This window comes from Musa acuminata, chromosome BXJ2-2, assembly GCF_036884655.1.
Source record: "Musa acuminata AAA Group cultivar baxijiao chromosome BXJ2-2, Cavendish_Baxijiao_AAA, whole genome shotgun sequence".
Classification (NCBI taxonomy): domain Eukaryota; kingdom Viridiplantae; phylum Streptophyta; class Magnoliopsida; order Zingiberales; family Musaceae; genus Musa; species Musa acuminata.
In genome coordinates, this window is record NC_088339.1 from 12,546,228 (window position 1) to 12,618,316 (window position 72,089).

Consider the following 72,089-nt stretch of genomic DNA (forward strand, 5'->3'; position numbering starts at 1 on the left):
TCCCTAGTGTCCCTACATGAGCAGCTATGAGACCAGCTGCATCCATCATATGTACGGGTATACAGCACACTAGTTTGTCCGATTATCACGATGTCCCTCTCGAGTAACCTATGACCGGGATTATTTAGGATATGTGTTTAAAGGTGAATCGATCTCATTTTCGTGATTTCATCACGATCCGATTCCCATTGCATAAATCCAAGGACATCACAATATATATATGCATATATGCAATAGTTATAAAATGATATATGCTAAAATATAATAAGCAAAAAGATTCTGTATCAAGTCACACGTGCCATCACTCACGTGATTAGCTTGCTGGACACCTATGACTAGCAATAGTATCGTCAGACTGGATGTTGGTATCGCCCAATGTTAAGCGGTGGTACCGATGGTCTGGGCGGTAGTACCACCCAAACATAGTCTCCCAAACTGTATCAGACAGTGGTACCGTTAGACTGGGTAGTGGTATCGCCTAGTGTTAGTGGTGCAAGCGGTGGTACCACCCAACATAGGTGGTGGTACTAGGTGGTGGTACCACCCAGTATAGGCGATGGTACCGCTAGTAGCCCAAAAAATAGGGATGAGATACTTTTTAGCTCCAAGTTTGAATCCACTTGGGGCATATAAATAACCCTCTTGCTCAGATTACATAAAAATTGAGAGAAAAAAAGGAAAAAAAATACTGTTATAATCTTATGAAAACTCCTCTCAAGATCTAAGTGTTGGTGAAGTTTAAGAGAGGAGATAGTGGGGGTGTAAAGGTTCTCTTCTGAATCTGTCAAAAGGAGAATCGAGTTGTAAGAGTAGTTGGTCTTCGCCCATTGAAGGAAGATCGTTAATAGATGCTAGTGGCCTCGATGGAAGAGGAATCGGAAGTGGATGTAGGTCACAATGACCGAACCACTATAAAACTTAGTTTGCATTTTTGTTTTACTTTTCATTCCCTCACTGCAAACTGCTTTCCTTCTTCATTACTTTGTGTTGGGAAATCATGGGGGCGACATCACATGCGCAGCGGAAGAATAAGAAAAAAAAATCCCTGATTCCCAAAAAGATGTTCGTCGTCGTGCGAAGATTGGTGCGCAAAAATCCGCGAAACATGAAACTGCGTATAGAGTAGATTGTGTTACCTAGGGAGATCGTATATCCCTGTTTCCTTACAAATCCTTAGGAGAGGGTAAAGGAGGTCAAACGTCCTCCTCTCTAGCGGTGATCCACGCAGCAGGGTTGCGACGACGCTCCTCAAAACTCCAGGCCTGATCTGAGGTGGAGAGGAAGAGGAGAATAGGAAAGGCAAGCAAAGGCTCTAGCCTATGAGGCTCTGAATCCCTCCTATTTATAGAGGTCCCCTATCAAACCCTAATGGGTCCTCCCCTAGTGGGTATTGGATCTGCATCCAATAAGACAAGGGTTCCGTCGGATATCTCATATCCAAACCTCTACTCATCGCAATGCCTACCATATGTGTGTGACCCTCTAGGCCCAATATCGAGCTGGCCTTGAGTCATACCTGTCAGAACTCCTTCTAACTCAGTGAATTATTATCTCTATAATAATTCACTTGACTCATCGACTACGGAAGTACTAGGCCACTACGCCGTAGTCCCCAGACGATACAGGGGAATCCAATCCATTGGACCTGTCTGTCCTCAGTAACCGTGTACCTATAATCCCTCATCCATCTAATATCCCAGAGACCGTATATCGAGCATGGTGCTATCAGACCCATACGGTTTCTACTCGAGTCTCGCTCTAATCGGATTCTCCTGGAGAACTCTTTCTCTCTCAACCCGAATGACCCTGGCCAGGGATTTGTCTGAGCAAGAACACATGGGATATTCCTCTCATGACCCCGAGAGTGGATGATCATTTATCGACACTCAATAGCCCTCGTAAGGTCGACTACCACTCCCAAAGACCTACTGTACTAGATCTGGGACAGCCAAACCTATAAGTCTGGTATCAAAGAGTGGAGCACTCATACAGGACACCCTTGGTGTCTCAAGTCTAAGGACCAGATACACCACTAGGACTACGGAATCGCTGTCTGACAATAAGGCATCATCAACCATCCAGCATTCCGTAAGCGAATCAATCAGTAAACTCATTCTCCAATGAGCACCTTTACTGTATCCCTAGTGTCCCTACACGAGCAGCTATGAGACCAGCTGCATCTATCATATGGACGGGTATACAGCACACCAGTCTATCCGGTTATCACGATGTCCCTCTCGAGTAACCTATGACCGGGATTATTTAGGATATGTGTTTAAAGGTGAATCGATCTCATTATCGTGATCTCATCACGATCCGATTCCCATTGCACAAATCCAAGGACATCACAATATATGTATGCATTTATGCAATAGTTATAAAGTGATATACGCCAAAATATAATAAGCAAAAAGATTCTGTATCAAGTCACACGTGCCATCACTCATGTGATTGGCTTGCTGGGCACCTATGACTAGCAATCTCCCACTTGACCTAAAGCCAATCACCTATGTGTCTGATCACCATCAGACCCCTGTGATGCTCAAAGACAATCTGAGACAACGGCTTTGTTAGTGGATCTGCAATGTTATCTTCGGATGGAACTCTTTCCACTGCTACATCTCCTCGGGTTACGATCTCTCTGATAAGCTGGAACCTCCTCAGAACACTTCTGATGAGACCCAGGTTCCCTTATTTGAGTAATCGCCCCATTATTATCGCAATATAAGGAGATCGGCTCCTTGCTACCCAGCACGACTCCCAAATCTGTGATGAACTTCTTCACCCAGACTCCCTCCTTTGCTGCATCTGATGTAGCAATATACTCCGCCTCTGTGGTCGAGTCAGCAGTAGTATCTTGCTTGGAACTCTTCCAGCACACTGCTCCTCCATTCAAGGTGTACACATACCCTGAATTCGACTTGCTATCATCGACATCAAACTGAAAACTTGAGTCAGTGTATCCTTCAACCTTAAGGCTATTACCTCCATATACTAGTAAAAGATCCTTAGTCCTTCTCAAGTACATAAGGATACACTTTACTGCTTTCCAGTGCTCCAAGCCTGGATCCGCCTGATACCTGCTCGTGACACTCAGAGCATGCGCTATATCAGGCCTAGTACATAGCATGGCATACATGATAGACCCTATTGTTGAGGCATAAGGTATCATATCCATATTCGCCCTTTCTTGGAATTTTCAATGCCAAACATTTTGACAATGGTTTCTATGTACCTGGACTGGGACAAGCCAAGCATCCTCTTGGATCTATCTCTATAGATTCTAATCCCCAAGATATAGGATGCTTCCCCTAAGTCCTTCATGGAGAAGTGTCTAGATAACCAAGCCTTTACCGTGGATAGCATTCCTACGTCATTCCCAATGATCAGGATGTCATCCACATATAACACCAAAAAGGTGATAGCGCTCCCACTTACCTTCCTGTACACACAAAGCTCATCTTTGTTCTTAACGAAGTCATAAGATCTGATTGCCTCATCAAATATTATGTTCCAACTTCGGGAAGCTTGCTTTAGTCCATAAATGGATCTAAGCAACCTACACACCTTATCTGGGCAGTTCTTGGACATTAATCCCTCAGGTTACATCATATACACCTCCTCCTCGAGGTTCCCGTTGAGGAATATGGTTTTCACATCCATCTGCCAGATCTCATAATCATAGTGTGCTGCAATAGCCAATAGAATTCTGATGGATTTTAGCATTGCTACGGGTGAGAAGGTTTCGTCGTAGTCAACACCTTGCCTTTGACGATACCCCTTAGCCACTAGCCTTGCTTTATAGGTCTCTACCTTTCCATCTACTCCTATCTTTTTCTTAAAGATCCACTTGCAACCGATGGGTACAATACCTTCGGGCGCATTAACTAGGTTCCAAACCTTATTGGAGTACATAGAATCCATCTCAGAATTCATGGCTTCTTGCCACTTCCCGGAGTCTATACTCATAATAGCCTCCTCGTAGGTCTGAGGATCAATATCCTCAACATCCTCTCCTCTAATATGTCCCACATATCCTTCAGGAGGATGGGATACTCTATCAGACCTGCGTAAAGTTGAAACTTGTGTATTAGGTACCTGAACAGACTCGGGCTGTAGAGTGGTGCTTGAGCTTGGTTCTCCAACCTCGCTCAACTCTATCATTCTCCCACTGTCTCCGCCAAGAATGTGTTCCTTCTCAAGGAACACTACTCTCTTAGCTACAAAGACCTTTTGGTCCTCGAGATGATAGAAATAATACCCACAAGTTTCCTTGGGGTATCCCACAAATTTGCATCGCTCTGTCCTTGATTCTAACTTATCGGGGTTATGTCTTTTAACGTGGGTAGGGCAGCCCCAAATCTTAACAACCTTAATATCAGGCTTCTTCCCTTTCTATATCTCATATGGTGTAGACACTACCGACTTAGTTGGAACTCTGTTCAGAAGGTAAGCTGCGGTCTCTAGGGCATATCCCCAGAATGAGATGGGTAGGTCAGCGAAACTCATCATGGACCGTACCATATCTAATAACGTACGATTTCTCCTTTCAGAGACACCATTGAGCTGAGGTGTATAAGGAGGTGTCCATTGGGATAATATCCCATGGTCCTTGAGGAACTGAGTAAACTCTGTACTTAAGTACTCACCTCCTCGATCTGATCGAAGAGTTTTGATACTCTTTCCAGTCTCGTTCTCCACCTCATTCTTATACTCTCTGAATTTCTCAAAAGCCTCAGACTTGTACTTCATTAAGTACACATATCCATACCTTGAGAAATCATCAATAAATGTAATAAAGTAGGAGTAACCTCCAATGGCATGAGTTGACATGGGTCCACATACATCACTATGTATGAGTTCCAACAACTCAGTGGCTCTCTCTCCAGTTCCACTAAATGGAGAGTTGGTCAATTTTCCACGAATGCAAGGTTCACAAGTTGCATATGACACGTAGTCGAATGGATCTAGATATCCATCATTTAGTAACTTTTGAATCCTTCTTTCATGGATATGACCTAGCCTACAATGCCACAGGTATGCACTGTTCACCTCATCTCGTTTCCTCTTAGACACATTTACATTCATGATATGTGGAGTAGTGTCTAACATAAATAAACCATTATGCAATGTTCCTTTCGTGATGATCTTATCATCTAATAATATCAAACATCCATTGTTCTCAAAAATAAATTTATATCCACTAACTGTTAAACATGAAATGGAGATAATGTTTTTGATAATAGAAGGAACAAAATAACATGCATCTAATGCAATAAAAGCTCCACTAGGCAGATGTAGGGCGACCTCGCCAATAGCTACTACAGCAACTTTTGCTCCATTACCCATCTTGAGGTCCATCTCGCCTCTCTCTAGTCTCCTAGGCCTTGCCAGAACCTGCAACGAATTGCATATATGATAAGCACTACCGGTATCCAATACCCATGTGTTATCATAAGAGTCTGACAAATGGAGACTGATCATGAATGTACCTGAAGCTTCATCAAGCTTTTGTTTCGCCCTTTCTGCAAGGTACTCTTTGCAGTTCCTCTTCCAGTGCCCATCTTTACCATAGTGGAAGCATTGGCCTTTGTCCTTTACTGAGTCTTTCTTAGCAACCTTTGCTTTACCTGGTCTGCCCTTGCCCTTTCCCTTCTTAAGGGACCTTTCTGCTTTCCTTTTCTTTCTGGTCTCACCAGTGTAGAGAACTGGCTTCTCTTTCTTAATAGTACTCTCTGCCTCCCTCAACATATTGAGGAGCTCTGGGAGAGTCACCTCAAGCTTGTTCATATTAAAATTCATTATAAACTGTAAAAAGGAATCTGGTAGGGACTGAAGCACAATGTCCACACACAAGTTATCCTCTAGGACCATTCCTAGACCTGTGAGTTTCTCTATCCACTCAATCATCTTTAGGACATGGTTCTGAACCGGTGTCCCCTCAGTCATCCTAGCGCGGAAGAGGCTCTTAGATATCTCATATCGCTGAGTCCTTCCCTGTTCCTCAAACAATTTGCGGACAAGTAGGAGAATGGATCTGGCATCCATCTTTTCATGTTGTCTCTGTAACTCAGGAGTCATAGAGCCCAACATATAGCACTGAGCAAGAGTGGAGTCATCAATGTACTTCACGTAGCGAGCGATCTCATCCTCGCTTGCCCCTTCTTCGAGCGTAGGCATCACTGTATCAAGGACGTACACGATTTTTTTTTTTTTTTTCGCTGTGAGAACAATTCTCAAGTTACGGAGCCAATCCGTATAATTTGGACCAGTGAGGCGGTTGACATCAAGTATGCCACGTAAGGGATTTGAAAGCGACATTTTCTGAAAATAAAGATGCAGCAAAAATGAATAACATACAGATTTTGCAAGAAATAAACTATCAAGATATGAACTTCTAACTTAATATGCTCCCATTATTTTACTAACGAGTCACGCGACACCCTCAGCACGTGAAACGGAAGTCTCCGGCAGACTTCTAGTGGGGATCAGGATCCAATCAGCGTCTTAGTGTAACCTCGAGGGACTCGACCAATCACACTAAGCCTAAAATGTAGGCAACTCTTGCCGATCACAACTCCTTGTGATTCCCGTCCTGTTCGGCCTCCGAATCACCATGGCCTCGAGGGACTCGACCAACCATGATGCTCGGTTAAGTCAACACCTTCGTTACAAGATGAGTCTGATTTGATGATATACCCTTGAGGGACTCGACCAAGTATACCATGCCCTCAGGTCACCGGTGACATCTCTATGTCGTAAGCAAGATAGCGAATCACGATATAGGTGAGTCTCGAGGGACTCGACCAACTCAACCTACACCGGGAATCGGTTCCTACTCATAACGATGGAAGGCCACGTGGGTCAATCTAATTGCCTCACGTTTACCGACTTAATATTATCGAGAGATGTTTCTATGATTTGGTCTCTTAATATGACATGTCACACATATACATATTTAATATATATCTACATCGCATGCAAATATATATACATATCTAGTATGTGTATAAGCAATCACACCAGATGATCATGGACCACAACCTAATGTGATTAGACCCGAGCCAGTAGGCCTAATCACTCGCATCAAGATCTATGTGTGCAACGGTGCATCTCCATGCCCTATGATCGTCTATCTCGTCCTCGTCGGTTCCGTCGACATCTTGATGCATCTTCATGCATCGCGATCGTCTGTCTCGTGGGTCCCGCTATTGCATCCACGCTCCCGCTGCGCCTCCTCATGTGATTACAACTTAATCATAGGTACGCAGGCCCGACAATAAACGAGAAATATAATGGAGGCTCGCAGACCTCAATAATAATAATCACAAGTACACACATCACACAGTCCATGATCATCCGTCCACACATCATACATCATATGTATAAATAATCATCATCATGTAGGACTACTAGATAATAATAAAAATAATAATCAACTAAACCTTTTAATTAATTAATATTTTTTGAAATCAGGGACATGTAGGGAATTTCTGAATATATAGGGGTATTTTCGTAATTTGGGCAAAAGACAGAAACTGGAATTTCTCAAATTCCGAGGGGCAAAACTGTCTTTTGCCCAGAAAACCCTAATGCCATTTCCCCCCTTCGTTGGTGCCGCCGCCGCCACCCCAGTCGGCGGCGGCCTGTGCGGCGAATGAGGGCACTGCCCTCGCCTGCAGGCGGCACGCCCGCTGGCGGCGCTACCGCTGCGGGTGGGCGCCCCCTTCGGGCGCCGCTGCCTCCGCAGGGGGTGCTGTCCCGCCGGGCGGCCGCCCCTGTGGGGGGGTTTCGCCCGCGGGAGCAACGGCGGCAGGCGTCGCTGCCCTGCGGCGGCAGGCGCTGCTTCCTTGCGGTGGCTCGCGCCGCTGCCCTGCGGCGCCTCTGCCCGTGGGCTGCCAGCCCCGCCGGCAGCAAGCCTGCTGCAAGCAGGCCGCCGACCGGCTGCTGCAGACGCAGCCCCTGTGCTGCCCGCCTTCGGTTGCGCTGCACGAACGCAGATCGAGGGCAGCAACTGTTGCTGCCCTTCCTTGTTTTTGCGTCAACGATTTTGACGTCAAAATTCTTCCTAAACACAACGCACGCAGTTCAAAACCAATCATTCGCACGAACAACCTGGCTCTGATACCACTGTTGGGAAATCATGGGGGCGACATCACATGCGCAGCGGAAGAACAAGATAATAAAATCCCCGATTCCCAAAAAGATGTTCGTCGTCGTGCGATGATTGGTGCGCAAAAATCCGCGAAACATGAAACTGCCTATAGAGTAGATTGTGTTACCTAGGGAGATCGTATATCCCTGTTTCCTTGCAGATCCTTAGGAGAGGGTAAAAGAGGTAAAACGTCCTCCTCTCTAGCGGTGATCCACACAGCAGGGTTGCGACGACGCTCCTCAAAACTCCAGGCCTGATCTGAGGTGGAGAGGAAGAGGAGAATAGGAAAGGCAAGCAAAGGCTGGCTCCGTCGGATATCTCATATCCGAACCTCTACTCATCGCAATGCCTACCATATGTGTGTGACCCTCTAGGCCCAATATCGAGCTGACCGTGAGTCATACCTGTCAGAACTCCTTCTAACTCAGTGAATTATTATCTCTGTAATAATTCACTTGACTCATTGACTACGGAAGTACTAGGCCACTACGCCATAGTCCCCAGACGATACAGGGGAATCCAATCCATTGGACCTGTCTGTCCTCAGTTACCGTGTACCTATAATCCCTCATCCATCTAATATCCCAGAGACCGTATATCGAGCATGGTGCTGTCAGACCCATACGGTTTCTACTCGAGTCTCGCTCTAATCGGATTCTCCCGGAGAACTCTTTCTCTCTCAACCCGAATGACCCTGGCCAGGGATTTGTCTGAGCAAGAACACATGGGATATTCCTCTCATGACGTCGAGAGTGGATGATCCTCTATCGACACTCAATAGCCCTCGTAAGGTCGACTACCACTCCTAATGACCAACTGTACTAGATCTGGGACAGCCAAACCTATAAGTCTGGTATCAAAGAGTGGAGCACTCATACAGGACATCCTTGGTGTCTCAAGTCTAAGGACCAGATACACCACTAGGACTACGGAATCGTTGTCTGACAATAAGGCATCATCAACCATACAGCATTCCGTAAGCGGATCAATCAGTGAACTCATTCTCCAATGAGCACCTGTACTGTATCCCTAGTGTCCCTACACGAGCAACTATAAGACCAGCTGCATCCATCATATGGACGGGTATACAGCACACCAGTCTATCCGGTTATCACGATGTCCCTCTCGAGTAACCTATGACCGGGATTATTTAGGATATGTGTTTAAAGGTGAATCGATCTCATTATCGTGATCTCATCATGATCCGATTCCCATTGCACAAATCCAAGGACATCATAATATATGTATGCATTTATGCAATAGTTATAAAGTGATATACGCCAAAATATAATAAGCAAAAAGATTCTATATCAAGTCACACGTGCCATCACTCACGTGATTGGCTTGTTGGGCACCTATGACTAGCACTTTGTTGCACACTCTTATGAATATTTTTAAAGTTAAGTATTTATAATATTGATTTTTATCAAAACGAAGGTTTTTTGAACTTACATTATTCCCCCCATCCTAACATGAATTAGTACTTTTGAAAAGATGAAATAATTCTAAAATTCATTCGATCGAACCCGTATCAGAAATACGTTTAACTTAGAATGTGAGTAAAAGTAGTGAGTAACTAAATCAATAAGCAATAAGAATGAAAAGCACAAAAAAAATTCACATTGGATTTATAATGGTTCGGTTGTTGCGGCCTATATCTACTCTTGATTCCTCCTTTGTCGAGGCTACTGACTCTTACTAACGATCTTTTTTCAATAGGTGAAGATCAACCAACCTTGTTATAACTCTTCAACTCTTTTCTCATTTTCATAGGTTTAAGAGAGAACCTTTATAACTCTTTTTTACAAATAATCCTTACAACTCCTTTAGAATGACTTAGAAGATTGAGGAAAAAAGAACTCAAAGACTTTCAATAGTGTTTGCACACTTAGAATCATAAGTTTTTCATATTCTTTTCTGCTATCTCAAGCAAGAATGAGTGGGATATTTATAAGCCCCATATAGCTTAAAAAATAAAGCAAAAAAGTCTTATCCTTAGGTTTTTGGGGTACGAGCGGTACTATCATCAGTGTTGGGTGGTACTATCGCTTGCAACACTGAGCAATAGCAGTAACACCACTAGTTTGGGCTATACTACTGCTTGATAGCCTAGAAGACTATGTACTGGTAGTACTACCATTAGTTTAGGTGGTACCATCACTAATCTAGGTGGCACGACTGCCTAACTCTAGCGGTGCCACCGTCGGATCTTCTGAAAACATACACTTCGTATTTTCTAGCTTATAGGCGGTTCCACGGCCTGGTTTAGCGATGTCATCACCTGACCCAACTGTAGGTCACTGAATGAGCCTTCTAATAGGCTCAATTCAACTGTGATTCAAGCTCAATGAGCCCTTAATCAAGTTGGTATAGTTATACCCAAAACCAACTCAATTAAAACCTAAACTATGATGATCAAGACACAAACGATTATAAATACGAATCTTATGTTGTCTAGCATATCATGCTTTTCTACAACATATTGCCTGATCCAATGATATGTTGACCTCTCGCAACATCTGATCTTTGATGCAATATCTGATTCTTCCAGTCTAATACTCAATCTTTGACATAATTCACTCCGACCTAACGTTTGATTCTCCTATTTCAATCGATTTCTCTTTCCATGATCGAAGTTTGTCCTTCATCACTTTTCTCAAACACTGATTATATCATAAACTCATCAATTGATTTCATCATCAAAATTCGGGATTGAATAATCATAATATATTAATCAGACAATATAAAATGAGAAAATATCATAATAATTATAATAACCAAAAAGACTATGCAGTGTCTCTCACGTGTCATCACTCACCTGATTGACTCATAGGACACTTGTAACTAACAATTAAGATCTTAACAATTAGTCTTAAAGTAAGATTTTCTAAGTTGGATTAATATCCAAGAAAGATCTAATAGCATTTTTAGACAATAAAGATAATTACTTCTTCATTTGTCCTCCTATGTTTAATGGGATAGAAAACTAGAATGAATTTTTTTTACTTTCTATATATTTTGAATTATGGAATATTATCGAGGTTGATTTTCATAAAAGTCTTTTAAACCGATAGATGAATGAAATAATTTTTTAAAAAAATATTAAATCTATAAATAATTTATTTTGTGCTACTGCATAATATATGGTACATAATTAAAGTCATTCACAAAGTATAAATAAAATAAAAAAATTTAAAATTAATCTTTTGATTTATAATTATGAACTAGCTATACATATCCTATGCTACATCATATCCAATCAATCACCACATCAGTTGAACGAAAACAACCAAACGTTATACACATATCAATGCGTACCCGATATTACCTTGTATACCCGATCATTCTTTCATATCAGTTGAGACCCTCTCACCTCATTAACGTGAGCGTATGTACCCTCTCATCTTATTAAATGTGAGCCTATGTATGGTAACATTAACACTCAACCGTTCAGCAAATGCCTTTAATAATGTCTATTGGTAATTCTGCATAATTATCCCTAGATTAATTTCCATTTTAACTTTAGTTGTATTGAGCTTCCTATAAAAAAAGCAAAGCCTCATATGTGCTCCTCTCAAAATCCCCCTACCAACTTAAATATTGGAAAGTCTTTTGTTTGATATAACCCTACATATAGTCTTTGTTGGATTTATTGTCGAACCTATTCATCTTTAGATATCAAATTTATAATATATTTTTTTCTTATAATATTGGACTCGATTACAAACTCAACCTCACTTGCAGACCCAACCTCTCCTTGAAGTTTAGAATGTCATGGAACCGTTGATTGAGTATGATTCTTCAAGTAGAGTGAAGTTATTATTGAAGTTGAAGTTTCAGGATCATCAGGAACATGTGCACCGAACATGAATATAATCTTGGAACTGTCCTAAACTTCTCGTATGGTAGCATATTAAAAGAAGTTAATTGCACACCCAATGATTGGTATTACGGTAAGTAACTTTTTAGCCGTGACCTCGGGGTCGATGCGGCTGGTTCAGGGCTCCGAATGGTTGGGATCAGACGTGGCTCCCCTTGGGATCCCGTGGCGGCCGCTGCAAGGGGGTCTGGCTGGAAAGTTCCGCGACGCCGAGTAGGGTCAGCTTTGGTCGAGTACCTGCGCACAGGTCGGGTCGGTGGCTTGGCCCGACCCCTCCGACGATCAAGTCAGTGATTCGGAGTGGAGTTTTGGGTGAGATTGTGTCCCCCTGCCCGTTGGGAGCCCGGGGGTATTTATAAGTGAATTTGATGTTACATGATGTGCCATCCTGCCGGAGCAGGGCCGTACCTCTGATGGCGTCTGTTGTCGTCGTGGGCGTTGTGTGGAAGGCCGAGTTGCTGCGGGGTATGGGGAGCGTTAGTCGACGCCTTCCCCTGCCTCGGCCGGTCATGAGGGATCAGACGATGAGGTCGTCCGGGTATGGTGGGTGTGGGTGCACACTATGTTGGTGTTAATGCTCGCTCCCTGGGGTAGTGTGCCGCCCAGGGGTGTCTGACGTGGGGGTGTATTACGTCAAATCTGGTGTGTTACGTCAAATCTGTTTTTACCCCTATCATATTCCCCCCCCCGAAAGGAGCTATGCGTCGGTTCTTGCATGCAGGGGGTCCGACGCATGGCCTCTTACTTCTGGTGGGCTGGTCACGCGGATCGAGGCATACGACACAGGCGAGATAGCCGCGCGGACGCGTCTCGTGCAGCATGGGGCCGGGGTGCGCCACTCAGTCAGGAAACCGAGCAGGGATCGGGGTCTCGGATAGCGTGCGACCGAGGAGCACGGCGCAGGCGGGCAGGCCGCGCAGGTGTGGTCTCGGGCACCGCGTAAAGCCGAAGGACCGAGGAGCACGACGCAGGCGGGCTGGCCGCGCAGGCGTGTCCTGGATGGCGTAAAGCCGAAGAGCCGAGGAGCACGATGTAGGCGGGCTGGCCGCGCAGGCGTGACCTGGGTGGCGTAAAGCCGAAGAGCCGAGGAGCACGACGCAGGCGGGCTGGTCACGCAGGCGTGTCCTGGGTGGCGTAAAGCCGAAGAGCCAAGGAGCACGACGCAGGCGGGCTGGCCGCGCAGGCGTGTCCTGGGTGGCGTAAAGCCGAAGAGCCGAGGAACACGACGCAGGCGGGCTGGCCGCGCAGGCGTGACCTGGGTGGCGTAAAGCTGAAGAGCCGAGGAGCACGACGCAGGCGGGCTGGTCACGCAGGCGTGTCCTGGGTGGCGTAAAGCCGAAGAGCCAAGGAGCACGACGCAGGCGGGCTGGCCGCGCAGGCGTGTCCTAGGTGGCGTAAAGCCGAAGAGCCGAGGAGCACGACGCAGGCGGGCTGGCCGCGCAGGCGTGTCCTGGGTGGCGTAAAGCCGAAGAGCCGAGGAGCACGACGCAGGCGGGCTAGCCGCGCAGGCGTGTCCTGGGTGGCGTAAAGCCGAAGAGTCGAGGAGCACGACGCAGGCGGGCTGGCCGCGCAGGCGTGTCCTGGGTGGCGTAAAGCCGAAGAGCCGAGGAGTACGACGCAGGCGGGTTGGCCACGCAGGCGTGGTCTCGGGTGTCGCGTGACCGAGGTGGCGGCCTCGGGCGCCATGCGACCGAGGTGATGGCCTCGGGCGTTATGCGACCGAGGTGGTGGCCTCGGGCGTTGCGCGACCGAGGAGATACTTGGTTCTCGGCCAGCGATTGGTCGTTCGACCGTGCGTGGGCGCGGGCGGCCAGGTTGCTTTTTTCCTGGGGAAGATCAAAGGGCCGCCCCTTTTGGGAGTCGCCGGTTTTCGAGGCTGACATGATTAGCGACTCCGTACTTTGCACCGCGCTGCGATTAAATGCCGCATCAGGCCATAGTTATGGCGGTGTGACATTTGCGTCTTCGCAGCGCACCTCAGGAGAGGAAAGGTCGCTGTTTTGGCGGGCAGTAGGCTATAAATAGCACACCGTTGGCTTCCCTCATGCTTTGGTACCTGCATTCTCTCGACCCCTTCTTTGGGCAACCTAACCTCGCACCCATCAGCCGCCCCACCTTCTTTTCCAAAGCTCGGTCAGGATGGCTTCTCCTTCTCTGTCCTCTCCTTCTTCGCCTCCTGTTTCTGGTGACGTCGGCGAGGGGGCAGTGTTGGCGAGCTCCCGCTCGTCGTCCGAGGAAAGGGCCACCAAAGCCCTTGAATCGCTGATGTGGCCGCACGACCTCGACTCCACCGTGAGCGAGTCGTCGCTCGGCTCCCTTCGGGATCGTTACGGTATCCTGGCGGAATTCACGCTTATTGCCCTCGAGCCGGGGCAGCGGGCGTATGATCCTATACCCAGGGGCTTCGCCCTAACCGTGGATGCCTTCGAGGCCGGGCTGCGCCTCCCGTTCCATCCAGTCATAACCTCCTACGTCTCATGGTGGCGCATCTCTCCTTCTCAGATGGCGCCAAATTCCTGGCGCTATCTGGTGGCATTCCTAGGGGAATGCTACTATGACGAAATTCCCCCGAGCCGGTCTCTTTTCCTTTCTTGCTTTCGCCTATCCAGGGGGTCGGGGGGTTATTACTTGTCCGCCCGACTGGGTTTCCCGGTCAGCGGGGCTCCTTCCAGCAACAAGGGGTGGAAGGAGCGTTTCTTCTACGTATGCCATCCGGAGAGTTGGGATTTTGGGCTCCGGTGGGCGGCGCGCGCCGTCGATAATACCGCCCCGGTCTTGGATGAAGGGGAGCTCCAGGCCCTTCAAAGATTGAAGGAGATCCTCCCGTCCTCCAGAGTCATCCGGAAGATGACCGAGGCGTGGTTGGTCGAGGCGGGTTTGAGCCTGGTACCTCGAGGTATGCCTTAAAAGGAGGTGGCGGCATGCCTTCCTATCTTATTTTTCTCGTTTGGAATACTAACCAAGCTCGATATGTTCATGCAGAAATGGTGAACCTTACCGCGGTGCGGGGAGGACGTGCTCCATCGGCTGCATCTCCGCGGCGCCCAATCGGCCAGGGCGTTGGCACAAGGGAGGTGCCAGTGCTGATCGAGGGCGGCCGTCCTCGAAAGAAGGCTAAGGCTGCTGCTCCGAAGAAACCGACTCCTCCGAAGGCTCAGGAATGCGAAGGGGCGGCGGAGTCGGGCTCGCGTGATCGGCGAGGAGGGTGAGGTCGGGACGAGGCCGACCCGAGCAATGAGAGGGTGGGGAAGGCGCCCAGGGAGCCCTCGATCCGGGATTTGTGTCGTCTGCCCGCGGGGCCGCCGAAAGACTCCTACCAGGCGCGCCTGATGGGCGAGCTTTCGGAGGGCCAACCCTCCGATCGGTTGGTAGCCCGCTGGGGGGGGCTGACCCGTGGGACTCGGGTGTGGGCTGATGGGGAGACTGCAGCCGCGTTCATCCGAGGAGGGCTTCATCCAGATATGGCTCGCGAGCTTTACACCATGCCCTCGGATGTCCTGCTGGGTAAATCCATGAAGTCATTGCTGTGGGTAAGCGTCTCGCTGTTGGTTCCCGACCTACGGTTTGTCCGAGGGTGGTCTTGACCTTCCTTCTGCAGGGCCAGCACTACGCGATGGCATTAGCGGATCGCGTACGTGACGCGGGTCGGGCCCTGGGCATCTTGTGCGACCGAAATGCCAAGCTGCGTAGGCAGCTCGAGGAGGTTCATGCGGGGGCGGCTCCGGAGGCGGTTGCGACGGCTGAGCAGCGCTCTTCGGAGCTGAAGGCAGAGGTGATGCGCCTCCGGACTGAGGCAGGGGCGACCGACCAACGCATGTCGGCGCTGGAGGTTGAGGTCCTTTGCTTGAAGTCCGAGGCGAAGGCGGCTGAGGAGGAGAAAGACGGTCTCCAAGGGCTCCTGAGGGGGGCGCAGACCGAGGCTCGCCTGGTCCGAGGCGAGGTGGCCACCCTGACCCAGAGATTGGAGGGGGCCCTGGCTGAGGCGAAGGGGGCCTCGGAAGCTCTGGTGGCCGAGCGAGAGCGGCGGCCAGAGAAAGACAAAGAAATAATTGAAGCCTATAAGCAATCCTCAGGCTTCCAACTCAGGCTGGTTCGGTCAGGGCAGGTCACCTACGAGTACGGGTACCGGATTGTTGGGAAATCATGGGGGCGACATCACATGCGCAGCGGAAGAACAAGAAAATAAAATCCCCGATTCCCAAAAAGATGTTCGTCGTCGTGCGAAGATTGGTGCGCAAAAATCCGCGAAACATGAAACTGCGTATAGAGTAGATTGTGTTACCTAGGGAGATCGTATATCCCTGTTTCCTTGCAGATCCTTAGGAGAGGGTAAAGGAGGTCAAGCATCCTCCTCTCTAACGGTGATCCACACAGCAGGGTTGCGATGACGCTCTTCAACTCTAGGCCTGATCCGAGGTGGAGAGGAAGAGGAGAATAGGAAAGGCAAGCAAAGGCTCTAGCCTATGCGGCTGTGAATCCCTCCTATTTATAGAGATCCCGTGTCAAACCCTAATGGGTCCTTCCCTAGTGGGTATTGGATCTGCATCCAATAAGACAAGGGCTCCGTCGGATATCTCATATCCGAACCTCTACTCATCGCAATGCCTACCATATGTATGTGACCCTCTAGGCCCAATATCGAGCTGGTCGTGAGTCATACCTGTCAGAACTCCTTCTAACTCAGTGAATTATTATCTCTGTAATAATTCACTCGACTCATCGACTACGGACGTACTAGGCCACTACGCCGTAGTCCCCAGATGATACAGGGGAATCCAATCCATTGGACCTGTCTGTCCTCAGTTACCATGTACCTATAGTCCCTCATCCATCTAATATCCTAGAGACCGTATATCGAGCATAGTGTTGTCAAACTCATACGGTTTCTACTCGAGTCTCGCTCTAATCGGATTCTCCCGGAGAACTCTTTCTCTCTCAACCCGAATGACCCTGGCCAGGGATTTGTCTGAGCAAGAACACATGGGATATTCCTCTCATGACGCCGAGAGTGGATGATCCTCTATCGACACTCAATAGCCCTCGTAAGGTCGACTACCACTCCCAATGACCAGCTGTACTAGATCTGGGACAGCCAAACCTATAAGTCTGGTATCAAAGAGTGGAGCACTCATACAGGACATCCTTGGTGTCTCAAGTCTAAGGACCAGATACACCACTAGGACTACGGAATTGCTGTCTGACAATAAGGCATCATCAACCATCCAGCATTCCGTAAGCGGATCAATCAGTGAACTCATTCTCCAATGAGCACCTGTACTGTATCCCTAGTGTCCCTACACGAGCAGCTATGAGACCAGCTGCATCCATCATATGGACGGGTATATAGCACACCAGTCTATCCGGTTATCACGATGTCCCTCTCGAGTAACCTATGACCGGGATCATTTAGGATATGTGTTTAAAGGTGAATCGATCTCATTATCGTGATCTCATCACGATCCGATTCCCATTGCACAAATCCAAGGACATCACAATATATGTATGCATTTATGCAATAGTTATAAAGTGATATACGCCAAAATATAATAAGCAAAAAGATTCTGTATCAAGTCATACGTGCCATCACTCACGTGATTGGCTTGTTGGGCACCTATGACTAGCACGGATTGCCCTGGGCCAGTTCCAAACGCGCCATCCCGGGTTGGAAGTCGAGGTGGATCCGTTTGCCTCGCATCCCGAGGATTTAGATGTAGATATGCCAGATGAAGTTCCTTTCGACGATAGCGTCGGGGGTTCCGACGGTTAGGATAGAGTTTTGGGGTCGGCTCGGCTGAGCTGGGTTGAGTCCTGTAATCTCTTTTGTAATCCTGGAGTCCTGTCGCAGCTGAGTCTTGTAATTCCATGTTTCTGAAATAAAGAAGACTTTTTTCTCTAGTATGTCGTTCAGCTTCAAAAAGGGCAAAGCTCCCTACTTAGAAGAGACTCTTTTTTAGCCGAACAATTCCCCTTAGGCAAAGTCTTCTTTAGACGAAAAACCTTTTAAGGTTCTGGACGTTCTATGTTCTCGGCAAGGAGGAACCGTCCATTGTCGCGAGCCTGTAAGTACCCGGTCGGACTACCTCGACGACCCGATAAGGTCCTTCCCATTTGGGGGCCAACTTTCCCTTCGCTTGGGTCGGGTCACTCACCTCGGTCTTGCGTAAGACCAGGTCGCTCAACTTATCGGTCGGGGTCGTATCTTCCTGTTGTAGACCCTTGCGACGGCCTTCTTGTAAGAGAGGGCTTTCAAGTGGGCCTTGGCGCGTCGCTCTTCGAGCATGTCGAGGTTGGCTCGAAGTCCCTCGTCCGAGGCTCTCTCGTCGTAGCCTTCTGTCCGAAGGGTGGCGATGGCTACCTCGGGTGGCAGGACAGCTTCAATTCCGAACGTCAGGCTGTACGGGGACTCACCAGTCGCGGTCTTGGGAGTAGTGCGTAGTGCCCATAGGACGCTAGGGAGCTCATCCGTCCAGGACGATCGGGCCACGAACACTCTCCTTTCGAGTCCGTCCAAGATGGACCGATTGGTTACCTCCGCCAGCCCGTTCGTCTGAGGGTGGGCCACCGAGCTGAACCTTAGCTGGATGCCATGACCGGCACAGAACTCCCGGAACCTTCTGCCGGCGAACTGAGGTCCGTTATCCGTGAGAATGGCTTTGGGCAACCCGAACCGAGTTACTAGGTTTCTCCACATGAACTTCTCCATTTGTTGTTCCGAGATTGCTGCCAACGGCTCGGCCTCGACCCACTTTGTGAAATAGTCCACTCCTGCGATGATGTACCTCCGCTGCCCCGAAGCCGGTGGGAAAGGTCCAAGCAGGTCCAAACCCCACTGCGCGAACGGCCATGCGCAATCGATGGGGCTGAGCGGGACCGCCGGCTACCGTGGTACGCGGGCGTGTTCCTGGCACGAACCGCACCGCTGCACGTAAGCTTTCGCGTCCCGGCACATGGTCGGCCAGTAGTAACCTTGGCGGAGTATTTTGTGTGCCAAGGTTCGCCCGCCGATGTGTTCTCCGCAGACTCCTTCGTGGATCTCGGCCAAGACCGTCTGGGCTTCGTCAGGCTCCAAGCATCGTAGAAGGGGGTAGGTGAAGGACCGCCTATAAAACCGCCCACTCACCTCGGTGTACCATGCGTGTGTACGACGTAGGCGCCGGGCCGCAACTTCGTCGTGGGGAAGGGTCCCATCTTGCTTGAAGCGTAGCAGCTCTTGTACCCATGTGATCGGCGCACTGCCTGGGGCCGTAGTCGCTACTTCGACGGCGCGGGCGGGGAGCTCCTCGATCTCCGGCCATGCTTCGGGGGTTGGTCTCGACGCCAGCTTAGCTAGCGCGTCGGCTCGCTCATTTTCCTCCCTCGGAACATTAGATAATGTAAAATAAGGGAACTTGGTACTTAGGTCCTTTACCCGTGCCAGGTATTTCGCCATGGTTGGGTCCCTAGCTTCGTATCCCCCACAGAGCTGCTCGACCACGAGCTGCGAGTCGGTGAGGACGTGTATAGCGGCCACCTGCGTCTCGAGGGCCAGCCTTAGTCCTGCTAGGAGCGCCTCGTACTCTGCTTCATTGTTAGTGGCCTTAAACCTGAAACGGAGGGAGCGCTCGAACGAGCGCCCGTCGGGGGCGAGAAGAACCAACCCCGCGCCGGCGCCCCTTGAGCTGGCCAAGCCGTCCACGTATAGGGTCCAAGCCTCGGGGGTTTGCTCGAGATCCCTTTCCTCTATCTGAGTTAACTCTGCGATGAAGTCGGCTACTGCCTGGGCCTTGATGGCGGTCCTGGGCACGTATCTTATATCATGTTTGCCGAGCTCCACTGCCCATTTGAGGAGCCGCCCTGCAACATCAAATTTTGTTAAGACCTGCCAAAGGTTGTCGTTGATGACCTCCACCGGGTGTGCCTGGAAGTAGGGGCGCAACTTCCGAGCTGAGAGCACCAGGGCGAGTGCGAGTTTTTCTATCGGCGGGTAATGCTCCTCGGGTCCGCTCAGGATGTGGCTGACGTAGTAGATTGGGAATTGCTGGCCGGAGCTTTCCCTGGTCAGGGCAGAACTGACTGCATGCGGGGAGGCCGCTAAATATAGGCTCAGCTTTTCCCCGGGAGAGACAGAGGCGAGTCGGGAGAGGCCAGCCAAGTGCTGCTTCATTTGTTTGAAAGCTTCCTCGGATTCCGACGTCCACTGGAAGCTCTTCGGGTTTTTGAGCGCCTTGAAGAATGGGAGGCAGCGATCGCCCGATCGGGCGAGGAAGCGAGACAGGGCGACAAGCCTTCCGTTAAGTTGTTGTAGGTCTTTAATCGTCCGGGGGGACTGCATATTGATTATCGCCTGAACCTTCTCCGGGTTAGCGTCAATTCCTCTTTCATGCACGATGAACCCAAGGAATTTCCCGGAGGTGACGCCGAAAGCGCACTTTGTGGGGTTGAGTCGCATGCCGAACTTGCGCAGTGTGGCGAATGCCTCGGCCAGGTCGGCAAGGTGCATTCCGGCCTCTTGACTTTTCACGATCATATCGTCCACTTAAACTTCCATGTTCCTCCCGATCTGATGGGCGAACATCTTGTTCACCGTCCTCTGGTATGTGGCCCCAGCATTTTTTAGCCCGAACGACATAACCTTATAGAAGTATACCCCTTGATCGGTGAGGAAAGCCGTATGCTCTCTGTCTTCGGGCGTCATCCTGATCTGGTTGTACCCCGAATAGGCGTCCATAAAAGTGAGGCATGCGTGTCCGGCCGTTGCGTCGACTAGCTGGTCGATCTTCGGGAGGGGGTAGCAGTCTTTAGGGCATGCATTGTTGAGACTGGTGTAGTCAACGCACATCCTCTAGCTTCCATTGTGTTTTTTCACGAGGACTACATTGGACAGCCATTGTGGGTATTTGGCTTCTTCTATGAAGCCTACTGCTAAGAGTCGGCCCACCTCTTCTTGTATAGCGTGTTGTCGGTCAGGGGCCTGCCGCCTGGGTTTTTACTTCACCGGACGAGCGTCCGGTGGGATGTTGAGATGATGCTGTGCGATCCCTGGGTCGACACCCATCATGTCCGATGGGGACCAGGCGAAGACGTCGGCATTTTCCCGCAAGAGTCCAACGAGCTGCTCTCATTCTTGCTCGGGCAGTTCTGAACCGATCTTCACCGTCTGGTCCGACCGAGCCTCTCGCAGAGGTATGTCAATGGTGGATCCCCTTGGCTCAGGATGAGGGGCCAGTTTCTTTGTTTCCCGCGGATCTTCTAGTGGTGGCTCGGTCCTGGCCCTCTTGCGTAAAGAAACGGCGGTCAGGTAGCACCGCTTCGACTCTCGGGGGCTTCCCGTAACTTCACCGACTCCAGCGTGAGTCGGGAACTTGATGGTTTGGTAGTAGGTTGAGACGACGACTCTGACCTTGTTGAGGGTCGGCCGACCGAGTATGGCGTTGTAAGCAGTGGGAAGGTCGACCACCAGGAAGGTGGTCATCACCGTCTTCGACCTCGGTGGGGCCCCTAGGGTCAGGGGCAGAGTAATAGCCCCCAGGGGCGATATCGAATCTCTTGTGAACCCGGTGAGCACCGAGCACATTGGGCTCAGATTCTCCCTAGCCAAGCCAAGCTTCTGGAAGGCGTCGATGTAAAGTATATCGACCGAGCTCCCCGTGTCGACCATGATCCTTCTCACCTGCGCGTTGGCTACCCTGGCTGATATCACAAGGGTGTCGTCGTGGTCGGGTCGCTCGGACGCTCCGGTCGGGAAGGTTATCTCGGGCTCGGGCTCGTGTCCCGAGGCTTCATCTGGAGCGGCTCGGGCATACGCCTTCCTACCCGACATGGAGCCTCCCCCTGATGCGGGGCCACCGGCTATCACATCGATGTGTCGCTCGATGGGGCCCTCCGGGCGAGGTGACAGCTCTTTGTTCGGCCGGAGATATTGGCCGAGGTGACCTCTGAGGATGAGCTCCTCAATTTGCCTCTTCAACTCGCGACACTGCTCAGTGTCGTGCCCGTGCTGCCGATGGAATCGGCAATACTTTGAACGGTCTGCGAGTTCCCGCGGGTTCCTCATCGGGTGAGGGTCCTTGAGTAGCCCCTTCCCCTTCTCGTGAAGGAATATTTCGGTTCGGGACGAATTCAAGGCGGGGAGAGGAGGCCTTGGGTCGGATCTGTCCAACTTTCGCCGGGAGGAGGCGGGTTGTTGCTGTCGGGGTGGCTCCGACTTGACATTTTTGTGCTCCTCCCGCTTCCCAGCCATCCAAGTCTCCGCAACGATGAACTGACTAGCACGCTGAAGCATCTCGGGGACCGCTGCGGGGGGCCGCTCCAAGAGAGACCAGAAGAACCTGGAGGGCCGCAGGCCTGTCATGAATGCCTGCATTAAGAGAGAGGGGTGAGCATCCGACAATCCGCGGATTTGTGTCATAAAGCGGTTCACAAAATGGGAGAGGGGCTCGTCCTCCCTCTGGTTGAGCCCTAGGAGCAACGCCACGGACGACTTTGGTCGGGCATAAGCCAGGAAGTTAAGCTCGAAATCCTTGGCGAGTTGATCGAAGGAGGCGACGGTCCCGGCCTTCAGGCTGCTGTACCACGCGCGGGCCGGCCCCCGTAGAGTTGTTGGAAATGCCCTGCACATTAAGGCGTCAGAAGTCCCGTATAGCACCATCTGGGCGCGAAAAGCGGCTACGTGGTCTGCTGGGTCAACGGCGCCGTCATACGCATCCAGCGAGGGAAGGCGGAAGTGTGGGGGGATTGCCTGGTCTTGTATCTCGGGGGTGAACAGGGATCCTTGCTGTCCGTCCACCCCGAGCTCTCCTCTTGACTTACGAACTTCCTGTTGTACTTCGTCGAGTCTTTGACCGACGAGGCGCAACTGAGCTAGTAGGGCATTTGTTGAGTCGGCGGTCGGAGCCTCGGGCTCGGGGCGGCTCGCCGTGTCTTCTGCTTCCCGACTCCCGGGCCGAGTTATCGGGTTTCGAGGTGAGCTAGGAAGCTCGGGAAGTGGTACGTGAGTCCGGACGGGGGTCTCCCGTCGCTGCGAAGGCCGGGTTGCATGAGGAGGGGTCCGCTGGGAGACGATCGGAATGATAGTCTGCACCATGCTTGTCAGGGCTCGGACCTGATGAGCGAGGTCGTGAAAGGCCTCGGGTGACACTGGCGACGGGCCGGCGGGTGCGCCGTCGGGAGGCGACAAGCCTGGGTCATTGAACAATTGCCAGTAGCGTTCTGACGCCGCTGCGGGGCGTTCGTCGCGGAATTCATCATGCCCCCGGGGTGGGGAGCCCAGCGGTTGTGGGCCCGCCAATGTGGGTTCGCTGATCGCTTGATATTCGGATCGGGCCCTCCTTTTAGCGCCAATCTGTTACGGTAAGTAACTTTTTAGCCGTGACCTCGGGGTCGATGCGGCTGGTTCAGGGCTCCGAATGGCTGGGATCAGACGTGGCTCCCCTTGGAATCTCGTGGCGGCCGCTGCAGGGGGTCTGGCTGGAAAGTTCCGCGACGCCGAGTAGGGTCAGCTTTGGTCGAGTACTTGTGCACAGGTCGGGTCGGTGGCTCGGCCCGACCCCTCCGACGATCAAGTCAGTGATTCGGAGTGGAGTTTGGGTGAGATTGTGTCCCCCTGCCCGTTGGGAGCCCGGGGGTATTTATAAGTGAATTTGATGTTACCTGATGTGCCATCCTGTCGGAGCAGGGCCGTACCTCTGATGGCGTCTGTCGTCGTCGTGGGCGTTGCGTGGAAGGTCGAGCTGCTGCGGGGTATGGGGAGCGTCAGTCGACGCCTTCTCCTGCCTCGGCCGGTCATGAGGGATCAGACGATGAGGTCGTCCGGGTACGGTGGGTGTGGGTGCATACTATGTTGGTGTTAATGCTCGCTCCCTAGGGCAGTGTGCCGTCCAGGGGTGTCTGACGTGGGGGTGTATTACGTCAAATCTGGTGTGTTACGTCAAATCTGTTTTTACCCCTATCAAATGGTATGATGTTACCGCATATAGTTCGCTAGGTTGTAAAAAAAAAAAGATTTAAAATTGAATAAAGCTGATCTATTTTCATTATTCGCATTATTAATACAAAAAGGTGTCGCACAATTTTGCCTCATTTATCTTGTGAGCTTCTCAGTTTGCGACGATGGGAATCACAAAAGCGTGCAATTCGGGAGTTACCGTGAGAATCCACCGTTGGAAGGTAAGAAGAGAATTAGATGACTGCGTCAGATACTGAGATAAGCGAGAGAACTGGGCGAGCGAGATGCCGAGAATGGAGGGATCAGTTATAGTAACGTGACAGTAAGGGGATAAACCGCCAACATCGAACGAAGTCTCCCCCTCTCTGCTTAATAGTTGGTAGTAGATCGTCTCTAAGATCTCTCTTCTGTCGAGTCGCCTTTGACGACGCAGTATCCAACCCACAAGTAAATCCTTAATCTTTCTGTGTCTTTTGTCTTCTCGTCTTCCTGTCTTTTCAACTCTTAGTGTTTCACTGAACTTTACATTAAATGCTCCTACTCTCTAGTTTTCGGATACATCATAAGTTTATTAGTAGTTGAAGACAATCAATAGAATTCCCATGGCCACCGTTCTAATCATGCATGCACTTGCCATGCAGTGGTTCTCTTATATATCTCGATATTTGAAGATCTTTTTTGTTGCTTTATAATCTTTAGAGCATGTCAGCAGCAATCTTCTTACATCTCACACACCTATTTTTCGTTGTTAGCTTAGTAGGAGGTCTGACAACAGTGTTGCACTGCAGACAACGATCTGCTAGGCCATGGCGCTGAGCTTGGACGGCAGCTGGGAAGCAGCAGAACATCTGATCCCCGACGTAGGCCTCTTCCATGAAAGCCAATCCGAAGTAGCCGATGCGCTCCTCGGTTTCTTCTCCGACCCTGTCGAGGCTTGTCGCCTCCCCATCGACTCCCTCTTCGATCGACCGGGCGATGCCTACGACGACACAGGCCCCACCCTGCTCCCCTCACTCGTTCCACACCCCTGTTTCTCTGCACCCTCCGTGGTGTCCCTCCCTCCCGACCTTTACGCACCAAGCGACGAATTCGATCTCTACCACCGTCCGAAGCGGCCCAGGAGCTGCAACGATCTGTGTCGCCCGTGGGAACTCATGCCCGAGGCCAACTCCTGCAATGTGGCCATGCCTGCACCAGCCGTGACTGGCTGCCAGGTACCTGAGCTCTCGACGGAGTTCATGGCCCCTCCTCTACCAGCAGTCGTGACACCGGCATGCGACGGAGAGAGGAAGGCGGGTGGCGGGTGCTTGTCTGCGCAGAGCGTGGCAGCGAGGGCGCGGAGGAAGAGGATCAGTGAGAAGACTCAGGAGCTCGGAAGGTTGATCCCTGGCGGCAACAAGATGAACACAGCTGAAATGTTTCAGGCTGCCTACAAGTATGTCAAGTTCTTGCAGGCACAGGTTGGGATTCTCGAGCTCATGGCCTCAATTAAGGTACAAAAGACTCGTCTTCAGTACATCCAATCTCAAAGCTTTGCCAGCGATGGATTCATTGGCCTTCATATGCAGGGCTGGAATGCGCCACAGCAGGTGGAGCAAAAGCTTCGACTTCTTCTTGCATCTACCGTTGTCCAAGAGAAGCTGTCAGGCGAAGGGCGATGCCTCGTCCCGGAGCAGGCGATCGAATCCATGTCCACGGGCCGGGACATCGAATCCGACATGCTCATATCCAAGGATCTCGATCGCTTCATCGAATCGGTGGGACGATCCAATTAGTTCTCCACAACTGACAGTGGTGACGTCTTGTTTCTCTCATCTTACCCAACTTGTAACCTTTAACTTGCACTTGTCGTGTATGAAGAAATGGATTGAAAGATTTCTTCACTCTCATGGCGGCCCAACAAACGTATTCTGATGGCTATTTACCTTTGGTTGGGCTTTTATAAATCCCGTGACGTGGCAACAGCTCAATCGTCGATTAACTTCCTGATGGATATTAGGGTTCATCCATGTCGTCCCTCTATATAAATAGCTCCCCCTTTGCCGGCTCCTGCCCTCGTCGAAGCTTTTACTTGGGGTTTCCGTTTCTCTGTGCGTCGGAAAAATGATTACCGGCGGTTCTCTGCGATGACCGCCGTGTACGAGTCGACGCCACATGCAGGCAACCTTTCCGCCATCTGCTCCGCTTTCGCGAGTTGGCCTTGATTTCGGTCGGATCGCAGATGCCGGGTTTTCTATCTGGTTTCTCTTTGTTGACTAGTTCTTTATCTCTCTTTCTCGTTCTCAATTTGAAGAAGATTGGCGGAGGTGTTTGTGGGGACGTGATGATCCTTTTCCCCACATGATTGACGATGAATTCACCGCGTCTCCTTTCTTCTTGTTCTCCCCTAATTCGTGGAGAGCTAAGAATTCAAGCCAGCAGTTCTGATCCCCGATTCCTCCATCATTTTCATCTTCTTTTGTTCTGTATATTGCGTGGATTGTGTGGACAGTAATGATGCGGTGATGGGTCTTTCCTCCGGATGATTGAATATGAACTTACTGTGCGCCATTCTTTCCTCGAAGGAGGAGATAAGCCAGGACTCTGATCTCCATCACCTCGACGCAATTCCAAAGCATCAGTACATTAGCTACGTCGAACAACCACGGATTTAGCTGATTTGCCCAGAGCATGGTTGCTCTCGAATCAGAACAACTCTCGCAAATATCTGTACAAAGGACTAGTTGGTGAGCGAGAGCGCGGGAAAATTGTTGTCGTTCTTCCAAGGATTACAGATTTACTGGTTAACTTCGTTGTTCCAATCCGAAATTAATATGAAATTTTCAGAATCATATAATCTTTATCATGATAAAGAAAGTAGGCCGAGAAATTTCATCTAATCTCATCTTAAACCTGACTTATTGGTTTAGGCATCGCAACCTGTCTCAAATTCTATTTAGCTAATTGTATCTTTTGTAAATTTTGTTAATGAAATATTTTAATGTAAGAATAGGGTAAATTTTAATCACCTATGATTGGCAATTCCATTATGGTCCTTACCAACTTTTATGTATACCGATTCAATTTTGGGTGCTTTATTATTTATATATATATTTATATTAATATATATGTGTTTTCGAACGATGCGAGGGGCTAAAATCCCAATCATGTATGATTAGGTCACGAGGGGAATGATAGTGTGAGATCGTCCTCAGCTTGTAAAGGTGCTTAATTTCAATGACCGCAAACTGCAGTTTTACTATCCTGATGCAGTGTAGCTACTTAGCAAATTGGGTTAAGTTAGATGAGCACGTGGCAGACTCAAGAACATGTACGTTGTTTCGTCTCACCGTCGTCGCCAGTGTCTCACAGGGCCCGTCCCACTTTGTGGGCTCCACGAGTCGACCACGTAGACGAGATGCCGACAGCTCTGAATCGACCCGTTTCGATTCCTCTCAGTTCCGAAAGCGGACCCAAGTATTCACGCCTCCCTCTCTCTCTCTCTCTCTCTCTCTCTTCGGCATTCCCTACAGGTTAAACCAGCACATGAGGAAGGCGAGGGTTCGCCTCTCGCCGCGGGCCCTGATGCGACCCCCTAGCCCCAGATCCACCATCCCGGGTCGCTGTCTTTCCTCTCTTCTCCTCGTTGCCGCGGTCACCTTGCCCTGCGCCGTGCTCTACCGCGCCGCCGCGCCCACCTCGTCCCCATCGTGGCGGCCCGGCCCTGCGATCCCCGATACCTCTCCCATCGCCACTCAATTGGTGAGCTATTCTCCTCCTCCTCCTCCTCCTCCTCATCATCATCATCATCATCATCATCATCATCATTGAGGATCTTCCAGTGAGCACGCTCGAAAGCGAGCGACGGTTTCAAGAATGCGATCGTTTCACCGTCTTAGAAACTCGTGATTGATTATCCGTTGCTCTTTCTCCTCCTTCCCCCCTTGGTCCCATGGCGCAGCTCGGTGCATTTTCGACGTTTCTCCACGGAGTGACGCTAATGCCCTCGGATTTTATTTCTGTTTAGCTCGAGTTGTTTTTTATGGTGGCGAATTAGGACGAATAATTATTAAATTAGACGATAGCGTTTGCATTCTATTCTGGTTTTTACATGTATCCTTGCAGAGTTTAGAGTTATTTTACTTGTATTTGCAGATTTTTACGTAGCATAAAATCGCTCTAATTATTAAGATTCTCCACATATATCCTTCTATTGGCATCCATCCAAATAAACTCAGTTTAACCAAAAGGTAATGAGTATACCAGTTCTTAGTTTCAGTTTAAAAACATAAAGTTATAAAATAAACATAATATTCTTATCATCATAAGTTTTTAAGGAGTACTTATATCAATTTGAGTTTTAAGCTAATAGAGATTAATTACAAAGTTATACCTACAAATTTTTAGAATTGACAAGCACATATATTCTAGACTCAAGTTAAAAGGGATAAATATGATTGTGCTTTTGTTTTATAACGAGTTTCAACTTGTCTTTCGGTTCATCTGCTTTAGCTGGAGTTGGGCCTAACTGGTTCTGTTCACCTTGCTGGTTTCTGGCCTAGGCTGTTTTATTTGTTGTTGCTAGAATGATTGAATCATTCTCTCCATCTCTTCCTCCCTCCCCCCTTCCTCTCATGATAAAAGTTAAAAATTGAACTGCTCTTGACGTTGCAATTAGAGAAGAAGAAAACATTGCTGCGGTTGCACTGTATTGTAAAAGATCTTATGATGAAATTGCCTATGAATAGTCTGAGGTGTTTACCTCCAGGATCAGGAGTATAATTTATGTGGTAAAGTTCCATGAAGATGGGGATACACCATGTTCGTCTTGTATGTAAGTGTCTCGAAGCCTAGCCTTCTCGCTCGATGTATCTACTATCGAATATGAATCACATCTCACCATATATATGTTACTAGAATTACAAGGTACCCAATTCCGTTTAGTCATGACACTTTCATTTTCCACCATTATATACTTTTTTGTGCAATTAATCCATAGCAATTTATTCCATAGTTGCTGCAGCCGTTATGTAAAAAAATTGTTCTTGGCATAGTTAGGTGCTCATAGCTTGTTAAACTCTGAATTCTAAATTGCATATGCATACTAGATATCAAACTATGCACCTTTAAAGAACCCAAATGTGTAATTAATGGGATCAATTACAACTATTTTTTCAGCATTATCAGCATTGTAATGAAAAGATCTGCCAGTCATGCCAGCCTCTGCTATTACTTTCTTATGGTGCTTTTCAAGTGCTAGTAATTTCTTACTGCTCAACTATGCTAACTCTTAAGTCTTAATGAATTCCAAAATGCATGATACATGAACATTTTTCCATGCTATTTATTGAAAATTGTTGTCTTTGACATTTAGACTGATTCTTTCTGCTACAACAACAATACTTCATGCAGGAACCATTTATTAGGAGTTTGCTTATTAGAACAATACATTGTATTTGAAATTTTCCAACATTTTCTTGATACTTTATATTGTTTTACTTGACCTCTAACAAGATTTTGGAGAATTTTGCACATTGGTTTTATAAATAGCCCCATACATCTGCATTTGCAGGAAAGTGAGGATGTTCGGCTTGAGAAGGTTCTGGAGGAAGCAGCAATGGAAAACAAAACAGTAATATTGACCACATTGAATGCGGCATGGGCAACTCCTGGATCCATTATAGATTTATTCATTGAAAGCTTCCAAATTGGTGATGGAACACGCAAACTTCTCGACCATTTGGTTATCATTGCATTGGACAAGCAAGCATACATGCGGTGCTTGTCTATACATGCCCACTGTTTTCCACTTATTACTGAGGGAGCGGATTTCTCTGATGAGAAGCTGTTCATGTCTGCTGGATATCTGTCGATGATGTGGACAAGGATAGAGTTTTTGCGTCTAGTTCTTGAAAAGGGATACAACTTCATTTTCTCGGTAAAGTATTCTCTTTTCTTATGAATGAACATGTAAAAGAGATCTGTAAATCCATTGTTTGATGTTCTTTTACCAAACATTAATATGAAGCTTATGCTCATCATTCATGCATGAGAGATCTACATTCTTGGTGTGGACAAAATGGTGCTTCACTTTCTTTCATACCATCTTTTTTTTAATTTGGTATTTAATCAAAAGCAAAGCGATGCAGATATGGATCTATCTTCATTAGGAAAGAACTTTCTGAATATCTGTTGTTGGTTTAATTGCAGGATGTAGATATCTTGTGGTTCCGGAATCCTTTACCACAATTCTATCCAGAGGTCGATTTTCAGATAGCTTGTGATCACTTCATGGGTGATGCCTTTGATTTAGAAAACATTCCTAATGGCGGATTCAACTATGTTAAGTCTAACAATCTGACCATAGAATTCTACAAGTTTTGGCATGCATCAAGGGAGAAATTTCCAGGACATCATGACCAGGATGTATTTAACTTTATTAAGCATGATCCATATCTCTTGGAAATGGGAATAAGAGTTAGATTCCTGAGCACTGCTTATTTTGGTGGTCTTTGTGAGCCCAGCAGAGATTTTAGTAAGGTTTGTACAATGCACGCAAATTGCTGTATTGGCTTAAGTAGAAAGATTCATGATTTAAGAGTTATGCTTGATGACTGGAGGACATACATGTCTCTTCCATGGAAGGTAAAAAGATCTAGGGCATTCTCATGGAGGGTACCACAGAATTGCAGGTGAAATATTTAAAAGCATGCATTAAAAGATGATTCCCTAGCTTAAGCTATATTGTTGGTTTTGACTTCAGACTTTTGTAACTTAAGATTCTTGTCTAACATGATAATCTCATCCTTCTGTTCAGTCTTGCTCCTCTAGGCTCATGATGATTGGTGGATACATGCCTTGTGGAAGATTAATGGATTCTTTTACAAATTTAGTTTGCATGTACTTCATGATGTTCCAAAAGATCATCTTTGTACAGGTTGGTATGAAATGGAAAATTTCTTTTCATTTACCCAATCATTTATTCCAGTGTATCTTATGAAAATTCATGCATTATGGTAATGATCATTGGTGAAACTGATAATTTGATGTTTGATTCTGGTAACTTTATATTACAGCTATGCCTGTATATGATCAGGTAGTGCTAGTAGGTTTTGTGCATTAAACTTTATTTCCCTGCAGATAGGTCACTGTTAATAAATTCTCTTATATCATTTGTTTTAAATGGACTTATTCTCTTCGATGATGTATTGTTAGTTGGTACATCATTAAGTGTTTGAAGTCATTGGAAAAACCTAGGCTTTCCAAAGTTCTCAGATTCTGAATCACTTGCATTGCCATTACTGTCCGATGAAGTAGAATTTACTGCTGATAGATCACTAATACAAATCTCAAGCATTATCGGTCACTAATTAATGGATATATGATGAGAATGAATTTTAAATTAATTATACATGTGTAATTCAGATTCTAGTTGAACAATGTGGGTGTTGATTTAGAATCAAGGTCCTTTTTTGTGTTCGTCATGGGATGGAGTGGTGTGGGTGAAGATGGGATCTAAGCTGAAACCTTGCATAACTGTGTTGGTGATGTGATGTGCCCCGCAAGAGCCTCCCATGCTCAAGTTAGTTTCTTGTTTGGAGGATTCGGTCAATTGTCAAATATATAGGAATGTAATAGTGCTACAACAAATCAGATGCCTTATGGCATCCTAGGGGGCCCTTTAAGAGTGTGGTATATGACCATTGGATTCGAGATCGTAGTTAGTGTCAGGGATGGTTACATAGCCAACTTCATAGGCTGAGTCAGCCTCCTTGTTGGATGCGATGTTGATCGAATGGGGTTGAGGTGTTGGCCAAGTAAAGATAAAGCATCAGAGAAATGACATGTTAGCCGAGTGTTCTTCAGATGTAAGGTGTTGACAGTTGTCTACTTGGCCATATCATCTATCCCCATCCTGTTTTGACATGTGGAGCCAGGTCGAGACATAATGTTAGTTCTGATGGACTGTGGATCATATAGAGTTTCTGGTGACGGATTTAGTTGTATTATCGCTGATGGGATGCTTCCTAGCTGATTTGGTCGCACTATCATCATAGCATAGTGCTTCATGGTTGATTCGACTGTTGTCATTGTGACACAGCACTTCACAGTCAAATTGGTGCTCTATCATCACAGCATAGTTCTTCATGGTCAATTTGGCTCCCTGTCATTGTAGAGTAGCGCATAATGGCTGATTCGGTCACACTGTCATCGTAGCATAGCGCTTCATGGTTGGTTCAATTGCATTGTCATCATAGCATAGCACTTTATGGTATATCAGCACTCTTTTCTTCAATAGATCTGGGTGTCGAAAATTAGTTTAGGTGGTTCGATGCCACTTTTATGCAGAATCACCTAAACTAGGTTGGCACTCTCTTCTTCGGCTTTCATGCAGCACACACTATGTGCCTTTGTTGCTTTGGATTCCTGGATACATGATATACATGTCTAAGTGTCATACATGCTCATGTGAACCATCGTTGTCACCTTGATTACCCTCTGGCATGTTGCTTCGGTTGTTGTGCATAATATGATCTGATATGATCCTTGATAATCTGCAATGAATGATTACTTGTCAATCTGATACCTGACCCAGTGGGTGAGTCCCATGTTACTGTCAGTCGAATCGTCTAGGATTTGTAGGGATCACAATCTGTATGATCAATCTTCTCCGACCAACAGCGTGCCACCATGTTGCTTGTCTACGTGGACCATCGGGCAAACAAACGGGCTGGCGATGGAATGCAAGGGTAACCCAAACCCTACAAATAAAGACCCCTTTCATTTGGTCTCCTCACACTTTCATTGCATTCGAACCATTTTGAACAACTCAAGCTAAGAACACTTCAGAGGATTCAAAACCAATCTTCTGAAGGTTTGAATGTCTTCCTCCTCTTCCTCATCATCCAGTTGGGACTTGGACGAGTTGTCGATCCTAAAACAAATTGGAAAATTGAACCGAACCAGAATCAAACTTGAACCGAATTGGTCCAAAACTAGTTCAATCAGAATTGGTTCACCAATGGTTTGGTTTTGAAAGCAATAAACAATTCTGGTTTGGGGGTACACTTCTTTGGTTCGGTTAACAAGTTCGAATCAAACTGAACCAATTTTAATTTAAAAGATATTAGTACGATTGAGTTTATTATCATAAGCCCTTAACCAGTCCAAATTGATTAATCAAACTGACCCAAAGGCCCAATTTTACAAATAATGTGGGCTCAATTTCATAAATCTTGTCGTGTCAATCCAATTGGATCAAGATTTTGGTTCTGTTCAATTGAATTGAACCGGTTCATTTGAAAAATATATATTTTTTAAATTACTTAAAATTTCAAACTGATTAACTGAACTGGATTAATCGGTTTTGAATTGGTTCAATTAGGTAGGTCCAGATCGGTTTCGGTTCAAACTACCTTATTTTAACTGAATCAAACCAAAAAAACAGTTCAATTCTTCTCAGCCCTTAACAGTTTGATTCAAACCGGTTTGAACACCCCTAGTCGGTCCCATCACCACCTTTGTTGTTGGCTGGGAAGTTTTCCTCCTTCGAAGGGGTCGAAGTTGCTACTAAAAGGGAGGTTGCCCTTTCGGAGGCAAATCCTTCGAGCAGTGGAGTCCCATAGTCCTCAACCAGATCCTAACTTTGATTTGTGCATTAGCGTTTTCAACTTAGGGCACATTGGGGAAGTCCTCCACATTTTGGCTTGGAAGTAAGGATGGAGTTTTCTGGCTGCCAAGATTAAAGCATATGCCTACTTTTAAAGTTGGGATAGTAGTGTTCAATGTCTTTCAATATGTGGCTTCTGTAATAAATTGACTTCTGGATTTTGCTCTCTTTGTATATTAGCATGGAGCTAGCCGCCAGGGGCATCACTGATAGATAAACATGTAACTCTTCAGCAGGTTGTGGGCTTGAAAGTTATTGAAGTGAGCTAAGATACTCCTTCAACTGCTCGAAATCCATTTGGCACTATTCAATCCATTGAATTTCTTTCGATCGCTTTAAGGTTTAAAAGACAGAAAGACACCTACCAGGTCTGGAAGAAAGGAGGAACCATCTTAAAGCAGTGATTCAACCAGTCAATTACTAAACTTCCTTGAATGATATCGAAGGCTTCTCGTCTATATGGCCTTGACCTTCTACATATTGGCATCGATTCCCCCTCGATGGATCATGAATTCAAGGAACCTCCCAAAGCCAACACCAAAGTCATGCTTGGATGATTTCAGCCACATTAAGTTTGTTTTATTATTGTTGAATGTCTCTTTTAAATCACCCAAATGGGTGTTGGCTACTCGGCTTTTCAAACATCCACATAAGCGTTCATGTTCCTACCTATCTAGTGTTTAAACATCTTGTTATCATTCTTTGATAGTGAGACCAGCATTTTTTAACCCGAAGGACATAACCTTGTAGCAATACAAGCCCCTATTGGTGATGAATGAGGTGTGCTTTTCATCTTCTAAAGCCATCTTGATTTGGTTATACCTTGATAATGCACCCATAAAGGTTAATCATTCATGTCCAGAACTGGAGTCGACCAACATGTCAATTTGAGGCAAAGGGAAGTTGTCATTTGAACAAGTTTTGTTAGATCAAGTGTAATCAATACATTTATCATTTTTCATTACTATTCTTTACAAGAACTATATTTACAAGCCATTCAGGATAAGACCTCACGAGTAAAGTCAGCGTCTTACAATCAATCTATCTACTTCTACAATTGTTGACTGATGATCTGGGGCAAATCTCCTTGGCTTCTATTGGATAGGTCGATGTTAAGCTGATTGTGTGCCACAGCACGGTCAATGCTCGACATGCCACTCGTGCCCAAGCGAAGACTGCCAAGTTGTGGCATAGGAAGTTGACCCAAGTGAAGATTTCCAAGTTGACCAGCTTGTTCCTTCTTTCTACTGGCATAGCAATGCCAACCTTGACTAGTCAGTCTGGTTGATTTGGATCCAGTGACACTTCTGCGAGTGGCTCCCCAACTTCTGGATGAGCTGGTTGAGGAGTCGGATCTCTTGGGTCCATCTGTTGGACTGATAGTATTGCTTTCTTGGGAGAGTGACTCAAGTTAGGTTGGGCTGCCTTGGTTGGGAACTTCAGCAACATTGTTCTAGATTTACAAATTTTCTATATCTCTTTTTTTTGGCTTTCTTGGTCTTCTGTTATACAGTAAAATTTCATTTCAGTTTATTGGTATCTTTGTCTTGTACTTTCTGTAAGAGGTTAGATGTGATATCTAAATTGGATTACAGTTAGATGGAGTTTTAGCATTAATGTGTGTGACTATCATGAGTGTTCATCTGTTTCTTGTTGTTCAGATATGTGTGTATATATACTTTAGAAGTCAAGGAATTATCAAAATTTGGAAAACGGAAGATAAACAAAAAAGAGTAAATTTACTAGGAATGTGATATCAATGAATATGTTCTTTGCTTTTGATTAAAATCACTAATTGCTCTCAGACATTGGATGCTGATTGAGGATAATCGTAATAGCATGTACTGTATTATATATTTTGGAAGGAATGCTCTCTGATTATGTTTCTAAAAATTAGATTCCTGTGATTAATATTCTTTGATTCTCTATTGTTGCAGATCTATCGAAAGGATGTGAATCTTGTTTCTGACCAATACAAACCCGCGTCTCAGTACTTTGTTCTAAAGCAATACTCATGTAATGTCTCAGAACAGCAACCTAGTTCTGGATGTTCCTTGTCTTGGCAACTGAAGGCAAAAATCCTGACCTGCCCTAATCAAAATTCTCAACAACAAAGATGATTTTTTCCATATACATCTGGTTTGTTTTTGGACTAAGAGCATGTTACAGCTTATGCATTAAGACCACCAGATAGGCTTCTTGTTGTGTAGAACAATGCCTAATGGAAATAGTCCTTTCTGCCCTGTCATTTTCCAAATTTGTACACACATCATTCAAGACGGTGCATATTTTGTTTCCTAGCAATATGATACCATACTACACCAGAAGGCATGATAAGATGAACTATACATTTCTTTTTACCATCCTATATTACTCATCTCATTAAAGTATGACCAGAAAAGTTAGTGAAATGACTTGAAATTTTTGAGTTTGATACTAAAGTTTTCCTCCATGAGGTCCTTTGGAATGAAGTTTTTCTCTTTTGCAAAATATTTACAAATCTGAGTTCACGGTATTAACTGCTTTATCAAATTTGCTCCTTCTCTTGAGAATGGTCTTTACAGTTGGAGCCAAAAAAACATGGAAAGTCACGGTTGCAGCTTGCAGTTGTGGTTCCTATCCCACAAGTATTTACTATTTAGAGATGAGGTCAGCTTCCGGTCCAAACTATTTACTGCAAGATGGGGAACATTAGCCTTAGTAATCCTACTACATGTGCTACAAATTAAGATGATTTTTTGTCATCATTTGCTCCAAAGAGTAAAAGACTAACATGCTGCTTTTTGTGATTTGGCGCTTTTTTTTTTCTTGTTATAAATTTGGATGCAGGATTATTAAATTCTGCAGTGCTGAAGTTTACTTAAAGAATTAGGTGATACAAGTTCGATAAATGGCTTTTAAACTTTTTCCTTTTTTTATTGTTATATTTTTAATGCCATGTCATCAAGCTACCAAATTCTGCCGTGCTGGATTGAAAGATTTCACAATAGTTGCCGTGATGGATCGCATGATTATGATCTTACCAATACATTTCTATAACCACAAAGCTCTAATTATTAGATACTTCTTTTCTTTTTTTTTTTTTTTTTGATGCATGCTACAATCTACAATCCGTGGCAGCTGGTCTGTCAGTACATCTACCATTGGAAAGCTTCAATTAATAATCTTCTATTAGTTATAAAAGTGTTATACAAGTCAATGTGAGTAATAATATCGATACAATTAATAATCTTCTATTAGTTATAAAAGTGTTATACAAGTCAATGTGAGTAATAATATTGTGATGTCATTGGATCCGGATATCACGATAATGTAACCAATTCGTTCTTAAACATAGATCCTAAATTATCCTGGTTATAGATTACTCGAGAAGGACATCGAGATAACCAGTTAGATCAATATGCCGTATACTCATCCATATGATAAAGACGATTGGTTTCATAGTCGCTCGTGTAGGGATATTAAATGTACAATGTAGGTGTTCATTAGAGAATGAGTTTATTGATTGATCTGTTTATGGAATGCTAGATGGTTAATGATACTTAACTGTCACGGACTTAGCTGGTTTTGCCTAAGTCGTGTGGCACCCTTACGTGTCTATTCGCAAGGTCTGCCTCCCCGAAGCCTCCCATGTCCCTTAGGACCCACAAAAGAGAGAACGGGTTAGAGAAAACGCCTCATTCGGGATTCACAAGCAAATATCTCCGAAAATACTTCATAGACAATGCAAATTACAAACAGACTTTACAAGCTCTGAACAGTTGTACAACAAAGGGTAAAATGATCCATTACAGACCGAAAATCTCTCACACGTGTCCACATGACAACCTTTATTTACAAGCCTAAAGATGCCACCAACCTAACTAAAATGAGACTATTAAGCTTTCGGCCGTCCCTCTACATGCTGTACAAGGCATGAACATGCCAAAAGACATGGACATACATAAGCATTACATCAAACATCTTGTTTAGAAGTTTGTCCGTGACATTTTCCCCCACTTATTCCTTCGACGTCCTCGTCGAAGCCTTTGTTGACACTGCAACTCCTCGCCTTTGCTGAGTCTTCAATCTTCTACTCTAGCTACAATGCGCCTCTTGGCTCCCAACTGCTCTCCGCTGCTGTTTTTGAGTAGTCGAACCTTTGATCCGCCATGCTGCTTCAACTCACCAATGACTCTGACTCTGGTGTGGGGTTGGTTGAGTTGTGTTGATCCTTGTTGATTCCTACGGATCCTCCAAATGAAGGAAAAGACCATCCTTACTGCGCTAGTCTCCCAAATGCCTCATGCTGCTTGAATTAGGTGGATGCTTGTTGGAGCTTTAACGAGCATCGTCTCGCAAACTTCTGAAGTTTTGGGTCCTTCCTCTATAAAATTTGCTCATTGACTCTTCTTTCACTTAGTTGTCACATCCAAGTAGGTTCGCATCACTTCCGCTTTCGATTGGCATTTCGTTGGGAAATGAAGCGGACAATATACTCTCAGTAGCACTGATCACCGTTGGTGAGGAAATGAAGTGGACTATCCAACTCCACTGTTGGATAGATAAGAGAATTGGGGTACTCGGTTTCGCCCATTCTCTTAAGAATTAAGAAGGCAAAGGTTACTTGACTTCACCCGCCTCTTCGAGGTTGTACTCCATGCATCGAGCTGGTTACTAGCCTTCGCCTGCTCTTTGCTCACACTTCTGAAGCACTTGAAGTGTTTGCACTCCTTGCGTTGAGTTAGCTACTGTGATTCACCTTCTCAATGTCATCGAACTTCTGGAATATAAGAAGTTTTCACTCCAACTTGGAGTAATTCTCTCATAGGTTTGGTCGCCTTTGGGATTGTACCGTCTTCTCCATCAACCCTACCGCCTACTCCACTGAGTAGCAAAGGTACAACACCGCGTACTGTCTGTTTCGTTCTTTGGTTATGCACTCTTGCATGACCCGAAGTCCTTCACTTTCGGCTATCATGATAAGAAGCTCATTAACACCGGTCTTATGAAGTTCCTCGGCCTCTACCCTTCAGCCTTGTCTCGGTACTTGGAGATTGCCTCTGCATGCTCCACCTCCTCGGCCCCTTTCACGACCAAGCGCTCTCCCTCCATGAGAGCAAGGGATCAATGACTTTCACTGAAGTCCCGCCTTTACGGTACCATGGTGCTGCCATGCCCATGACCCTACTATCCGTCGCCTCGCATCTGCATCCCTTTTCTTCACGATCAGTAGATATGTCTCCGTGGCACTCCTCTGAGTTCACCTACATTCTAACCGAGGCTTGATTTTGGGTAGCTAAGTCCCTCTGGACTCGTCGTCGCTTCCTCACCCCTTTCAACCCCCCTGCTTCAACACCTTTGTGTTCTCCAAGCAGCTCCCTCTGGTCGATGGAAAGACAGACTGCAACTCTCATGCATGGCCTCTGCCATCGCATTATAGGGTTTGCACCGATTCTGTTCTCCTTAGCTTCCTTGGTAGCAACGTTCGCTTACTCGACCTTGTCCTCTGACATGCCGGGCTTCCTTAAGCGAATATGAGCTCTGGAGCAGTCCAACTCTCCAGCTGCTTCGATCATACCTCTGCATGATCAAGTCCCTCCCATGGAACTCACTGGTACTTGCATTCGAACTTTTCGCTTGGTGGAACACATCCCCTATATGCTGATGACCAAGGCTTTCATCGATATAAAATTCGATACACGCACAGAAGACCCGCCTCTACGGTACCATGGCCTTCACTCCTTGAATCCATAGCCCTTCTTGCTGTCGTGTTGTTTACCGAAGTGGAGCTTCCAAAAGCTCTCGATCATACCTCCATATGATCTAGTCCCTCACGGGACTTTGTCGTGTGTGTCGCATTGCCACGAACTGTTCCACCACGATCCGCTGCACCATGTCGCCTCCTGGTGACATCTCCATTGCATTCTGATCATTATGGGATGAACTCGAATTATGATCCCTCCATGTGTGGCCTCTGCCAATACATCGCAGGGTCTCTTCCACTTCGATTTTGTTCACTCTTTTTGGCAATCGACCTTCATCCACCCACTCTTGAGTCACACCTAGATGAAGCACCGCTCTAGGACAGTCCGTCGCCTAGTAGCTCTCGAAGTCCACCGACTTCACTGTAATTTGTGCACCATTGTCTGGATCCTGGGCCTCTGCCCCTACCAGCACAATCTCCATTGCGCACCGCTTCCTTCATGACAACTTGAATGGCAACACTATGGTATATTCTTCAAGAGTATGCACCTCTGAGTCCTCTTGTCCCGTGCTAAGGCCTTCTGAACCCAATTTTGCCTCCGCAAATTGAGTCGTCTTAGTTCCTCCATCAAATGCTTCTCCGAGATAAGGTGCATATGCCCAGAAGCTCCTTTCGTCTTTGGCACCATGCAAGATAAGTCCACTCCGTCAGAATGAAGGACCCATGGAACAACATGATTCTACTCTTGCCTCTGCAAGAGTTCATGTCCTTGACCTCTGTCTAAGGAAAGCACTGTGCCTCCGCTCCATGTTCCAACTTCTATGCTGGCTCCCTTCATGCGACTTGGGTACTTCGCCAAGTTACACCCAAGTCGCTCCGCTCCTCGTTTTTGCATTGAGTCGATGGTGGCCCTCGTGCCCACCATTCCACGGGTCAGCCCTCCCTTGAGTCTGATCTCCATATCGACTCCAAGTGTGCCTTCATTTGTGTTGCTTTGGGTCGCTCCCCCACTTGATCTCGCAATGCATTCTCTCGAGCGAGATCATGCAACAACTCTTTGTCGCTTGCTCAGTCCATTGAGCTTCGTGGAGTTGTTGTTTGTTGAGGTACTCCTCCTCAACTTGTGAGGTCCGTCCCACATATTCCTCTCTCTGGAGAGCCGGGACTTATCCCTCCTGGATAACTATCCCATTGGAGCAACATCTCTCTTCGTTTCGGAGACCACCATCCCCTTGGACTACTCCGATCTGCTGAACAAACTGTGCATTGTTCTGCCTCCTACAAACGCACTTGCTAGATTGCGGACTCCACGTCAATACAGCTCCTGCTGCACCACTCAAGGCCTAGCAACATGCTGAACTCGTTGCACACTTCAGCCTCCTACGGACGTATCCTTCACATGCCGAAGAGAAAGTTTCAATGCTCCATGGCGCCGAGTTTCAGTCGCCTTGGGATGGCCGCGAACATTCCATCGTCCGCATACAAGCCCATGCATGAGTACCGAATTCTTTGAGTTAGCAATTCCCCTCACCTCTGTGAGCTTTGCACAACTCTTTCGATCGCTGAGCAACTCATTCCACCTTGCATGGTCTCATCCTTTACCAAGCGCCTCGCTTGCCTTGAGTACCATCAAGTATAGTTGTCAACGTTGAGCCGTAGCTCAAACTCAACCATCCCAACCTTTGTGCGCTCCGCATTCTTCCAAGCTTGTCTGTTCTCGTGGTGCCTCTTGCACGAAGGGTTGGCCATTCCTCTGAATGCCAATGTCAGATGCCCGCTCCTCCGAGGACTCCTTTTCCCTACATCTCCATGCCCGTTTTCCCCCAAACGGTCGCGCGTGTGCTGACTGCCCTCAACGCAGCCCCGCTAGGTCCCCCACGTTTGCATGCTAAGTGTTTCTATGAGTGCTTGTCCCGCTCTGATACCATCTGTCACGGACTTAGCTGGTTTTGCCTAAGTCATGCGGCACCCTTGCGTGTCCGTCTGCAAGGTCAGCCTCCTTGAAGCCTCCCATGTCTCTTAGGACTCACAAAAGAGAGAACGGGTTAGAGAAAATGCTTCATTCGAGATCCACAAGCAAACATCTCCGAAAACACTTCATAGACAATGCAAATTACAAACATACTTTACAAGCTCTGAACAGTTGCACAACAAAGGGTAAAATAGTTCATTACAGACCAAAAATCTCTCACACGTGTCCACATGACACAACCTTTATTTACAAGCCTAAAGAGGCCACCAACCTAACTAAAATGAGACTATTAAGCATTCGGCCGTCTCTCTACATGCTGTACAAGGCATGAACATGCCAAAAGACACGGACATACATAAGCATTACATCAAACATCTTGTTTAAAAGTTTGTCCGTGATATTACGTCAGATAGCGATTCCATAGTTCCAGTTGCTGTTTGGTCCTTAGACTTGAGATACTAAAGATATCTTATATGAGTACTCCATTCTTTGACGTTGTACTTATAAGTTTGGAAGTTCTAAATCTAGTATGACTAGTTCTCGAGAATGGTAGTCAGCCTTACGAAAGTAATTGAGTATCAATAGAGGATAATCTACTCTTAGTATCGCGAGAGAAATATCTCGTGTGCTTAGTCGATCAAGGTCATTCGGATTTAGAGAGGAGTTCTCTGGGAGAATCTGATTAGAACAAAACTTAGACATGATTCCATATGAGCCTAACGTTACCATGCCCAATATACGATCTCCAGGGATATTAGATGAATGAGGAATTATAGACACATGGTAACTGTGGACAAATAGGTCTAATGGATTAGATTCCCTTGTACTGTTTGGGGACTATGGCGCAATGGCCTAGTACGTCCATAGTCGATGAGTTGAGTGAATTATTATGGAGATAAAAGTTTACTATATTAGAAGGAGTTCTGAGTTAGAAAGAACTATGATAGGATCGACTCATAACCAGCTCGGTATCGAGCCTAGAGGATCACACACAAACGGTGGATGTTACGATGAGTAGAGGCTACTTGCATATCTATAAATAGGAGAAACCTTATGGTTCATAAGCTAGAACTACCGGTGGTCACCCCTCCTATTCTCTTCAGCCTATTCTCCTCCTCCTTAGCTTTAGTAGCCTTGCGGTGTGCGTGGAGAGGGAGATCCTGCAGTGATATAAGGAGCGTCATCGTTACATCCGCTGTGTGGATCACTACTAGAGAGGAGTATGTGAGTTCTCCTTCATCCACTCCATTAAATTTGAAAATTTTAGGGATGTATGATCTCCCTAGGTGACACTTCTAATATGATACGTGTGATTTTTCGATTTTATGATTTTCTCGCACACTAATCGTCGCACAACAACTAAGTACTTATCTTTAGAAAATTTAATTTTATTTTTATTTTCGTCTGCATATGAGATATCGACCAATGATTTCTCAATAGTGGTATCAGAGCTAGGTTCGTCATGCGATGATTGGCTTATAAACTGCATGTGTTATGTTTAATCGCGTAGAATTGTTTTACGCATTCTTGCTGCGTTTGACGTAGTTTTTCGATCTGAAAGATGCCTTATTTTGTTGTCCTTAGAACTATCCTTCAATGTCAAATTTGTTAACGTAAATGAAGGAAACTGGGATGGCAACTATTGCTGCCTAGTGCATCGAACAGAGGCGGTGTGTGCGCAAAAGTTGTAGAGGAATCGCTTGTCCGCCGAGGTAGTGTCCGTGGGCAAGGAGCTCGCGGGAAGGCCACCTGTGGGTAGGGGCAATACTCGCTCATAAGGGCGCAGCTCTCCCGCATGCGCGTAGGTCGCACGTAGGCCGAGGCAACACTTGCTGGCGGCCGTCAGCTTGCAAAGGCGGCACCTGCGGGCAAGGCGACACCGACTGGCGGCGCCAACCCATGGGCAAGCCGCCTACAGGTAGGGCAGGGCTTGCCCGCAAGGTTGGCCGCCTTGCATGCGACAGCCACCTGTGCGGCGATTGCCGCACTAGTGGCTGCCTGCACCAAGCAACCGCCCACGCGTGGGGCAGCGCCGCGGAGGTGACCGCTTATGCACGAGGCGGTTGCACGAGGCGACAATTGCTTGGACATGGCGACGTCGCACTAGCGACCGCTAGTGGCAAGGCGACAACCGCAAGGGCCGTAGGGTTTTTTTTGGCAAAAGGATAATTTTGCCCCTTAAAAATTATAAAATTTTATATTATATCCTTTTTACCTAAATTACCAAAATACCCTTCATAATTTAGAAAATTCTTTATATATCCTTAATTTCTTAAAATATTAGTTAATTAAAAAGTTTAATTAACTATTATTATTTATCTAGTAATCTTACATGATAATATATACATGTGATGTATAATGTGGGAGGATGATCATGGATCGTGTAATGTGTGTATGTGATTGTCATTATTGGGGTCGTAAGCCTCCATTTTTTCGTTCATTGTTGGGCATGCATGCATGTAATTATATTGTAATTATACAAGATGCATGGTGGAAGCCTGGAGATAGTAACGGAACCCTTGAGGTCGATTTGGACGATCACGACGCATGGAGATGTTAGGATTGAGTCGTCATTAAGAAGGGGGGTGAATTAGTGCAGTAGATAAAAATGTTGGTTTTGAAAATCTTTCTTATGTTTGATGAAAACCGATATCAGAAATGTGAGTTTAACTTAAAAGCATACGGAAGAGTGTAATGAGAAGGTAAAGTAAGTAACGCAGTTTGCAATGAAAGTAAATAGCCTAAAGTAAATGCAAATTGAGTTTTATAGTGGTTCGGTTGTTATGACCTACATCCACTCCCGATTCCTCTTCCGTCGAAGCCACCAGCATCCATTAACGGTCTTCCTTCAATGGGCGAAGACCAACTACCTTCTTACAACTCTATTCTCCTTTTGTAGGTTCAAGAGAGAACCTTTACACCCCTACTACCTCCTCTCTTAAATTTCACTAACATTTAGAGTTTGAGAGGAGTTATCACAAGATTATAATAGCGTTTTCTTCCTTTTTTGCTCTCAATTCATGTGTATGTTAACCAAGGATGAGAGGGGTATTTATATACCTCAAGTGGATTCAAACTTGGAGCCTAAAAGTGTCTTATCCCCGGTTTTTGGGGTACTGACGGTACCACCACCTACAGCACTGACACTAGGCGGTACCATCGCCAGACACCCTACCACTAGGTGGTACCATCGCCTAGTCTAGTGGTACCACCGCCTGATAGTCTCTCGGAGATTGTATCTGGGCGGTACCATCGACATAGTCTCAGACTGTACCACGATGGTTCCATCTGTTGGGTCACTATTTGGACCTTTCACTTGGCCCAACATAGCCCAAACTCGGGCCCAATTGGCCCATAATTGAGTTGGCCCAATTCCAACCTAGTTACGCCTAAAACCTACTTCGATCTAGATAATTATTACAAACCTAATCAAATGTTGTCCGGCATGTTATTGGTTTATCAACGCTTAGTCCGAATCTTCGGCGCATCGTCCTCTCTTGTGGCCTATTTCCCAATTGGCCAATTGATCTCCGCAACTTTGATTTCCTTGGCGCAATTTTCACTCTTCTTGGCCCGATGCTCGAACCTATAGCCCGAAGCCTTCTACCGATACGTCGACCGATCCTTCGGCTCGACGTCCAATCTTCTGACATGGTCCACTCCGATCCAATATGATTCTTCCTGCTTTTCATTATCTCTCCCTGATCGAAGCTTCCTAAGTCACTCAAAATGCAGATCAGATCATAAACACATCAATTGATTTTATCATCAAAATCCGAGATTCAACAATCTCTCCCTTTTTGATGATGACAACCAATTGATGATGGAGTTAACCTTAACTCCCCCTATCAATATGCCATATTGATAGAACCTTGAATTCAAATTGAATTCAAGTCAAAGCAATATTTCATCATGAATATTTGCAACACATTATATGCATATCGTTGCATTGCATGTATCATTATCATAAGTTTTGCATGCATCATTCAAATCATCATCGTATCAAAATATCAAAGTATATTACATCCTACCATATATGATCATCATGTCATAATATCTTTTCCCCCTTTGTCATCAACAAAAAGGAGAAGTATAACTATCAAGTTTTTGAAATATGAAAGTTTAGCTATTTAGCAAATTTTTCATCTTTAGAATATGCAAGCTAGTGAGTTCTTTCTTTTCTTTTGAGAAGTGCAAGCTAGTAATTTTTGTTTCCTTTGCAATGTTCAAAATAGTAAGTTTTTGAAAAAAAATGCGAGATAGTAAATAGCAAGTTTAGAACATGCAAGCTAGTAAGTTTTTCAAATATGAAAGTTGACAAAACTTTTTTTTGCATCTTTTGAGATGAGCAAGATAGCCTATTTTTGCATCTTCTTGAAATGAGCAAGTAGCAAGTTTTGGCCTCTCTTTGCGATGTGCAAGCTAGCGTAATTTGTTTTTTCTTGAATTGTACAAACAAGCAAATTTTATCTCCTCCTTTGTCATTGTCAAAAAGAGGGGAAGAATACAATTTTGTAATTCTTTTCCCTTTACAACAATTTTCATATCATGACAAAGATAAATTTAAATCAAATATAATGAGGTATATAATTTATGAATACAAGGGAGTATCATAAATAAATCATGACATGAAATATATAATATCAAATATTATTTGAATACCAAAAGACATGATTCATATAGAAAATTTTCTCAAAATGCAGGAATCACATGAGAATAAAAGAAAATCTCAAGTAAAGAAATCAAGAGAAGGTTCATGATTCGATTGGAAAGATCTCATTTAAATTTATCAATCTCTTGAGATGCTAGCGATTTTCTTTCTCCCCTTTTTCATTTTAAATAAGAAAGAAGAAGAGGAGAATTTTATAATGGTACAATTTATTTCCTTCTTACATCAATGCTCTAAGTAGTACATAAATACAAAGGTGTCATATGAAAATCATGACTTGAAAGATGGAAGAACAAGAAAGATCAATTGTGAATGATTCATCTAAATAATTTTTCTTTTTAGTAATTAGCAAAACGAAACATGGGAGTTCAAAAATAAGATCTTGATTCATAGAAAAATCTCATATATCAAATATCGAGAAATCAAGATGATGATTCATATAAAAAATATCCCAACTTATAATCAAGAGAAAAATTATCATTTATTTTCAACTCATTCAATTTGACAAATCAACAAAGTCACTTTAATAGTTCAAGAATAGATTCATTAATCTCTTTTTGAAAAATTGATAAGATAGAGAGAGAAAATTTTTAAGAAAAATACTTTCCACTTTTTAGTTGTTTCAATTTAAGTGATTTGATTTCTTACTGGCATGCCCAAGTTTTTATGCTAAATCAAAACATGCATTATTGTTTAAAACCAAAAAACAAAGACAAGATTAATCACAAAAATCACGAAGACTTCAAATCATCATGCATAATTAAATCATTAAGCATAGCACCAAAATATTTAACATTTTTATTACTTCTTACATCATTATGCATTATTAAATCATTAAACATGATTTCATTAAACATAAAGCATTTTCAATCAAAATCAAAATCAAAATCAAAATCAAAATCATTTTGTTTGTAATATATTTTTTCTTTTTAAATGAATCTAACTTTTCATACTTAGTGCTAGGAGTTTAACATGTAATTTTCATGCTAATTTTTTTTAAATCACTAGAAAAAGAAGCATGAGATTTTTTATATTTTTATATTTTTTATTTTACTAATTAATTTAAAAATAACTCATAAAATACACCAAGTAATTTCAAAATAAAGCAAAGGGGTTTTGGTTACCTCGTCATCGAAAGCCGTTAAGGCATAATTTGTCACCTCGCCTTTGTTGGTTTGTTCTTCATATTCGGATGAATTTGATTCGTCCCAAGCCACCTTGAGTGTTTTCTTCTTTTTTTGTAGCTTCTTCTTTTTATGTTCATATTTGTTCTTAGATTCTTGTTTTAAAATTTTTTTAAGTTTTATAGTCAAGAGTTCAAAGTCATCATCACTTGAGCTTTCGCTCGAGTGGTCTTTATTCGTTCTAAGTGCCAAATCCTTTATGTTCTTTTGAAGGTTGTTCTCAAGCTCTTCATAAGGCATACAACTCATTTCGTAGGTCATCAATGACCCAATTAATTCTTCAATGGGAAAATGGTTTAAGTCCTTTGATTCTTGTATTGCCGTGATTTTAGGATCCCAACATTTTAGAAGAGATCTTAATATCTTGTTAACAAGTTCAAAATTAGAAAAATATTTGCTAAGAGCTTTTAAAACATTGATGACATCCGTAAAATGGGTATACATGTCAACAATGGTTTCACTTGGATTTATTCAAAATAGTTTAAAATTATGCATTAAAAGATTGACTTTAGACTCTTTAACTCTATTCGTGCTTTTGTGAGTGATTTCGATTGTGTGCCAAATATCAAAAGTCATTTCATAAATAGACACTCGATTGAACTCATTTTTATCTAAAGCACAAAACAAGGCATTCATAGCCTTGACATTTAAAGAGAAAATCTTCTTCTCCAACTCATTACAATCATTTATTGGAAGAGAAGACATTTCAAATCCGTTTTCAATAATATTCCATAAATCAAGGTTCAAGGAAAGCAAGAAGACTCTCATCCGAGTTTTCCAATAAGTGTAGTTCGTCCCATTAAACATGGGAGGACGAATGATAGAAAAGCCCTCTTGAAAGCCGAAAAGAGCTATTTATCTTGGGTGTTAAACTAAATGAGAAAGACATGGCTCTGATACCAACTATTAGGATTAAGTCGGCACTAAGAGGGGGGGGGGGGTGAATTAGTGCAACGGAAAAACGTCAGTTTTGAAAATCTTTCGTACGTTCGAGGAAAACCGATATTGGAAATGTGAGTTTAACTTAAAAGTATACAGAAGAGTGTAATGAGAAGGTAAAGCAAGTAAGGTAGTTTTCAATGAAAGTAAAGAGCTTAAAGTAAATGCAAACTGAGTTTTATAGTGGTTCGGTCGTTGTGACCTTCATCCACTCCCGATTCCTCTTCCGTCAAGGCCATCGGCATCCACTAACGTCCTTTAATAGGCAAAGACCAACCATCTTCTTACAACTCTATTCTCCTTTTGCAGGCTTAGGAGAGAACTTTTATACCCCCACTATCTCCTCTCTTAAACTTCACTAACACTTAGAGTTTGAGAGGAGTTCTCACAAGATTACAACAACATTTTCTTCCTTTTTTACTCTCAATTCATGTGTATGTTAACCAGGGATAAGAGGGGTATTTATAGGCCTCAAGTAGATTCAAATTTGGAGCCTAAAAGTATCTTATCGTCGGTTTTTGGGGTACTGGTGATACCACCACTTGTGCTGGGCAGTACCATCGCCTACGTTGGGTGGTACCACCACCTGCATCACTAACACTAGGCGGTACCACCACCTAACACCCTGCTACTGGGTGATACCACTGACCAGTCTAGTGGTACCACTGCTTAATAGTCTCTCGAAGACTATGTTTGGGCGGTACCACTGCCTGACACAATCTCAGAGATTATGCCACGATGGTTCCACATATTGGGTCACTATTTGGGCCTTTCACTTGACCTAACATAGCCCAAAATTAGGCCCAATTGGCCCCTAATTGAGTTGGCCCAATTCTAACCCAATTATGTCTAAAACCTACTTCGATCTAGACAATTAGTATAAAGCTAATCAAATGTTGTTCGGCATGTCATTGGTTCATCGATGCTTTGTCCAAATCTTCGACACATCGTCCTCTCTTGCGGCCTATTTCTCAATCGGCCAATTGACCTCTACAACTCCGATTTCCTTAGTGAAATTTTTGCTCTTCTTGACCCGATGCCCGAACCCATGGCCTGAAGCCTTCTACTGATACATCGATTGATCCTCTGGCTCGACGTCTAATCTTCTGACATGTTCCACTCCGACCTAACATGATTCTTCGTGCTTTTAATTGTCTCTCTCTGATCGAAGCTTCCTGCATTACTCGAAATGTAGATCAGATTATAAACACATCAATTGGTTTCATCATCAAAATCCGAGATTCAACAGGAGATGCGTCGAGGTACCGACAAATCCAACGATGATGAGGTGGATTATCACCAGGCATGGAGATGCACCGATGCACACATAGATCATGATGCAAGTGATCAGGCCTACTGGCTTGGGCCTGAACATCTTAGGTTATAGTCCATGATCATTTGGTGTTTTTATGCATGTGATTGCTATACACCTACTAGATAAGTTTATATATATATATATATATATATGTATATATATATATATGTATATATATATATATGTATATATATATATATGTAAATACATATATATGTATATGTATATATATGTATATACATACATACATACATACATATACATATATATATATATATATGTATATATATATATATATATATGTACATATACATGTATATATACATGTATATGTATATATATGTATATATATACATGTATATATATACATATATATGTACATATACATGTATATATATACATATATATACATATACATGTATATATATATGTATATATACATATATATACATATATGTATATACCACCACCTGCATCACTAACACTAGGCAGTACCACCACCTGACACCCTACCACTGGGCGGTACTATTGCCTGACATAATCTCGGAGATTGTGCCACGATGGTTCCACCTGTTGGGTCACTGTTTGGGCCTTTCACTTGGCCCAACATAGCCTAAACTTGGGCCCAATTGGCCTCTAATTGAGTTGGCCCAATTCCAACCAAATTATGCCTAAAACCTACTTCGATCTAGACAATTAGTGTAAAGCTAACCAAATGTTATTCGGCATGTCATTGGTTCATCGATGCTTTGTCTGAATCTTCTACACATCATCCTCTCTTGTGGCTTGTTTCCCAATCGGCTAGTTGACCTCTGCAAACTCCGATTTCCTTGGTGAAATTTTCGCTCTTCTTGACCCGATGCCCGAACCCATGGCCTGAAGTCTTCTACCGATACGTCGATCGATCCTTCGGCTCGACGTCCAATCTTCTGACATGTTCCACTCCGACCTAACATGATTCTTCCTGCTTTTAATTGTCTCTCCCTGATCGAAGCTTCCTACGTCACTCGAAATGCAGATCAGATCATAAACACATCAGTTGGTTTCATCATCAAAATCTGAGATTCAATAGGAGATGCGTCGAGGTATCGGCAAATCCGACGATGATGAGGTGGATTATCACCAGGCATGGAGATGCACCGATGCACACATAGATCATGATGTAAGTGATCAGGCCTACTGGCTTGGGCCGGAATATCTTAGGTTATAGTCCATGATCATTTGGTGTTTTTATGCATGTGATTGCTACACACCTACTAGATAAGTTTATATATGTATATATATATATATGTATATATGTATATATATACATATATATATATATATACATATATACATATATATATATATACATATATACATATATACATATATACATATATACATATATATACATACATATATGTATATGATTGCTATACACCTACTAGATAAGTTTATATATATATATATATATATATATATATATATATATATATATATATATTACGAGACCGAATCTAAAATCTCCTCCTATGATAATATTAAGTCGATAGTGTTAGGAATGAGTCAGCACTAAGATGGGGGGTGAATTAGTGCAGCGATAAAAATTACATCGGTTCTGAAAATCTTCATATGATTAAAACCGAGTTCGGAAAGATAGCTTGAAATTGAAAGCATACGAAAACATGTAATAGATATAATGCAAGTAAGAGTAAGGAAGGGCAGTTTGCAATAAATGTAAATTGCTCAAAATAAATAGAAATCGAGTTTATAGTGGTTCAGTCGTCGTGACCTACATCCATTCCCGATTCCTCCTCCGTCGAGGCAACCGGCATCCACTATTAGTCTTCCTTTAATAGGCGAAGACCAACCACCTTTTACAGCTCTTTCTCCTTTTACTGGGTTTAGGAGATAACCCTTACACCCCCATTTACTCCTCTCTCAAACTATTCTAATACTTAGAAGAAGGCGAGGAGTTCACACAAGATTGTAATAGCGTTTCTTTGCTTTTTTACTCTCAAGTCTTGTATAGTTTAATCAGGGATGAGGGGGGTATTTATAGGCCTCAAGTTGATTCAAACTTGGAGCCTAAAAACATCTCATCCCAGGTTTCCTAGGTATGGGTGGTACCATCGCCTGTATTGGGCGATACCACCGCTAGTGTTAGTCTGACACTGACACTGCACTGGGTGGTACCACCGCCCAATTTGGCGGTACCACCGCCTGTCTCACTACCACTGGACGGTACCATTGCCCAAACTGGCGGTACCACCGCTTGACACCCTGCTATGGGCGGTTCCACCAGACTGGCTGTACCATCGCTTGACACAGTCTCAGATATTGTGCCATGATGGTGTCACCTCTTGGGGCACTGTTTGGGTCTTTCATTGGGCCCAACATAGTCCTTACATGAGCCCAACTAGCCCCTAATTGGGTGGCCAAAATCCAATCCCAATTATGTGTTAACTACGAAATCTAAGATATTTACTAAGCTAAACAAGTCCTATGAGTCAAGTTTTCTTCCGACGAGCTTCCGGCGAACTTCCGACGATCTCTCAGCAATGTTCCAGCGAACTCCCGACAAGCTCCTGGACTTCACGACGATCTACTTGGCGAGTTCGAACGAGCTTCTCTGGCAAGCTCCGAGACTTGTCGATTGGTTCCTATAAAACTTTTAATGAACGTTCGGACTTCCGACGAACTCTTGAACTCCCAACGAAATCGCGTTCTTGACTCCAATACTCCATTTTGCTTTATGCCTTGCTATCGTAGTTAATCCTGCACATGTAAAAAAACACTTCGATATAGACAATTAATACTAAGTATGAATCATGTTGTCCGGCATGTCATTGGTCCATTAACGCTTTGTCCGATTCTTCGGCGCATCATCCTCTTTTGCAGCCTATTGCCCAATTGGCTAGTTGACTCCACAACTTCGATATCCTTAGCATAATATCTTTTCTTCTTGGCCCGATGCTCGAATCTATGGCCCGAAGCCTTCTGTCGATACGTCGACCGATCCTCCGGCTCGACTTCTAATCTTCTAACATGTTCCACCGGCCCAACATGATTCTTCCTGCTTTAATTGTTTCATCCTGATCGAAGCATCTTGCGTCACTAAAAATGCAGATCAAATCATAAACACTTATCAATTGGTTTCATCATCAAAATATAAGATTCAACAATCTCCCCCTTTTTGATGATGATAACCAATTGATGACGGAGTTAACCTTAACTCCCCCTATCAATATGTCTTATTAATAGAACATTGAATTCAAGTCATTGCAAATTTCATCATGAGTATTTGCAACATGTCATCATGCATAACATGATCATACTTCTCCCCTTTTGTTATCAACAAAAAGGAGAAGTTCCAACTATCAAGTGTTTGAGATATAAGTTCAAATCATCGCATACTAAGCATAATCTTCAGTTTTATCATCATGCAAGCTAGCAATAATTTTATAATATTTTAAAATATACAAGCTAGCAATTTTGAGTTGTTCAAGAAAGCAACTCTTGCTTCTTGAAATATACAAGTTTGTAAATTTTGCTAGATATGCAAGTTAGCATGTTTTGCTTCTTGAGATAAGCAAGATAAAACTTCTTTCTCTATGCAATTTGTAAGCTAGCAAATTTTTGCTTCCTTTGCAATGTTTGAGCTAGCAATTTTGCTTCCTTTGCAAAGTGCAAGTTTCTAAATTTTGCAAGATGAGCTAGCGATATTTCTCCCCCTTTGTCAATGTCAAAAAGAAGGGAAGAATACAATGTTATAATTATTTTCCCTTTACAACAATTTTCAAAGCATGACAAAGGTAAACAACAAAAATGAATATCAAAAGATCATATATCATTTTTGACAAGAAAGCATGATAGGAAAAATAATCTTGATTCAAAAAGAAGATTCAAGTCTAAAATTTGAGAAATCAAGATCATGATCCGAAAAAGAATGTATAAGGAGAGTTTATGTATTTTTTATAATTTGGCTAAATTTAACACTCAAACTAGCAATTTTCTTTCTCCCCTTTATTGTAATCAAGGAAGAAGTAGAGTGGAAGAATACAATTTTTACATCAATGCTCTACTTATAACATGAGGTTTACAACCACAAATACAAAGGAATTTACACATCATGTCATGAAAGATAATATCAAATATCATGTGAATACTGATAGACATGATTCATTTTGATAAGTATTCTCTTTAATAAAATACAAGAAGTCGTTCGAGAATAAAAGTAAGGGATCTTGATTTATATAAAGAAATTATCAAGTTTCGATTCGGAGAATTCAAGATCAATGATATAGATAAAGATTTTCCTATAGCAAATAAAGTCATGAGAGAACACAAACGATCTCGATTCATAATAAATCTTAAATTGTAAACATCAAGGAATCAAGATCATGATTTGAAAAAAAATTATTCAAATTTAAATAATCAAAATTATTAAAATCTTTTCAAGAAAATTCAATGAAGACAATGTAAATAGATTCTCATGAGAACTCGATTCATGCATAATGTCTCAATTTTTCATGAATGTCATAAGACATGATTTATTTCAACAAATCTTTCTTTTATAAGTGGATAAAAGAAACATAGGAGATCTTGATTCGTGCATAAGAAATCTCAAGTTATAAATTTTGAAAAATCAAGATAAAGCTTATTTAAATTTAAATCATTAAATCAAGATCATTTTCAAAAGATTACATAAGATAGATTCATTACTAAGAATCACTTGTCGAAAAATCGAAAAGCTTTAGTGGTATTTTCAGAAAAAATATGCATTCTCCCTTTTTGTTTTAATCCAAGTGATTTGATTTCATACAAGCATACTTTGTCGTTTTATGTCAAACAAAAATATACATCAATATTTAAAGCCGAAAAAGCCACTTTCATTATGGTAAAAATCGATAATTCATAAATCGCAAGAATCATCATGCATAATTTCGAAAGATAAACTTATTAAGCATTATCATCAAACATGATTTCATAAATCATAGAGCATTTCCAATCAAAATCGAGAAACAATATGAAAATCAACATGATACACATTATTTCTTTTTGAAAAACATACATATAATTATCATTAGATTTAAATCTAATATTTTATTCCTTCAACATAAAATATATAATTTTTATTATCATTTTCAAAATTACTAACATAATTAGCATGATCCTATTTTATTTTTTCATTTTCATTACATTATTAACCATGGAATTTTTAAAAAAGAAATTTATATAAGTTTTTTAAACTAAATTAAAAATAACTCATGAAGAATATCAAATAATTTCAAAGTAAACTAAGGGAGTTTCGTTTGAATTGTTTACCTCGTTGTAGAAAGTCGTTAAGGCATAGTTTGCCACCTCGCCTTTGTTTTTCTCCTTGTCTTCGAATGAGCTTGATTCTTCCAAAGTCGCCTTCTTCTTCTTTTTAAGTTCATTTTTAATTTTCGATTCTTGTTTTAAAAATTTCATGAGGAGTTCAAGTTCACCATCACTTGAGCTTATGCTCGAGTGGTCTTCAATTGTTCTAAGTCCAAAATCCTTCTTGTTCTTTGGAAGGTGGTTCTTAAGTTCTTCACGTGCATTGCACGTCATTTCAAAAGTCATCAAAGACTCTATAAGTTCTTCAATAAGTAAATGGCTCAAGTTTTTTGATTCTTGAATAGCCATTACTTTTGAATCCCAAGTTTTAGAAAGTGAGCGTAAAACTTTATTCACAAGTTCAAGATTCAAAAAATATTTATCAAAAGCTTTTAAACTATTGACGACATCTGTAAAGCAGGTGTACATGTCAACAATAGTTTTGCTCGGCTTCATTTGAAACAGCTCGAAATCGTGCATTAAAAAGTTGATTTTCGAATTTTTAACTTTGCTAGTGCCTTCATGTGTGATTTCAAGAGTATGCCAAATTTCGAAAGTCGTTTCGCACATAGAAATTCGATTAAACTCGTTTTTGTCTAAGGCACAAAATAAGGCATTCATAGCCTTTGCATTTAAAGAAGAAGTCTTCTTCTCCAAATCATTCAAATGGTTCATTGGAAGAGAAGACCTTCGAAAACCGTTTTTCACAATACTCCATAAATTTAAATCCAACAAAAGCAAGAAAACTCTCATTCGAGTTTTCCAATATGTTTAGTCCGTTCCATTAAACAAGGAAGGACGAATGAGAGAGTGACTCTCTTGAAAGTCGAAAAGAGCAATTTCTCTTGGGTGTTAAACCAAATGAGAAACGAACATGGCTCTGATACCAACTATTACAAATGAATCGACACTAAAGGGGGGGGGGGGGTGAATTAGTGTAGCGGTAAAAATTACGTCGGTTCTGAAAATCTTCGTATGATTAAAACCGAGTTCAGAAAGATAGCTTGAAATTGAAAGTGTACGGAAACGTGTAGTGGATGTAATGCAAGTAAGAGTAAGCAAGGACAGTTTGCAGTAAATGTAAATTTCTCAAAGTAAATGCAAATCGAGTTTATAGTGGTTCGGTCGTCGTGACCTACATCCACTCTCGATTCCTCCTCCGTCGAGGCCACTAGCATCCACTATCGGTCTTCCATCAATAGGCGAAGACCAACTACCTTTTACAGCTCTTTCTCCTTTTACCAGGTTTAGGAGATAACCCTTACACCCCCAGTTTCTCCTCTCTCAAACTATTCTAACACTTAGTAGAAGGAGAGGAGTTCACACAAGATTGCAGTAGTGTTTCTTTCCTTTTTTACTCTCAAGTCTTATATAGTTTAACCAGGGATGAGAGGGGTATTTATAGGCCTCAAGTTGATTCAAACATGGAGCCTAAAAACATCTCATCTCGAGTTTCCTGGGTACGGGTGGTACCACCGCCAGTCAGTCTGACACTGACATTGCACTAGGTGGTACCACCGCCCAATCTGGCGGTACCATCGCTTGGCTCCCTGCCACTAGGTGGTACCACCACCCAAACTGGTAGTACCATTACCCAGACTAGCGGTACCACTGCTTGGCACCCAGCTAGGGGCGATTCCACCGCCTAGACTAGTGGTACCATCGCTTGACACAGTCTCGGAGACTGTGTCACTACTGTGTCACTTCTTGGGGTACTATTTGGGCCTTTCATTGGGCCTAACACAGTCCTTACATGGGCCCAACTAGCCCCTAGTTGGGTTGGCCCAAATCCAATCCCAATTATGTGCTAACTACAAAATCTAAGACATTTACTAAGCTAAACAAGTCCTATGAGTTAAGTTTTCTTCCGGCGATCTTCCAGCGAACTTCCGACGATCTCTCGGCAATGTTCCAATAGACTCCCGACAATCTCCTGGACTTCACAACGATCTACTTGGCGAGTTCTGATGAGCTTCTCTGGCAAGCTCTGAGACTTCTCGGTTGGTTCTTGCAGAAATTCCAACGAACGTCCGGACTTTCGACGAACTCTCAAACTCCCAATAAAATCGTGTTCTTGACTCCGAAACTCCATTTTGCTTTATGCCTTGCTATCGTAGTTAATCCTACACATGTAAAAACATACTTCGATCTAGACAATTAATACTAAGCATGAATCATGTTGACACAGTATGTTATTGGTCTATCGATGCTTCGTCCGATTCTTCGATGCATCATCCTCTCTTGCAGCCTATTGCCCAATCAGTCACTTGACTCCGTAACTCCGATATCCTTGGTGCAATATATGCTCTTCTTGTCCCGAAGCCTTCTGTCGATACGTCGACCGATCCTCCAACTCGACGTCCAATCTTCTGACATGTTCCACCGGCCTAACATGATTCTTTCTGCTTTAATTGTCTCATCCTGATCCTGCATCATTAAAAACGTAGATCAAATCATAAACATTTATCAATTGGTTTCACTATCAAAATACGAGATTTAATAGATAGGCGTGTGGCAATTAGATTGACCCACGTGGCCTTCCATCATTATATAAAGAAATCAAATCCCGATGTAGGTTGAGTTGGTCGAGTCCCTCGAGGCTTGCCTATATTGTGATTCGAGATCTTGCCTATGATGTAGAGATGTTATCGGTGACCTGAGGACATGATATACTTGTTTGAGTCCCTCAAGAGCTTATCATCGAATTAGACTCATTTTGTAATGATGATGATGACTTAACTGACATCATGATTGGTCAAGTCCATCGAGATCATGATGGTTTAGAAGCCAAATAGGACGGAAATCATAAGGAGTTGTGATCGATAAAAGTTGCCTACCTTTTTGGGCTTAGTGTGATTGGTTGAGTCCCTCGATATTACACTAAGATGTCGATTGAATCCCGATCCCAACTAGAAGTCTATTAGAGACTTCCGTTTCATGTGTTGAGAGTGTCGCATAACTCACTAGAAAAATAGTGGGAGTACGTCAAGATAGAAGTCCATATCTTGATGTTTATTTTTCTGTAAAATCTGCATGTTATTTATTTATGCTACATCTCCTATTTGTTAGAAACATATCGCTATCAGACTCTTTACGTGGTATACTTGATGGCAGCCGCCTCACTGGTCTGAACTATACGGATTGGTTCCATAACCAAGAATAGTTCTTATAGCAGAAAAAATCACATATGTCTTAGATACCTCATATCAGAGCCTGAGGTAGGAGCACCTTAGGAAGAGTTTGCCCGATATGAGAAGTATATAAATAATTTCACTCTTGCTCAATGTTACATGTTAGCCTCTATGACTCTTGAGTTATGGAGATAATATAAAAACATGGATGCTAGATCTATACTTTTGCATCTCCATAAACTATTTGAGAAGCAAAGAAGAACTCAACGATATAAGATATCTAAAAGACTATTCCGCACTAGGATGACTGAATGGGCATCAGTTTATAACCATATCCTAAAGATGATAGAGTAGATTGATAAACTCATAGGCCTAGGAATGGTCCTAGATAATAACCTGTGCATTGATCTTGTACTTCAGTCCCTACCATATTCCTTTTCCTAATTCATTATGAATTTTGACATGAATAAATTTGAGGTGACTCTTCTTGAGCTCATGTTGAGAGAGGCAAAGAGCACTATCAAGAAACAGAAACTAGTTCTCTATGTTGGTGAGACAAAAAAGAAAAGGAAGGTTGGGAAGTCCCTTAAGAAGGGCAAGGACAAGGGCAAACGGGGTAAGACAAAGTTGCCAAGATTGACCTAGTGAAGGACAAAGGACAATGCTTCCATTACGGTAAAAACATGCCTTGAAAAATGAACTGCAAGGAGTACTTTATAGAAAAAGAAAAACGAAAGCTTGGAGAAGCTTCAAGTACTTTCATGGATGTGAGTACATCCAAGAGAAAGTGAGATAAGGCAAACAGTGCATACCTATGACATTATAGGCTAAGTCTGTTGAATCTCGGATTTTGATAATGAAACCAATTGATAAGTGTTTATGTTTTCATCTGCGTTTTGAGTGATGCAGGATGCTTCGATCAAGATGAGACAATTAAAGTAGGAAGAATCATGTTGTGTTGGAGAAAAACATGTCAGAAGATTGGACGCCGGACCGGTGGATCGGTCGACGTATCGACAGAAGGCTTCGAGCCATGGATTCGGGCATCGAGCCAAGAAGAGCGGATATTGCGCCAAGGATATCAGAGTTGCGGAGTCAACTGGTCGATTGGGCAATAGGCCGCTGTTGAATCTCAGATTTTGATGATGAAATCAATTGATGGGTTAATTGATCTAATCCATATTATTGAGTTAAGTATGCAGGATTAACTATGATAGCTTGAAGACATAAAGCAAGTATATCAGAGTTAAGTTCGATGGGTGTTCGAGAGTCCGCTGGAAGTCCGAAGATTCGTCGGATTGCTAGAACCAACCAAGAAGAAATCGAGGACTTGTCGAAGTTTTTGGAAGTCCACCGAAGAGATCGTCGGAGGTTCGCGGAGATCACCGAGAAGGCTCGGCTACTCGCTAAACTCGCCACAAGATCGGGAACCTGCTGGGAGTCCACTAGAAGAAATCCGAGGGTGTATCGGAAGTCCATTGGAAGATCGTTGGAAAGCTCGCTGGAAGGAGACTCGACGTTTGCCGGTTAAAAACTTGCTTAGGACTATGTTTTCAGTTGCGTAGTTTGCATGTAACTAGGGTTAGGGTTAAGGGATAATCCTATATCCTGGTTAGGGGCCAACTGGGCCCAAATATGACTTGGTTTAGGCCAAATCTAAAGCCCAACTAGTGACACGTAAGGTCAAGCGGTGGAACCGCCGGACTAGGCGGTGGCACCACCCAAAACCCAAAGGATCGAGCGATGGTACCGCTGGACTGGGCGGTGGCACCGCCCAGCACCCGAGAGGTCCGGCGGTGGCACCATTGGACTGGACGGTGGCACCACCAGTACACTGTTAGTGTCAAACACTAATAGGCAGTGGCACCGCCACTAACAGGCGGTGGCACTACTAGCATTGGGAACCCAAGAGAATTCAAAATTTGGAACCCAAATTTGAATCCTCTTGGGGCCTATAAATACCCCTCAATTCTTAGCAAAGAATACAACTTTTTGAGAAGCAATAGATTGAGACAAAAGCCTTTGTAAAGCTTTTAGCAAGACTTATTTTCAATTGCTTGAGTGTTCACCTCATTCCTTTTCGTTGAAAATTTGTAAGAGTATGAACCACTTGTAAAAGTTGTAAGAGGGGTATTTGTCCTTCCCCTTCAAAGTGATTTGCTAGTGGAAGTTGGGAGCCTCATTGAAGAAGGCTTCGCAAGTGGATATAGGTCATTTGACTGAACCAATTTAAATTGGTGTGTTCCTTGAATGTGTGAGTACTTACCTTTCTGAAATTATTATTTACACTACAGCAAGCTTTCGTTTTCATCTTCTTACTTTACTGAAGTTATTGTCGAATCGAAATCTCCTCGTATTTACGAATTCAATTTCAAACTTACAAGTTTTAATCCGCTGCACTAATTCACCCCCCCCCCCCCCCTTCTTAGTGCCGCTCCGATCCTAACAATTGGTATCAGAGCAAGGCTTACTCTCATATTTGGTTTAATACCCAAGAGAGATGGCTTACTCCGGCATGCAAGAGGGTCACTCTATTACACGTTTGTCTATGTTCAATAGGTTGGATTACACATATTGGAAGACTCGTATGAAGATCTTCCTTATTTACATGGATTTTGAGCTTTGGAATATTTTCAAAAATGGATTTAAAAAATCTTCTCTTCCAATGAGCGAATGGGATGAATCGGAGAAGAAGGTTTTTGCTTTAAACGCAAAGGCTATGAATGCCTTGTTTTGTGCACTTGATAAAAATGAATTTAATTATGTTTCGATTTGCGATTCGGCTTTTGATATTTGGAGAACTCTTGAGGTCACTCATGAAGGCACTAGCTAAGTGAAAGAGTCCAAAATCAATATTCTTGTGCATTCTTACGAACTTTTTCGGATGAAACCAAGTGAGTCCATCGGAGACATGTACACCCATTTCACGGATGTCATCAATGGACTCAAAACACTTAGTAAAGGATTTTCTAACTTTGAACTAGTAACTAAAATTTTAAGATCCCTTCCAAAGAGTTGGGATCCAAAAGTTACGGCCATTCAAGATGCCAAGAACATTAAAATATTTCCTCTCGAAGAAATTATTGGGTCTCTTATGACCTACGAAATGATGTGCCATGCTCATGAAGAGCTCGAGAACCCCCTTCCAAAGAATAGGAAGGATATGGCACTTAGAACACAAGAAGACCACTTGAAAGGAACATCAAGTGAGGAGGACAGTGACGATGACATTGCATTTTTAACTCGAAAATTTAAAAAATTTATAAGAAAGAACAAATTTAAAAATGACACCAAAAATAAACTTGAACATAAAAAGGACCAAGTAATATGCTACGAATGCAAGAAGCCGGGGCACTTCAAAAATGAATGCCCCCAAGCCAAGAAGAAGCAACCAAAGAAGAAGAAAGCTTTGAAAGCGACTTGGGACGACTCAAGTGATTCCGAGAATGAAGAAGCTAACAATAAAGAGGAGGCAAACTTCACGCTAATGGCTTTAGGAGGAGAGGTATGTGATTTAATTAATGAAGATCTATCTTTCAATGAACTTTCTACCGCTTTTCACGAATTATTTGATGAGTGTAGAACTATTAGGAAGAAGTTCAATCTATTAAAGAAAGAGCATGTCTTACTATAAAATAAGCTTGATAATCTTCAAACTCCTCCATGCTCTAAGTGTGAACACTTAGAAGCAATAAAAAATGAGAATTTGCTACTTAAAGAGACCTTAAATAAGTTTAAGGTCGGTAGCAAAGGCTTGGATATGATCCTTGTAAAGAAGGGTCACGTCGCAAATATAAGTGGAATTGGTTTTGTGAGAGGATCTCACCAAAATCCTACCACCTTTATTAAAGGACCCACATTACATATTTCACCTCATTTGAAATTCAACTTTTGTTGTAAATCCAAACATGTTGTTTACAAATGTCCATTTAAGAAAATTAGCCCACATAAGTTGATATGGGTTCCTAAAGGAACTATAAATAATTAAATGATGAATAACAAAATTAGTAGATTAATTTTTGAGGCACCCAAAATCAAATGGGTACCTAAAAACCATCCTCTTTTGTAGATAAACTCACAAGCTAGGAGCAAGAGATGATATCTTGATAGTAGATGCTCAAGGCACATGACCGAAGATCTATCTCATTTCTCTATGCTCACTAGCAAAGAAGAAGGGTATGTCACTTTTGGAGACAACAACAAAGATAAAATCATTGGCAAAGGAACCATAGGTAACAAATCAAGTTTTTTAATTGATGATGTGTTGTTAGTGTTGAATCTCGGATTTTGATGATGAAGTCAATTGTCATTAGTTGTCTAATCTATGTGTTGAGATAAGTGTGCAAGATTAACTACGATGAAAGTTAGACAAGCAGCAGGAGTTGCGCCGGAGTCAAGTTCATGATCACGTTGGGAGTTCGAGAGTTCGACGGAAGTTCGGACGGTCGTCGGAGGTTCTGCGAGAACAGATCCGAGAAGTCCAGAAGCTTGCCAAGCGAAGCTCGTCGGAACTCACCAAGTGGATCGTCGCAAAGTCCAGGAGTTTGCCGGAAGTCCGCAGGAGCATCACCGAGGATTCATCGGATGATCGACGAAAGTTCGCCGGAAACTCGCCGGAAGAAGCGATTGACGCACCGAAGCAAAGCTGCAGAAATTGTCTTAGATTTAATCGTAGTTAGCACGTTGATTAAGTTGGAAAATGGGAGGTGATCCCATTGGCTTAATCTTGGGGCAATTGGGCCCCTGAAAGACTGAAATTGGGCCGAATGGAGCTAACCATTCGGACCCTGATTGCACCAGGAGGTGCAACCGCCCAGGCCAGGAGGTGGCACCGCCTGGGCTAAGCCTCCCAGCGAGACTGGGCGGTGCAACCTCCCCAGCCAGGAGATGGCACCGCCTGAGCTCAGTCTTCGAGCTAGACTGGGCGGTGCAACCTCCCTGACAGAGAGGTGGCACCGCCTGAGCTCAGTCTTCGAGCTAGACTGGGCGGTGCAACCTCCCTGACAGAGAGGTGGCACCGCCTGGGCTCGGTCTTCGAGCTCTGGCAGAGAGGTGCAACCGCCTTAGTCAAGAGGTGGCATCGCCTGGGGCTCAGTCTCCGAGCCAGACTCAAGCGGTGCAACCGCCCCTGACAGAGAGGTGCAACCGCCTGGGCTCAGTCTTCGAGCTCTGCCAGGCGGTGCAACCTCTCCAGTCAAGAGGTGCAACCGCCTGATCCCGGAATTCCGGTATTTGATCGTTTTGAGCTCCAAATTTGAATTGGGTTGGGGCCTATAAATACCCCACCCATTCAGCACTGAAAAGATACAGACCTACACCGAAATCTTGATCTTTTCTGTGATTCTAAGAGCTCAAAAGTGTTGTAAAGCCTTTAAGTCTCCTCCTTCTGTTCTTCAAGTTTTGAGTTGTAAAGTGAGGAGAGAAAGGTCTGTAAAGGTTGTCTCCTGAGCCTGTCAAAAGGAGAGAAACTGTAAAAGGGCAGTTGGCCTTCGCCTATTGAAGGAAGGCCTCTAGTTGACGTCGGTGACCTCGTCGGTGGAGGAAGCCAAAAGTGGAGTAGGTCAAGACTGACCGAACCACTCTAAATCTCTGGTTTGCATTTATTTTTGAGCACTTTATCATTACTGCAAACCTCCTTCATAACTACTGCTCTCTGCGCTTTTACGAACAAGTTCTAAGTGCTGTTCTTTCCGAATCTGCATTCAGACGTAAATCGGTGTTTTCGTACATTACAGTTTACGTTTACGTTTTGATTCTGCAAAACTGTCTTCTGCGCCTTCACGAACAAGTCTCTAAGTGCTGATTTGTCCGAATCTGCTTTCAGACGTAAACCAGTGTTTTCGTACGATATTTACATTGCAGTTTACGTTTACGCCTTGATTATGCAAAACTGTCTTCTGCGATTTTACGAACGAGTTTCTAAGTTCAGATCCCTTTGAAACTGCGTCTAGACGTAAAATTACGTTTAGACGTAAAACTGCCCAAACGGTGTTTAGACGTTTTAGACGTAAACTGAGTTTAGACGTAAATCTGCGTTTAGACGTAAATCTGCGTTTAGACATAAAACTTCATTTAGACGCAAACTACGTTTAAACGTAAAACTACGTTTTAGACGTAAATTGAGTTTAGACGTAAATCTGCGTTTAGACGTAAATCTGCGTTTAGACGTAAATCTGTGTTTAGACGTAAAACTCTGTTTAGACGCAAACTGCATTTAAACGTAAATTGTGTTTAGATGTAAACTGCGTTTAGAAGTAAAACTGCACTTAATCTTAAGTAATCTTAAAATCGGCTTTTACATCGAAATCGTTTTTTATCGAACGAACGCAGCTTTCATTTTTAATCGCTGAAAGATTTCCACTGCACTAATTCACCCCCCCCCCCTGTTAGTGCTCTCGATCCTAATAGTTAGTTGATAGATTGAAACATAATCTCTTAAGCATTAGTTAATTATGCGATAAAGGTTACATCGTTAGATTTGAATCTAATGTGTGCATTATTGAAAAACCAAACAATAATATATCAATGATTGCCTTAAAACAAAATAATGTCTATACCATCAACCTTGATGAACTTAATAATGAAATGTGCTTTTCCATTTTAAATGAGGATGCTTGGCTTTGGCATAGGAGATTAGGCCATGCAAGTATGAAACTAATATCTAAGATTTCATCTAGAGGGTTAGTATGAGGGATTCCCAATATGAAGTTTGTTAAGGACAAAGTGTGTGATGCTTGTCAACTAGGAAAACAAATAAAAACTAATTTCAAACCAAAAAATCAAATTAGCACCACTAGACCATGGAATTGATCCATTTAGACTTATTTGGACTAATTGACACAACAAGTCTAGGAGGAAGCAAATATACCTTTGTAATTGTAGATGGCTACAGTAGATATACTTGGACCTATTTCTTGGCTCACAAAAGTGATTGTTTCAAATGTTTCTCTAAATTTTGTAAACTTACTCAAAAGGAAAAAGGCTTTATAATTTCATCAATTTGGAGTGATCACGGTGGCGAATTTCAAAACCGTGACTTTCAAAGTTTTTGTGAATCTAATGGATATAATCACAACTTCTCCACTCCGAGAAATCCTCAACAAAACGGGGTAGTTGAAAGAAAAAATAGAAATTTACAAGAAATGGCAAGAACCATGTTAAATAAATATAGTCTACCTAAGTATTTTTGGGCCGAAGCCGTTAATACGGCTTGCTATGTCATGAATAGGGTTCTAATAAGACCATCTCTATCAAAAACTCCTTATGAATTATGAAATAAAAAAAAACCAAATGTTTCTTATTTTAAAGGTTTTAGTTGCAAATGCTTTATTTTGAATGAAAAGGATGTCTTAGGAAAATTTGATGCTAAATCCGATGAAGGCATATTTCTTGGTTACTCTTCCGTTTCTAAGGTTTTTCATGTTTTTAACAAAAGAACATTAGTTATAGAAGAGTCTATTCATGTAGTTTTTAATGAAATTTTTGAGTTAAAAGAAAAATGATTTTGATGATGATCTTGGTTTTGATAATTTGAATTTAAATAAATCCTCTCCTCAAAATAGCAACTTGGATGTATCTTCTTCCGAAATTTCCTTTTCCAAGGAATGGAAGTATGTAAATGCTTATCCAAAGGAGCTAATTATAGGAGATACATCAAAAGGGGTTCAAACTCGTTCATCCTTCAAGAATTTTTGTGCTAACGCCGTCTTCCTTTCTCAAATTGAACTTAAATGCATTGACGAAGCCTTGAAAGATGATTCATGGGTTATTGTAATGCAAGAGGAATTGAACCAATTTGAGAGGAATGAGGTATGTAAGCTTATTCCTAGACCTAGTGACCATTTAGTTATTGGTACTAAATGGGTCTTTAGAAACAAGCAAGATGAATACGGTATCATGGTTAGAAACAAGACTAGATTAGTGGCTAAATGTTTCAACCAAGAAGAAGGTATCAACTATGAAGAGACCTTTGCTCCTGTGGCAAGATTAGAAGCCATTAGGATGCTCCTTACCTATGCTAGTAGTAATGATTTTAAACTATTTCAAATGGATGTCAAAAGTGCTTTCTTGAATGGTTTTATTTCCGAACAAGTGTATGTTGAACAACCTCCCAGATTTAAAAATTATCTTCTTCCTAATCATGTATTTAAATTGACTAAGGCTTTCTATGGCTTAAAACAAGCTCCTAGAGCTTGATATGAAAGGCTTAGTTCCTTTCTTATTTTAAATAATTTTACGAAAGGCAAGGTTGATACTACATTATTTATCAAATATTTTAAAAATAATTTTTTTATTGTTCAAATTTATGTTGACGATATTATTTTTGGTTCTTCGGATGAATCACTATATGAATCATTTGCCAAATGTATGAATCATGAATTTGAAATAAGCCTAATGGGAGAATTAACCTTCTTTTTAGGATTATAAATTAAACAACTTAGTAATGATATATTTCTTAATCAATCTAAATATACATTAGAATTGTTAAAATGATTTAACATGGATGGTTCAAAAGATATAAACACTCCTATGAGTACTTCCACTAAGTTAGACATGGATGAAAGTGGTGAAAGCTTTAATAAAAAAATATATAAGGGAATGATTGGTAGTTTACTTTACCTCATCGCAACTAGACCGGATATCATGCTTAGTGTAGGACTTTGTGCTAGGTTTCAAGCTAATCCTAAACTGTCTCATCTTAAAAGTATTAAAAGAATCCTTAGATATCTTAAAGGAACTCCTAATTTAGGATTATAGTATCTAAAATCTTATAATTTTGATTTAATAACTTATGCAGATGCCGATTTTGACGGATGCAGGATAGATAGAAAAAGCACATCCGGAACATATCAATTTTTAGGATATGCACTTATTTCTTGGACTTCTAAAAAATAAAATTCGGTTGCACTATCTACGGTGGAAGCCGAATACATAGCTGCAAGTGCATGCTGTGCACAAGTTGTTTGGATGAAAAATATGTTGGAAGACTATGAAATTTACTTAAAGAACATTCCCATAAAATGTGATAATAGAAGTGCTATTTATCTAACGAAAAATCCAATTCAACACTCTAGAACTAAGCATATTGACAGTAGGCATCACTTTACACGAGATCATGTCAATAATAATAATGTCATTCTAGAATTTATTGATACAAAGCATCAATTAGTGGATATTTTTACAAAAGCCTTAAATGAAGATCAATTTGACTTTATTAGAAGGAAATTAGGTATGTTGAATTGTCCTTGTGAATGAGCTTGATTGTATATATTTTTCGAAAATTTTTCATTCTCTTTTCGGTTTTCGTGGATTTGACTTCTTTCTTATTATTGTAAACCTCTATGCTATCTTGACATGTGTTTGATATTATCATAGTATATGATGTTGGATGTTTCTTTCCAAAATTTTGTCAACATTTTGATGGCTCCTTCATGTTATTTTGGATGATTTGATGTCTTCCTTGAATGATCAATATAATGCCAAGTTGAAGCTTTGTCAATTTTGCCATCTCCTTTTCAAGATTTTTTTTCTTATGAGATGATTTTATGAATAACTTCAATGATCACGAGTTTTATGCTTAAAACCTCATCTCCTTTTTGTTAATGACAAAGGGGGAGAAGAATGTGTAAAAGATTGATGACTTGTGCAAAATATGCTTGGCAAAAGCTAATATGTTATGTAATGCAAATGTCTTATATGCATCGATAGCATGACTTATATGAATTGTAAAAGCTTGTGTAATGCAAATGTTTTATATGCATCGTAAATGTGATAGCATGACTTATATGAATTGCAAAAGCTTGTGTAATGCAAATGTCTTATATGTATCACAAATGTGATAGCATGACTTATATGAATTGCAAAAGCTAATATGTTGTGTAATGCAAATGCCTTATATGCATCGCAAAACTTTTTGAGAATATCACAATATGAAAGTTTTTAGATTGGTTATCATTTCATCTCATGATCATATGAAATCATACCTTACATTTATATCATGAGATTTATGTTGGAAGTTCATATCTCTTGTCCAAATGATAATTGTCTTTTATCATTCGACTTGAAAATAATTTTCATAGCTTGAAATTACGAGAAATACAAAGTTTCGTATTTGCTCATGCTTATAGAAAATAACGATAAGTTCAATGGATAGAACTTATCGGTTTGGGCTTGAATTCAAAGAAATTGAATTCAAGAGTTTTATCTTCTCATTACATGACATATAGATAGGGGGAGTTATGTTTAACTCCGTCAACAATTGATTGTCATCATCAAAAAGGGGGAGATTGTTCAATCTCAAATTTTGATGATAAAATCAATTAATGGGTTAATTGATCTAATCCATATTATTGAGTTAAGTATGCAGGATTAACTATGATAGCTTGAAGACATAAAGCAAGTCTACCGGAGTCAAGTTTAATGGGTGTTCGAGAGTCCGTCGAAAGTCCAAAGATTCATCGAAGATGTTGCCGGAACCAACCGAGAAGAAATCGGGGACTTGTCGAAGTTTTCGGAAGTCCGCCGAAGAGATCGTCGGAGGTTCGCGGAGATCACTGAGAAGGCTCGGCTACTCGCTAAACTTGCCACAAGATTGGGAGCCTGCTGGAAGTCCGCCGGAAGAAATCCGAGGGTGTATCGGAAGTCCGCTGGAAGATCGCCGAAAAGCTCGTCGGAAGGAGACTCGACGTTTGCCTGTTAAAAACTTGCTTAGGATTATGTTTTCAGTTGCGTAGTTTGCATGTAATTATGGTTAGGATTAAGGGATAATCCTATATCCTAGTTAGGGGCCAACTGGGCCCGAAAATGACTTGGTTTGGGCCAGATCTGAAGCCCAACCAGTGACACGTAAGGTCGGGCGGTGGCACTGCCCAGAACCTGAAGGATCGGGCCTGTGGCACCGCCCAGCACCCGAGAGGTTCAGCGGTGGCACCGCCAGTACACTGTTAGTGTCAAACACTGACAGGTGGTGGCACCGCCAGCATCGGGAACCCAAGAGAATTCAAAATTTGGAGCCCAAATTTGAATCCTCTTGGGGCCTATAAATACCCCTCAATTCTCAGTAGAGAATACAACTTTTTGAGAAGCAATAGATTGAGACAAAAGCCTTTGCAAAGTTTTTAGCAAGCCTTATTTTCAATTGCTTGAGTGTTCACCTCCTTCCTTTTCGTTGAAAATTTGTAAGATTGTGAACCACTTGTAAAAGTTGTAAGATGGGTATTTGTCCTTTCCCTTCAAAGTGATTTGCTAGTGAAAGTTAGGAGCCTCATCGAAGAAGGCTTCGCAAGTGGATGTTGGTCATTTGACCGAACCACTTTAAATTTGTTTGTTCCTTGAATGTGTGAGTACTTATCTTTCTGAAATTGTTATTTACACTGCAGCAAGCTTTTATTTTCATCTTCTCACTTTACTTAAGTTATTGTCGAATTGAAATCTCTTCGCATTTACGAATTCGGTTTCAAACTTACAAGTTTTAATCCACTGCACTAATTCACCCCCCCCTCTTAGTGCCGCTCCGATCCTAAGAGCCGCAAGAGAGGACGATGCGCTGAAGAATCAGACGAAGTGTCGAGGGACCAATGACATATTGGATAACTTGATTAATGCTTAGTATTAATTATCTAGATCGAAGTATGTTTTTACATGTGCAGGATTAACTACGATAGCAAGGCATGAAGTCCCGGAGTCAAGGATGCGATTTCGTTGGGAGTTCGAGAGTTTATTGGAAGTCCGGACGTTCATCGAAAGTTCTGGTGGAACCAGCCAAGAAGTCGCAGAGCTTGCCAGAGAAGCTCATTGGAACTCGCCAAGAAGATCGTCCTGAAGTCCAAGAGCTTGCTGGGAGTCCGCCGGAATATTGCTGAGAGATCGTCAGAAGTTTGCCAGAAGCTTGCCGAAAGAATAGACTTACGAACTTGTTTAGCTCATATTATGTCTTAGGAATCGTAGTTAGCACATAATTGGGCTTGGATTTGGGCCAACCTAATTTAGGGCCAGCTAGGCCCATGTAAGAACTGTGTTGGGCCCAATAAGAAACTCAAACAGTGCCCCAAGAAGTCTCACCATCGTGGCACAATCTTCGAGACTATGTCAGACGGTGCTACCACCAGTTTGGGCGATTGTACCACCCCTGGTAGGGTGCCAGGCGGTGGTACCGCCCAGCACTACCCCCCAGGTGGTGGTACCGCTAGACCTGGGCGGTGGTACCGCCTAGGGTAGTGTCAGTCAAACAGACACTGGGCGGTGGTACCGCCCGTGCCCGGGGAACCCGGGATGGGAAAGTTTTAGGCTCAAAGTTTGAATCAACTTGAAGCCTATAAATACCCCTCTCATCCCTGGTTAAAGCATACAAAGCATAGAGAGTTCAAAAGTAGAAAAACGCTACTGCAATCTCTTTAGATTCCCTCCTCCACTCTAAGTTTAGAAATCTATAAGAGGAGTGTGAGTGCTTGTAAGGGTTATCTCCTAAACCCGTGAAAAGGAGAAGAGGGGTGTAAAAGGTGATTGTCCTTCGCCTATTGAAGGAAGGCCTCTAGTGGACACCAGTGACCTCGTCGGAGGAGGATGCCAAAAGTGGATGTAGGTCATGTTGACCGAACCACTATAAAACTCTAGTTTGTATTTACTTCCTGCCATTTACATACTGCAAACATCTTTAATAGCTTACTGCCTTCAATACGTTTACGTACGCTTTCAAAGTATTACTCTTTAAACTGACGTTATTTTACCCCTACACTAATTCATCCCCCCTCCCCCTTAGTGCCGACCCTAAATCCTAACAATTGGTATCAGAGCCTCATGATTTCTTAGTTGGTTTAACACCTAAGAGAAATGACTCTTTTCGACTTTCAAGAGGGTTACTCTCTTATTCGTCCTTCCTTTTTCAATGGGACGGACTACACTTATTGAAATATTTGAATGAGAGTTTTCTTGCTTTCATTGGATCTCGATTTATGGCACATAGTCGAATCCGATTTTCAAAGGTCTTCTCTTCCAATGAACCATTGGAATGATTTGGAGAAGAAAGACTTTTCTCTAAATGCAAAGGCTATGAATGTCTTATTTTGCGCTTTAGACAAAAACGAGTTTAATCGAGTTTCTACTGGTGAAACGACTTTCGATATTTAGCATATTCTTGAAACCACTCACGAAGGCACAAGAAGATTAAAAGATTCGAAAATCAACTTTTTAATGCATGATTTTAAACTTTTTCGAATGAAACCAAGTGAAACCATTGGAGACATGTACACCCATTTTACGGATGTCGTTAATAGTTTAAAAGCACTTGGTAGAAGTTTTTCGGATTTTGAACTCGTTAACAAGATTTTATGATCGCTTTCAAAAAATTGGGATTCGAAAATAACGGCAATACAAGAATAAAAGAACTTGAGAACCATCTTCCAAAGAATAGGAAGGATTTGGGATATAGAACAATTGAAGACCACTCGAGCATAAGCTCAAGTGATGGTAAACTTGAACCGCAAATGAAATTTAAAAAGTTTATGAAACAAAAATTAAAAAGCAAAAAGAACGGAACTGCTTACTTTGAATGCAAGAAGAAGAACACAAATTGGGATGAATCGTGCTCCTCCGAAGATGAGGAGAAAATCAGCAAAGGCGAGGTGGCAAACTACGCCTTAACCACTTTCAACGATGAGGTAATTGAAATCCCTCTAATTTACTTTGAAATTACATGATGCTTTTAATGATGCATTTTTTTTAGTTTAGAATTAATTTTTCTTAAAAATTACATGTTTAAAAATGAAAATGCAAAAATTATGATCATGCTAGTCATTTTGAAAATGATAATAAAAATTACATGTTTTATGTTAATGAAATAAAATGTTAGATTTAAATCTAATGATGATCCTATGAATGTTTTTTAAGAAGTAATAATGTGTATCATGTTGATTTTCATTATTATTTCTTGATTTTGATTAAATGAAATCATGTTTGATTTGAAGTAATGCATAATGATGTAATGAAAATGTTAAATGTTTTGATACCATGATTGACGACTTTATGCATGAGATTTTAAAGTTATATATGATGATTTTTGTGATTTATTGGTCTTGATGGTTTTTATGACGAAATTCACTTTTTGATCCTAAAAGTTGATGCATGTTTTTATTTGAAATAAAAAGATAAACACATATATGAAACCAATAACTTAAGATGAAATATCTCTATCTTATTGATTTTTCGATAAAAGATTAATGAATCCATGTATATTATGCTTTTGT

General features: G+C 43.0%; 4 protein-coding genes and 2 pseudogenes across 4 annotated transcripts; 4 read left to right on the forward strand and 2 right to left on the reverse strand.

Annotated features, from left to right (window-relative positions):
• Nucleotides 1-18,912: 18,912 nt before the first annotated feature.
• LOC135604763 (uncharacterized) lies at nt 18,913-20,514 on the reverse strand. The gene has a single exon (XM_065094415.1). It carries the CDS (start codon nt 20,512-20,514, stop codon nt 18,913-18,915), a length of 1,602 nt encoding a protein of 533 aa, XP_064950487.1.
• A 618-nt stretch (nt 20,515-21,132) lies between these two features.
• Nucleotides 21,133-23,097, reverse strand: LOC135604764 (uncharacterized). Its single transcript, XM_065094416.1, has one exon. The coding sequence runs from the start codon at nt 23,095-23,097 to the stop codon at nt 21,133-21,135; it is 1,965 nt and encodes a 654-aa protein (XP_064950488.1).
• A 1,667-nt stretch (nt 23,098-24,764) lies between these two features.
• On the forward strand, nt 24,765-25,733 carry LOC103974623 (transcription factor bHLH52-like). Its single transcript, XM_009389489.2, has one exon. It carries the CDS (start codon nt 24,765-24,767, stop codon nt 25,731-25,733), a length of 969 nt encoding a protein of 322 aa, XP_009387764.2.
• A 539-nt stretch (nt 25,734-26,272) lies between these two features.
• Nucleotides 26,273-26,390, forward strand: LOC135606340 (small nucleolar RNA Z103; annotated as a pseudogene).
• Nucleotides 26,391-26,458: 68 nt separating this feature from the next.
• Nucleotides 26,459-26,550, forward strand: LOC135606339 (small nucleolar RNA Z103; annotated as a pseudogene).
• An 885-nt stretch (nt 26,551-27,435) lies between these two features.
• On the forward strand, nt 27,436-35,944 carry LOC135605142 (uncharacterized protein At4g15970-like). Its single transcript, XM_065094884.1, has 5 exons — nt 27,436-27,699; nt 29,510-29,875; nt 30,148-30,629; nt 30,755-30,874; nt 35,545-35,944. Exons 1-4 carry the CDS (start codon nt 27,484-27,486, stop codon nt 30,774-30,776), a joined length of 1,086 nt encoding a protein of 361 aa, XP_064950956.1. The 5' UTR covers nt 27,436-27,483; the 3' UTR covers nt 30,777-30,874; nt 35,545-35,944.
• The last annotated feature ends 36,145 nt before the right edge of the window (nt 35,945-72,089 follow it).

What these genes read in the sequence shown, in the direction of transcription:
- LOC135604763 (XM_065094415.1), bottom strand. Translation starts at nt 20,514, where the DNA reads ATGCACCTTGCCGACCTGGCCGAGGCATTCGCCACACTGCGCAAGTTC.
- LOC135604764 (XM_065094416.1), bottom strand. Translation starts at nt 23,097, where the DNA reads ATGGTGCAGACTATCATTCCGATCGTCTCCCAGCGGACCCCTCCTCAT.
- LOC103974623 (XM_009389489.2), top strand. Translation starts at nt 24,765, where the DNA reads ATGGCGCTGAGCTTGGACGGCAGCTGGGAAGCAGCAGAACATCTGATC.
- LOC135605142 (XM_065094884.1), top strand. Translation starts at nt 27,484, where the DNA reads ATGAGGAAGGCGAGGGTTCGCCTCTCGCCGCGGGCCCTGATGCGACCC. An exon ending in CTCCCATCGCCACTCAATTG is followed by an intron (nt 27,700 to 29,509) that starts GTGAGCTATTCT and finishes CTGCATTTGCAG; the next exon opens with GAAAGTGAGGATGTTCGGCT. An exon ending in AGGGTACCACAGAATTGCAG is followed by an intron (nt 30,630 to 30,754) that starts GTGAAATATTTA and finishes CCTTCTGTTCAG; the next exon opens with TCTTGCTCCTCTAGGCTCAT.